The sequence below is a fragment of the Carlito syrichta genome, unplaced genomic scaffold (genome assembly GCF_000164805.1).
Source record: "Carlito syrichta isolate Samal-C Ts95f unplaced genomic scaffold, Tarsius_syrichta-2.0.1 Scaffold116591, whole genome shotgun sequence".
Taxonomy (NCBI): Eukaryota; Metazoa; Chordata; class Mammalia; order Primates; family Tarsiidae; genus Carlito; species Carlito syrichta.
Window position 1 is genome coordinate 11,934 of NW_007060687.1, and position 72,089 is coordinate 84,022.

At 38.6% G+C, this 72,089-nt stretch overlaps 1 protein-coding gene across 1 annotated transcript; it reads right to left on the reverse strand.

The window, feature by feature from the left end:
• Positions 1-1,231: 1,231 nt before the first annotated feature.
• Positions 1,232-48,569, reverse strand: LOC103276954 (uncharacterized protein C1orf87-like; the record flags this gene model as incomplete). The annotated part of the gene is made up of 7 exons (XM_008074403.1): positions 48,463-48,569; positions 29,682-29,898; positions 16,176-16,316; positions 15,260-15,523; positions 13,159-13,280; positions 8,773-8,938; positions 1,232-1,329 (listed from the first exon to the last, which is right to left on the reverse strand). Coding segments are annotated over exons 1-7 (1,115 nt in total), but the record flags the coding sequence as incomplete, so codon positions are not given.
• Positions 48,570-72,089: the final 23,520 nt, after the last annotated feature.

Below are 72,089 nucleotides of genomic sequence, written 5' to 3' on the forward strand. Positions count from 1 at the left end.
ATATTTCATTACTTATTAAAACGTAACAATAACAGAAATAAAGTGCACAATAAATATAATGCACTTGAATCATCCTGAAACCATCCCCATTCCCTTACCTCGGGCTGCGGAACAATTGTCTTCCATGAAATCAGTCCCTGATGCCAAAAAGGCTGGGGACTGCTGCTTTACTCAATGCCACATTTGTTAGGAGGTCTTACTCACTGGCTGGTGGAAGCATGAAATAATCCTAACCCTAAGTGAGATCTAAGAATGCCTCTACCTCTTGCTTTTGGTGTTTCTTTCCTTGGCCTTGAGTGGTTTCTTCTAACAGATACATTAGCCAGTAGTCACATGAAGATTCAAAGGTAACTCTTGGAAATCTCCAGAGAGAGCTCCCCAAAGATTTCTCTCCTCTCTGCTCCTCTGTACTGTGTATCCTAATCTCCTTGGCCTTCCTGCACCAAACTCTCTCCCTTTAGCCCAAGGAGAATCCTGGGCTCTGTATGAATTTCCTCTTTCTATGCAATAAGCAAGGCTAACTTCATTTGCTTTTCTTATCTCAGGAATCACTGTTGCGTGCTGCTGGACAGTCCATGCTTGAGAACCACTGCTTTATGTGTTTTGTCCTGTTTTTTAGTTCTTTAAGGTGGAATGATAAATCTAGTCCTTGATAGTCTATAATGGCTGTAAGTGGAAGTTTTCTGCTTTGTCTTTTTATGGTTAAGAAGGTCCTTTGGTCTCAATAAAAGCGTTTCTTAACCCAGTCAAGCGATTATATTGATTGCTTCGCATAAAACCTTCTAAAGATAGATCTCTGTGTTTGGTATCCCAATAGAATACTGTATGGATAAAAAGTTGTCTTAGTCTGTCTGGACTGCTGTCACAAAATATCGTCAACTAGGTGGCTTAAACAACAGACATTTATTTCTCACAGTGCTGTAGTATAGAATGTCCAAGATCAAGGTGCCACAGATTAAGTTCTTGGTGAAGATTCTCATTCTGACTTGTAGACTGCTGGCTTCTTTGTGTACCTTCACATGGCAGAAAGAGGAAGCTCTAGTGTCTCTTCCTCGTCTCATAAAGGCACTAATCCCATCATGGGGGTTCCATCTTCATGATCTCATCTAAACACCTAATTACTTCCTAAAGGCTCCACCATCTAATGCCATAACATTGGGAATTAAGGCTTCACCATATCATTTGAGTGGGCAGGATACAAACATTAAGTTCATAACAAAAGTCAACTTACTTTATTTCATCTTGGTAACCCAAATCTTGATGGTTAAGCAATGTTTCCAGCAGGCTCAAGGTTAGATAGAATCCATGCTTTCCACATATAGCCCTGACCTGCAAATAAAAAGGATTTAAAGTTTCAGTGGAATATAATTAGTATTTGGATTTTCTTCCCATAATTAGAACTTATGTGATTTTGACAAAGAATTAATACCTAGGAGTGCATTCTACCATTGGGATACCATTTAAGACATCATTTAGGACAAGAACGTCCAACTCAGTGCTGTCAACAACAAATTTTTATTTAGTTGGCATACAGGTATAGTTTATTACTCAGAAGCCACTGGGCTTTGGGTTACATTTTTGTTAACCATGAGATGGCTGGTCAAGGTCTAGGGATAATACATCCTTCATTGTATAGGTAAATTGCTACACATATTTTTATCCTCCACTTTGATATACAAAGCAAGCTTGTTATATTAGCAGGGTTTATATGACCATCTACAGTTCATATATGACCAAACCAAGACTTAGAATATTAAGTATTTCCTTATTGTCACATAGCCAGTAAATTATGGAACTTAGTCTACAGATTTTTCTGAGATTCTTTCAACTTGTTTGCCCATTCACAATGGGTGATTGACAAGCACACCTGCCCACAATGCACTGAGTGTTCAGCAGTTTTTGACCCCCAAACGGCATGACCCCCATGCTCCGCCCTCCCTATTTACCTGATTTCACTCCAGAGACTTCCTCCCACTTCCCAGCTAAAAAAACCCTCAAAGGAAAACACTTTATTAATGTGAAAGAGGTGAAACAACATATGGCAAAAGCACTAAAAGGCATCAAATTTGATGAGTTCAAAAACTGTTTTGAATAGTGGAAAAAGTGTCTTGATAGGTATATTGTATCAAACCAAGAGTACTTTGAAGGTGACTGGAGTTTAAACATGTAAGAATAAATGCACAATATTTTATAAATTTATTCCTTTTTTTTGGTTCCTCCCTCATATTGTATAAAATCACCTTCAGGCTATGTGTAGAAGGTGTTTATGATGAAACATAATGAATTTCGTGTTTAGACTTGGGTCCTGTTACTAAGATATCTCATTATATATAGGCGAATATTTCAAAATCTTAAAGAAGTAAAAATCCAAAACACTTCTGGTCCCATGCATTTTGGATAAGGGTTTCTCAAACTATATGTTTAGCTACTGTTGTTTTGGGAGGAAGTTCAGTATAGAGACAGTATTAAGTATGTCCTTTTATACTAAGCTTTAATGTCATGGGACTTTGTTGACCCTGGAGAGACGATCTTTCCTGAAAAACATGTCTTTCATATACAAACCATTTCCTCCAAAGCAACTACTCCAACCACCTCCTCTACTGGGACTCTCAAAGGACCACTGCTCTCCTGTTTTAATTATTCCAGGGCCAGGTACAAAGCTCGCTGAATTTATTCAAGCTCATCAATACTAAGCCTGCTTACCCTGCTTTGTTCATTCCTTCCCAAGAAACTCACCATAAATGCTCTACCCACATTGCTCTTCCCTCCCTCTGCCTCCTGACCAACACTGGTGCTTCCCTGTGTGGCCATGCAGTGTATGGTGTGTCCCAATGTCTTCGTAACTGTGAGAAACAGACCATTTTTTCCATGGCAATTGTCTCCTGATCTAGATCAGGTCTCACTACCCCTGAATAATCATAAAACATTCATTTAAAAATGGTAACAAAAAGCACCTCTTAGTTTGTCTTTATGCAAGATTTCAAATCCGGGTTTGAAACTTGCATGTTAATTCCTAGGTTTGGAAGAGATACATCAGGGACGATTAAGAGGGGGAAGAAGGCTTATTTGAAACACGAAAAAATGAATAGAGTTTGACAGAAGAATAAGGAGTTGGGGAGAATTCCAGGCAAAGGAAAAGTGTGTGGAAACAATGGGTGAGAAGGAGCATGATACTTTTTCGAAACAGAGTGTATTCTGACATTATCCACTAGGCTATCATTTTATATCTCTTTCAGGCTGGGAGTAATGACCTGTTACTTGTTGAGCATTCCTAAAAGGCAGTGGCTTACTCATGACTAGAACTAGGTTTCCTTCCATTCATTTTCTTATCATCATTGCTTAACACAGTATTGAAAAATAAAGGATCAATAATTGTTGAATAAATAAATACATGAGTAAATGAGAGAATGAGTGAATGAAAGTCATTGAAGAGTGCAGTGTGTAAGAGAGGAGGTTGGCAAAAAACAAAGCTAGAGAGTTAGAAATTGGTCACATTATGCCATTTTACTCCACAAATAAGAAATGAGTTATCCTCATGATTAGAGCATATTGATGTATTTTTAAACACCCATATAAAGAGGTTATTCTAAAAACAGATCACTTACTTGTGGCAACACTGAATTTTGCTCTAGGTTAAGATGAACAGCAGATTAGAAATAGTATATCAGAGTTCCTAGAATTGATTAATAGCTGCTCACAGTATAGAGGAACACTGGGAACATCGACCAGAAAATCACAGCTATTTCACATTATTCAGGATTATTATTAAAGCCCTTTAAGGCATGAATATTCATATGATGACCCTTAGTAAGAAAACGCTTATGTGTTGTTTCTTCTATTTAATACAAGACAATTTAGAATCATAAGTAAATAAAATACATTGCCAAAAATGACATATAAAACAAATATTCATCTTCCAAAAAATGCTCCTCGAAAGAGGGGTACACACTGCCTCAACTTCCTCTTTCCTCATGTATAGCTCCATTCTCATTTTAGCTATCACTCTGTTAAACTATGTTCAACAAATTACTGCAGACCTTGTGGCCTTAAACTTAATGAATACTTTTCAGTTCTAATTATAGATGGTCTCTTTGCAGTACGAGGCATAGTTGATCATTCCACCCATCTCCAAACTCTCTTCCTTTCTGGCTTTCTTGACCATTTCCATGTCTTCTTTGAGTATTTCAAGTCTCCTTTGTTGTCTTCTCTTCTACCTAGTCCTTAGCAATGCGTGCTGTCCTCAGCCTTCTTCCCTTCTCACTTTCCATTATGTTCTTGATTAATATTTACCACTCCCATACTTCTACTCCATATTGAACAGTCTTAAATCAATATTCAGCTTTAACTTCTCTACCCAGATCAACATGTTTAAAACAGAACTCATCATCCTTTCCTCTACCCCTTCAAATTACTCCTTTTCTGTTTCTTGTCTCAGAGAATGGCATCACCATCCATCAAACTGCCAAAGTCAGAGTTTTAGGAGTCATTTTTGATTCCTCCAACTTCGAACCCTACATCCAATTACTTAGTCATGGAGACCTACTTTCCTATCTCCTTAACATCTCTATCCTCCTGTTACTTCCAGTTTTAAACACTCATGATTTCTTTCCTGGATTATTGAAGCAAGTTTCTAAAAGGTCTCTCTGTTCCTAGTTTTGCCTGCCTCTAACCAATTCCCCAATTTCTATTGGAATGTTATTTTTTTCAAATTTTAAATTTGATCATCTCATTCACTTGCTTAATATCCTTCAATGATTCCTTTGGACTTTCAGGATAAAATTCACACTCCTTAAAAAGATCCTTCATAAACTGAATCTTACTTTCCATTCTAAAGACAGTTTGAGCAGGGACTTACAGTTTCTTGAATTAGCAATGTTCTCTCTTATGTCAGTACTTTTATGTTACTCCTTGTACACAGAACACCTTTCCCATCTCTTCCCCTGTCCCTATCCCTTCTCCTCATTCTTTGTAAAACTTCCCTATCCTTTATGATTCAGTATTTGCATCATCCCTCTAGAGAGCTTTCAGGCTAGGCTACATGGGTGATTTTTTTCTCTGTGCTAAAAGTTATTGCCATCTCTGTATTTGTCACACAGAATTGTAATGATATGTTTAAAATGTTGCTCTCCCCCAGAGCTCCTGCAGAACTCTGATACCATAAAAGTCTATTGTCCTCAGTGCCCAGAACACATTGTGTGATTATTATGTTCAATGCAATAATGGATTAGACAAGCTATATTGATCTGAAGAATGGCTGTTTTGTTGGAGGAAAAAAATAATTCAAAGTTAATACAAATCTTTTTTTTATATAGTTTAAGAGTAGAGTGAACAACTACAGAAACAACTAAATATGAAAAGAGGAGGCTGGGTGTGGTGGCTCACACCTATAATCCCAGCACTTTGGGAGGCCGAGGTGAGAGACTTGCCTGAGCCCATGGGTTCGAGACCAGCCTGGGCAATTTGGTGAGACCTCATCTCCACAATAAATCACATAATTAGTCATGATGGTGCATGCTTGTAGTTCCAGCTACTTGGTAGACTGAGGTGGAAGGATCACCTGAGCCCAGTAGGTTAAGGCTGCGGTGGCCGTGAGCATTCCACTGCACTTCAGCCTGGGCAACAGAGTGGGGCTTCAACTCAAAAAAAAGAAAAAGAAAAAGAAGCCCAAGAAACTACAGAAGAAGGTCCTATAGGTCTAAGTCTAGTTCACTAAACTGGTATTCTAGCTATAAGCATGAACTTTACATCTACAAACCCTGGCTATCTCAGTAATGGATCTCCCTTTTGATGATAGTGAGGAAGCTGGGTGAAAATGAAGCAAAGAGGTAGAAAAACCTGTGTTCTAGCCAGCTCCCACTGGGAAGCAGATCTGGGTGCAGCCTTGGAGGAGTGTGTAATGTGAAGCAGAAAAAGAATGAGTTCAAGAGGTAAAGAATATGATTATGAATAAACAAGTCAAACTTAGAAAATTCTTAGGTACTACAGCCCTATTGAATCTACGCTCGACTTGGGTAATGGTCATATTAATTAATTAATAAATATACGGGCTGGGCTTGGTGGCTCAGCCTGTCATCCCATCTCTTTGGGAGGCCAAGGCAAGTGGATTGCCTGAGCCCATGGGTTCGAGACCAACCCAGGCAACTTGGCAAGTTTGGTTTATTGTCTCTACAATAAACCAAAAATTAGCCAGATGTGGTACTGCGTGCCTGTAGTTCCAGCTACTTGGAAGGCTGAGGTGGAAGGATCACCAGAGCCCAGCGGGTCGACACCGGGGTGGCCGTGAGTGTGCCACTGCACTCCAGGCTGGGCAACAGAGTGAGACTCCAACTCAATAAATTAATAAATTAGTTAATACATGTGGATCTGCATTGTCTCAGCAATCCTAGTACTAGCCATCCTTGCATCAGAGATGTGCTAGAGGAACGGGATAAGTCCACAGAATGAAGATGATAGCTACTTTATATGTCATCTGTGTATATATTATGTGTATAATTTTCTATATTGTTCTTTGCAAAAATGTTCAAAATCCCATTGATTTGAGTGTCAAGACCCATAGATTATCCTTTAAGACTGCATTTATTTATTGTGGAAGCTACAGATGCTCTGCCAATCCTCTGAAATGGTGGCTGTGTGGATGTGCTTTTTTATTTTTTATTTTCCTGGGGAGGGAGTGTGTACTTTTCATGGAAAAAAACAAGAAGTTATGCGATTCTCCTGTACCCAAAGGCAACTAAGAGCTACTGGTCAAAAATAAAACAAAACTCCTCTAAACTCAGACATGATCTTTCCCAGTCTACTCTAAAATCCTGTGTCCAGAAGAAAGGTAGTTCAGGTATGACTGTTGCTGCTTCCTGTAGCCAGTGTCCCTTGGACTTCAATTTGACTCATGCTCTGGGGAAACAGGATTCTATTTTACATGCCTCTCAGAACTGTAATGTGCTCGGAGTGAATTCCAGATGTGTAAGAGATGCCAGATGACTCATGAAAGACAGACCACCTCCAAGAAAAATGTGCCCCATTTCCTTGGATCTGAACCACAATGTTAAGCTTTTGTGACCAGCTGTGGGGGGAGAGAACATTCAAGGTTTACTCTAATAGCCAGAGCTTCATGGGGCCATCACTTGGCCATGGGAAAGGTTCTCCATTCCCAGATCATTTTGAAGTGAGATTCTCATTAAACACTGATTTTTTTTAATAAGAAGAAAAGGACACTAATAATTTAGTGAGGGCCTTGTAAATCAGATAGTATGCTAGATGCCTTCACATATTTATTTAATTTAATCCTCACATAGATACAGGAAGTAGATATTTGGGACCCGGTTTTTCCAGTGGAAAATCTGAGACTCCAAGAGGTTTAGTAAATATATTCTAATTTTCAAATTGTTTATGTTCCATTCTATGAGTATCATCTAAGAGCATTCACGCTTCATCATTGTGCCATGTGGTTTCTAATCTAACAAAGAATTGCTGCTTCTCAGTCTATTCCTGCAGATCTTTTCATAAACATAGTAAAGGCCACTTGTGACGTGTGGACTCTTTTGCAGTGTTCTCTCTTTCCTGTGAAACATGCTTGCACATATAATATTCACACACACACACACACACACACACACACACACACACACACACACACACACACACAGTTGATGTCAAATATAAAAGCAAGGTGAAAGATGCGCTTGTCCTAGAATAAAAACCCGCTTTCAGCACATTACATCCTTGTTTCCTTAGTAAACATCCCTGTTCTTTTAAATTCTCTGACTCCCTCAGTTCTTACCCACGTTTACTTAGATGAAAGGCATTTTCTGGTCTTTCCAACAGGACTTTTTTTTAACCTGTTATTTCTACTTCTTTCCAATCCTCTGGAATTCTAATTCTTGTACATTGGTCTCAGTAGAATCTTCCAGATAATTTCTACCCAATGAAATTCCAATTCCGGCTCTCAATTTCCAGAACTCTTCTGTACTTTGAATCCTGGCTCTGTCATGTGTTACCTGTGGCCCTCGGGGAATTCAACTGGCCTTTCTGAGACTCAGTTTTTCAGTTATTAAATGAATATAATAGCATCAACCCAGGGTTTGTAACATTTTATAAGGACTTAACTTTGTGTTATATGAGATAATATAAATAAAGCATTTAGAACAGTGCTTGGCACTTAGTAAAAAGTCAAGAAAGTGTGGTGGTGATGAGGTATTATTAATGGAATTATAGGGATGGTGGTAATTATTATTTCACCTCCAACCAAGATAGCCCTATGATTGAGTTTATTTGGCTACAGCAGATCCATCAGTTAATATGGTTCTGAATCCTCATCCATGAAACACTCTGCACTGTTAATTAATTTTCCAAAACAGCATGCCAACTTCTATTGACAATAAATTACACCTGTCCCTAAAATTTGGTGTTCCTAAGGAATGGGAGATCACATGCTGATCTTGCTGGAAGCTGAGAGAAGGTGTGAGAAATGAACATTTGGCCTTGGAAAAATACTTGCTTTCCATTATAAAATATCATTTGAGTATTGTCATATTCCCTATTATTAGCATAAAACAGGGCTCAATATAAGTAATTCTTTGACCAATTTCACAATTCCTGCCTATTTCACAATTCCTTTTCTGTTTTATTTTTCTCTTCTCAGGCACAGAAAACAAACAATTGTGTAATATAATCCACACGCAGAATACAGATCACCACTGTGTTTTATTACTATACACCTGATGCCCTAAGGTAGGCTTTTAGAGAGGAGCAAATCTGAAACAGAACTCGGGTTACCTTGGGTGGAGGGAGGCAGCCAGAGAATGAGCGATCTTCCTTTCGAAAGCTCAGATTGAGGTTCTCTATGTTGAGTTTGCCATTGGTTGTCTTCAGTGCCATCTTTAGAATCTCCAACAGGCTCTTGTTTAGTTCTTGCTGTGAGCTGGAGTCTTGGGGTGGAGTGCTGTTTGGAGGGGGCAGTGAAAAAGTTATGAAAACATGAACCTCTTAAAGCAGCTGCAAGCTTTCATGCTGTGTCTCTCATCTCTGCTACACACTGGAACCAGAGAACCCACTCATGAAGACCTTCTCAGTCTTAGTAACCTGGTCGTACAAGTGTATATGGAATTTCCTACATTAACTGGCATCTACTCCATCTAAATGAGCTCTACAGTCTCTTCTTAGGAGGTAATCCAATGACTACAGCATAGGCCAAAATTCTAAATCCATCTTTTTGACTCTTTTTTCCAGGCTGAGAGGGAAAAAAAAGTAATCACAGTAGTTTACCTGCTTGATCTTACTCTTCTTAAACTCAGATAATTACTGATGGTAAATCAAATTCCAAAACTACCCATTGTCACCAGCAAAGCAAAGATCTCTGTAACCAGGGAACATATATAGTATGAAATCTTGAACCAGGTAAATTTCCTGCATTAACCTTAACTCTAATCTTTATATATGAAAAACCCCAAAATGTTTGGAGTCATTATTTACTTAAAGTCTGGCATGCAAATATATGTAATTATTAGAATGGTTTATCTAATTATTGTTACTTTAAATAATAGGTGAAAAAAAGGGGGTGAAAATTGTTATAGTGATTTATTTTACAAAATCAGTTTGAGATGTTTGCTCATTTAACAGTCAAATTTATAGGCCCCTCCAGATTCAGTTGAACTGCTGTTTCATCAGTGAAGAGTGTCCTGTTTTTCACTGACTCAACTTAAATGCCCAATTACCTAGAGGGACGGTCTATGACATTCCTCCAACCTCTACTCATCTAAGTTGGTTTTCTTTCAGTGGTATGCTGGTATGTCTTTAACAACCAACTCTCCAAGATAAAGCCCTGATTGGTTGCATTGCCAATTTCCCTGGTGTAAATACTCCCACTGTGACTGATTTCTAGGTACCAATGTGACATTTCTGAATGAGGAGTCGGGAAGAGTTGTGCATCATTGGCCTTCAGTTCGGGTTCCAGTGCACCCCTGCTTGATATACTCTTTCGTAGTACTTTGTTCTTTTCCTTAATAGGTCTCTATTATAATCACATCTCTATTTCCTTAGTAATTGTTTCAAATCAGACTTCCCTAGTAGACTGCTCTAAGAGGTCAAGTCTCTTTTGTTCTTTACTATTTCTTACGGATCTTGTAGAGGACCTGGTATTGGTTTATTTTAGATATATATAACTTTGTCTAAAGGTAACATTATTCCTTTTTTTTCCCTCTGTGAATCTTACACAAGGTTTGACACAAAATTATACTATTCTAAACTTCTCAAGAATACATAGTGTTTTCCAAAAGTTTGGAATGGGAAGGCATAGTGAATGTGTGTCTTTATCCCGGTCACCAGTTTCCCCTGTTCAGGGAGTTTCCCAGCTCATGCGATAATATTCCTTTCTCTGTAGCACAGGAGAATGCCAACTCTATGCTTTACCAGTCTCTCTTTGTTGCTAGGGCACATGACCCAGATTCTGCCAATCAGATGTCTCTAGTCCAGATATGAATCAGACGTTTTCCTTTCTCTTTTTTTGCAATGCCAGTTCTTGGGGGTAGGCCTTCATGAGGCTTTGGTCCTTTTGTTCAGTACACCAAGTACTGAATGGGCAAGTGTGTATGGAACCCATTTACTGCAGCTGGTAGGGGTTCTTAGCCTGTTGCAGGAGTTTATTTCATCAGGTCCAACTTAGGAGATGAGAACTGTTGCCACCCAGCTGCACTGGTGATGCTGGAACCTTTTAAAACTTCACAAAGCTAACCTACTAGAGGCTCTACCTGACAGACCATGGGAAGAGGATTTTTCTGAGCCACCTATTAATTAATAAGAGCCCGGTTTTATTACAGGTTATCAGTCTTGCACGCCTATAGACATACTGTCTGGTTTACATAAAGTTGCACCTTCTTTGATGAACTCAAAATGATCTCTTTATGCACCTTTATTATAGAGCAGATATCCAGGTATCCCTGCAAGTGAAGTGATGTGAGCTCTTTAGATAGTTGGAGGTGCCAATCACATTCAACAAATATTGAGCATCTCCTATATACCAGGGACTATACTAGATCTATGCTAGACACATAGCTGACCAGGAGAGACATCATTCCTAACCTCAAATAGCAAATAAATAACTACAAATATGATGGCTGTTATGAAGGGTAAGAACTATGGGACCACATAACAAGGAGATATAACCTAGTCCAGAAATCAGCAAAGGCTTCCTGTCTAGGACTCATAAGACCTTATCTGCCAGTGAGTGGCCACGTGTTCCACAATATAGTCTATCACCTCTCATGGCCAAAACTTCACAGTATATATTATGTGAAAGGTGGCTGCTGATTATGAAAACTTTCTAGAGCTTTATGGCTCTCAGTAAGACAGTTGCTCCCAGAGTGATACTTGACTAAAGTACCCACATGGCGGTATCATTTTCTTTGGGCTGCAAGCCCTAGAAAAAGACTGAGTCTTTCCAACCCTGGAATTCACTGTGCCTAGTAAAGTGAGTCTGACAGGCAGTTGATATTTAACAAGCATTTGTTAAATGAAGTATCACAGTGTAAAAGGGTACAGTGTAGGAAGGAATCGAGTGTACCACTGTTGCCCAGGGACATTTTCCCAAGAAACCCTACCTTTTTCCTAGAGTGAAGCACTTAACTGTAATGTCATGTGCTCATAATCACTATGTCATATTATTTATAACTGAAAAGAGAGTCTTTCAGAAAAATAGTCTAAAAATAGTAAAAACACTTATATAGCACTTTCTATGTACCAGGCACTGATTATCTTAGAACTCTGAATTTATTAACCTAGTTACTCTTACAAATCAATGGAATGAAGTCTATTATCCTCTTTTTACAGTTGGAGAATGGAAGCACAGAGAGGTTAAGTGAATTGCCAAGGTCATGCAGCCACTATGTGGCAGAGATGACTTGAATATGGGCTACTGCAATGGAGGCTATGCTCTTAACCATGGCACTTTGTCACTTTTCATGGTGAACATAGATATCATACTTTACTGTGCCTCATCTCTAAGGATATTCCCCACATCCTATTTTTATTTTGAGTCATTTCTTTCCCTTGAGATTATATGAAGGGATTATTGATTCCTGTACCTCACACCTTTCTTTGCTAGTGCTGAATGGGTTTCTGGAATCACACTATCTAGATGAGCTCTGTTATATACAATATCTTATTTCATAACGAGGCTTTTCATTTTCACACAGCAACCTCATAAAAGCATACATGCTTGATGTTAAAAAAACATATGCAATTGCCACAGATAACTTTCTATGCTGGCCTGCGTACAGGAGAGAAAATGTGAAGCATAAGCCACGTGCTGGTGAAGAGCAACATGATTCTGCATTGAGGGAGGCTTTAGAGTGAATGCCTCCAAGATCCCTGCCAGCTCTAGGAGTCTAGTACGATGGACTGAATGTTTATGTCCTCCAAAGTTCATACATTGAAACTTAATGCCAAGATGAGGTATTAGAAAGTGAGGCCTTTGAGAGGCGATTAGGTCTGAAGGCAGAGCCCTCAAGAGTGGGATTCGTGCCTGTCTTCATTTATTTTGTGCTGCTACAACAGAATACCTGAGACTGTAATTTATAAAGAACAGAGATTTGTTTATTACAGTTCTGGAGGTTGGGAAGTCCAAGGTTGAGAGACCTACATCTAGCAAGGGCTTTCTTGCTGCATCATTCATAGTGGAAGGCAGAAGGGCAAGAGAGGGCAAGAGTGGGATCCAAACTTACTTTTATAACAAACTCACTCTCCTGGTAACTAACTCAGGCATGAGATAATAACATGAATCCATTCATGAAGGCAGAGCCCTTTGACCTGCTTCTTATAAGGTCCCATCTCCCAACACTGTTGCATTGGGGATTAAGTTTCCAACACATGAGCTTCGAGGGATACATTCAAACCATAGCAGTGACCTTAAAAGAAAAGGCCAAAGAGCTAGCTAGCTCTCTTTGTGCCATGTGAAAATTCAGGGAGAAGTCAATAGTCTGTAACCCAAAAGACAGCTCTCATCAGAACTCAACCAGATTAGCACCCTGATCTTGAACTTTCAGCCGCCAGAACTGTAAGCCATACATTTCTGTTCTTTATAAGTCACCCAGTCTATGGTGCTTTTCCCCCAGCAGTCCAAACAAAAATATCCAGGAATAATATGCCTGCAAAAGGGGAGAAGGATACCTTTGGCCATGATTGCGATAACTCTCAATTTTCCTCAGGTTTCTGTCCTCAACTGCTTTGCTTTGCTGTAGATTATCCAAAGCTGCATGTGTTAAAAACCAGAGTAGCTTTCCATAATTCACCTGAAAATAGAATAGAACAGCCTCACTTATTTACATATAAGGGAAAGAGGCCTGCTGAGATAAAATGTATTTGGAAAACGTTTACCATTAAAAGTTTTAAAGACCATTGAAAAAATACAGTATCATAATTATTAGTGCTTTTTACTAAATATTCCTATTATTCTCCCTTTGGGACAAATAGTAAAATTGTACTTCCTGGTTGCCTTGTGGTTGGGTAGGACCATATGGCTAGTTCTGGCTAATGAGTTGTAAGTAGAAGAGACATGTGCCAACTCTGGGTTGAGGATTAAACTGCTGATGTGAAATCCACAGTATTCTTTTTCTCCCTTTCTGCCATCGTGTCCCAAAATATCTTATAGTGGCTGTTTCATCAGCTTGGTTCCTGGCGCTAACATACTGACAATGCTTGGAAGGACCTGTGGCTGGCTCTATGGAAATGTAAATGAAAAATAAACGTTTGTTATTTTAAGCCACTAAGATTTCGAGTTTGTTACTATAGCATAACCTAATCTCTAGTCCTCACACCCCTTGTTCTTTCTTACATTCCTAATGTATATTTATTATACATAAGATGTTTTCAGCAGGCATATCCAGATCTACTTAGATGTATTCAACAGATATGTTTAGATAATCTGAAGACACGACTTTATTAGGCTAGGTAAAAAACATCTGAAGACCTTTGTCCTACCTAGGAAAGGACTGAAGGAATGTCACCCATTTCCATTGCTTGGTCTGGATGCTATCCTAGGGACTCTGAGGGGTGGACAACTCCAGGGTAGTGGAAGGGATAGCAGGAGGAGAGGGAAGCTAGGTAGAGAAACTAGATCTCCAACCAGAAAATTTGATTGAACTGAATATTCATCTAGGTTGTCATAAGTTGCTATTGCATGACTAAATGCATCTCATAAACATATAACAAATTCTACTGGCTTGCATTTATCACATTACTAAATCCTATGATTTAGTAATGGCTTGTTTTCTAGACAAGATCACTGAGGCATCAGAGTTAATGATGGTAGTATTAAGGATTAAAGCTCAGGCCTTCTCTTCTGAGGTTTGTGCTCTCTGCCTATTGCCTTACTACTGATACATGCTCACTAGTGATTGTCCCATTGTTATTATTCCTGCCTATTTTAGGGTATATTCCCTTGGACCACACTTTATATTCAGCCAAAGGTGTGAACTTGGAAAGTGCTGTGCCCAAAGAACCCTGGGCTTGTCATTGGTGGATCTGTTTCTCCTGGGTACTCTGAGCAAGTTCCTGGACAACATTTGGGCTTCAGTTTTTTAATCAGTAAATTTCAAGATACCTTCCACGCCTAACATTCTAGGAAACTGTAATGACACATAGAAGATCTTAATCCAGTTCTCCATTTGTTCCTTGAAGCTTGCAGACTAAGCCAGCTCACAAATGAACCCAAGTGGCCCATTTTCTTGAATCTGTAACTACCCTAAATAGTGTTAAGAGCAGACAACGTAAGTTGGGACAGGAAAGTCCTTTAAAGAGAAATTAGCTGAGGTGAGTGGATTGCCTGAGCCCGTGGGTTCGAGACCCGCCTGGGCAGGCGAGACCTCATCTCTACAATAAATCAAAAAGTTAGCCGGGTGTGGTAGCGCGTGCCTGTAATTCCAGCTACTCGGAAAGCTGAGGCGGAAGGATCGCCGGAGCCCGGCAGGTTGAGGCTGCAGTGGCCGGGAGCGGCCACTGCACTCCAGTCTGGGCAACAGAGTGAGACTCCAACTCAAAAAAATAAATAAATAAATAAATAAAGAGAAATTAAATAGAGCTAAGAAACCTAAACCTATTTCTATTCTATTCTAATTAGAAGTTTCTACATAGGAATAGAAATCTTTTATCTTAGGGGTCAACAGTAAAGGTCATTTTCAAGAAAGGAGCTACCTCTTAATTCTATTACTCTGGAGGGTACAGTTACAGGAAACAAAAGGAAACCACATCTAAAATAGAAAGATGGCCATACCATTTCAGGAGAGCCCCTTCTAGAAAATCTCTGGCAAAGGATCTTGATTGTTGGCAACTGTAGAGGGATTTCATGCCTTAAGAAGAGGCGGCTCAGCTGAGATTGGAGAAGAAATCCTGAAGAGATTGGGTCCTGAAGCTTCAGCTCTTTCTGAAGCTTATCTAATAAGCTGGAACTCAAAGGACGTGATTTCAGCTCTCTTCTGATCAGGGCAAGAAGAAAAGTGTCTTCTCTCCTTGTCCCACTCAGCCTCTGGCCAACATCCTAACACAACAATGAAAAACAAACAATAGGACTTTACAACAAGCAGGTCAAAGGCCAAGGCAAGGAAGAAGAAATGCACAGGGGCTGGTGTCTGTGCATCCATTCTCGGGCCTGACCTGGAACAGGACAAGTCGGTGGCACTGAATGTGAGCATTTGGTGTGGTGAATTCATTGGCTTACAATGCCTCAAATCTCTTCCTTCGTGAGAAGAAAGAAGACAAGCCTTCTTCGAGAACATGTTCTGGTAGAAGGCTCTGTAATATACATCATCTGTCTTTTGCAAAGTCACTGTTTTGGTGGTATAAGAATTTAAAATAACACACATTAGATTTCTATTGGATCTGAGAGTTTAGTGCTGGGGGTGCAGATGAAGGATGGTGTCCAGATCCTGCCTGAGTTATCTAGGAGCTTAGTAACCCTAGAAAAGGGGGAAGGTGGGAGGGAGATGGGTTCAGTTGAGATACTTAGGATTTGCCTATGAACTACCCAGGGAGGCTTTCTGGAAAGCTGACTAGATATACAGAGTCTGGTGTCCATCTCAGTCCATTCTCAGACTGTCCTGTCATCTGTTTCACATAAAAAAAATTAGAGACAATAAATAATACCCCTTCATCCACAATAGAAACAACTCAACAACTCTTAGTATACACACCTCAGGCTGATCAGAGCTGCCTTTCGCCATCTGTTCCAAAGACCAGTCTCTAAGCTTTCTTTGGGGGAGGCCATGCACATAGGATAAGGACTGGTCTCCAGTTGGCACAGAGCAGCAATGGACATTTGCCTGATGGGGAAACTTAAAGACAAATGGGATCAAGGGGCAGAAGAGGGGAGAGGGAACAGAAAGAGAAAAGAATGGAGAATATGAGCAAACCCACAAATTTCTACAAATAAGTTCTCAGTTTTAAGTTAACTTCAACCCACATAGTTATCAAGTTGTGGCAGGATACTTAGTACGGCTTAGGCATAGATAGATACATTTCTTTTAGGTAGGTTTTAGGAAGCATTCAGACATTTTTCTTATTACCTCTATATTGCAGGCCAGGCTGGAATGTGGACCTGCCAGTACACACCACCTCCTCAGCCAATCAAAAGAAAATCTCATCAGATGTAAGACGAGGACAGCCCATGGCTTAGCATAATAATCACTAAAAATCTTTCAGGTTCCCTGTTGAAGGTGAAAGGCTAAACACTACTCCTTAACTAACCAAAACCATAGAAATGATAATAAGACCCCTTTTAGCTCGTGAACTTGTATATTAAGAAGTCTGGCAAGTCACCTGCAAAGACGAATATGTACTCTGGAAATTGACCACCTCTCCTCCCATCAGATGGTGGAGAGAAGTTACCTTCTTTAGCATATCAATTATTGTGAAAATATCTAGCTTTTTAGTTGAGTCAATGTGCAGTCTTTCTTTTTTGAGAGATTTGCCCATGCCAGGTCTTTCTGGCGTGAATCTTTTTTCTCTTTCTTCTTTTAGCTAATAACCTGTTTTAAAACTTTGCTGACTGCTCTGAAAATCATTGCAGGGTCGAGTCAAATAACCCACGAGTTTGTGTCATCCTATACCTGGCATCCAAGTCACTGAATCCCCAATGAAGAAAGCTTACCTCAACACCAATTTCAACGTTATGTAGTTAACACATGTTGGACAAATTATTTGCAATTAGATACTGTCTCATTTGGGCAAAAAAGGTGTCTGACAGATGAAAAAATTAGGTAGAACATAAGGTGTTTGTAGGTAAATGTGGGACTCTTATTAGAGAGAAGGGTATTCTTGGGCTGTTTTAATTAGCAGGTTCAGGAAGGGCAGCAAAGGCAATTGTGAGCTTTGTCAAGAGATGAAAAAGCCCAGATTATTATACCCCAAGAGTAATGCTGTTAAAGGTTGCAAGAGAATAAATGATAGAATTAGGGTCAATAACAAAATCCGATTCCCTCTTGCCATGGAGCATAGTGTATTAATTGTGTTTTTAAATTTTTCTGTATTTTACTGTGGTTTGGCATCTTGTGAGGGGAGGGGGAATATTGCTCCACCCAGGGCTGGCTAATTCCTAGAGACAGTAGACAACTTGCCTGCTAACAGGCTTTTCCTATGCAAACCAACGAATCCTGAGTTCAAATCCCTAAGCAGTTCCTTTATCTAATTCTCACACAAAGCTAATTTTTTCCCTGCCTTAATTCAACCCAGGACCAGGTTCCAGAAAACTAAGGACAGCCCTTGGAGCCTGGCAGAAGTATTCAAACTAGTCAGTCCTAAGCTGTTTCCCCTGCTTTTCCTTTCCTATGGAAACCCCGCAAAAAGCCATGACCTGTGCTTTTTCCTCCTGGTCCTCCTTCTGCTTCCTGACTGAACTTGGTGCTTTCTTGTGTGGCCCTGCATGGAAAAGCATGCTCCTTTCTCTTCGAAATGTAAGTAATTAACTCTTCTTTCAAAGGCAGTTGTTGCCATGTCTATCACTTTACCATATCTGATTAAGAAAAAATCTCAGGTACAAACCAAGACACATGGTTTTTTTTTGACATCAGGTAATTGAAGGGAGACATGATCAGAAAGACTCTCTGGAAACTGAGTGCCTGTACTCAGTTGATATTCAGGTTGAATAACCTGTCAGTATGGATAGCAACCTCCAGTTGGATGCTTTGTAGTCTGAGCATTCTAAGGAAAAACCAAGAGGCTCTCTAGGGTGAACAGAGAAGGCTAGGATGACAGATAACTCTAGAATAGGCATTAAAAATCACAAGAGTTGTTTATTTGGCATGTACCATGTACAAGGCACCACATGGGGGCCTAGCTTATGCCAATTAAATCCTTGCAACAATCCTACAAAGTAGGTAGTATTAGCACTCTTTTTTTACATTTGGAAAGCTGAGAGCCTTGTAAAAGTTAAATAACTTTATTCCTTCACTTAAGAAATATTCATGGCTTTCCTAATCTGGGCTAGGTACTGTGACAGGCCCCGCAGTGAACAAAACACACTTGGCCTCTTCTCTCATAGAACCTGCAGAGAGTGGGAGGCATAGCAAGCATCCGTGACAGTACAGTAAGAGGTGGAAGGGCCACTCTCAGAACAGTCTGTAGGTCCACCTGACCTGGACTTGATGGTCTAGGTCTGAAGGTAATGACATCTAAGTCTAGGCTTGAAAGGTAAGTCAGATTTGGATTTGACAGGCTAATGAGTGGGGGGGGGGAGAAGAAAGACGATTACAGGAAGGATACAGAAAACTGTAAAGGTGCACACATGCTGATAATAGAGAGATGAATGCTTTCCAGAGCATAGTTTACTTGTGGGAAAGGCAAACTATGTCTGGAGAGAGAGGCAGAAGAAAGGCAGTGAATTACCTTTAAGTCTTGTTAACATTTATGCTTTATTCTGAGGGCAATAGGGAGCCATAGAAATGTTTTTAGTAGAGCAATGACTAGCAGATCAGACTTGTCCAAAACTTACTCCTTAGTAAATTATGCAGACAAGATGTGAATACTTTTCACTATTACAGAGATTTGACATTCATTCTATAGAGCAATTTTACTCTGTAAAGTATTTGGTGAGGTATTTCAGACATACTGTTCCCAGGACAATATTTATTTAGTTTTTGCAAATAATGTGCATTCTAAAATATTTCCATTTTCAGTCATACATGAATTTTTTGCCTCTGAGAATTGATATGCTTCTGTATGATGGTGTTTATAAAAAACAACAACAATATCAACACTTTATCATCCTATGGAGTCCTTTATCCTCTGCTGTTATTTAAACAACAATATGTATTGGGTGTCTTTATCCTTTGGCACTATAGATACAGTGAACAAGGCAGGTATGACTCCTGGACTTAGACATCACAGACTGAATTTTATGACCTGACCTATGGAAAAGGGAAAACATTATTATATTTCCAGGAATACTGTGAAGAATGGGTGTCATGTATTTCACATATTTTATAGATTCTAAGGCTACATTATGTATCTGTTATTTTTTGTGTCTCTCCCTTCAATAATATAATCTCCATGTGGGTCAGGACTCTGCCTTGTACCCTGTTGACCCCTGATATCAAGAACAGCATTAAATCTGCTGAATGACCAGAGAAAACTGTCAGAGAAGGGCGAGGAGCCCTTGTTGCATTGGTTTGGGCCAACTGCAAGCTGGGCTTTAGATTTCTCCTTTGCTGATATCAATCACCCCGGGCTGTTGTTTTTCAAAAGCAGAGAGTCTGGAAAGATACAATGAGAATTGTGCTCAAGATTCCCTGTGTTTCTGACCTCTGAAGTTGCCAAAGCTCTTACAGAATTTCTGATAATACAGGTTTCTCTTATTTGGTTTATTTTGAATCACAAAATACTGCTTGGGAACTACAAAATAACCTGAAGTGACTTCCATCAATGCTAGCTTTGGGATGTTTGCCTAAAATAATTGATGCCAACGAAGCACAGAAATCTAACACAGATTTAGTCACTCTTCTTGGGGTGTTGGAACTTTCAAGGGTTGGAAGTGTAAACAAGTCGTTTAAGACTGCTTACAAATAAAACTATTTTAAAATGGTTACACTATGAAAGTCATGAACACTTCTCCAAGACAAGTGAACACAACAAATTGTCTTACTATTATGCAATAGACAGTTGAGGCTTGGGAAAAAATTCCCAGAGACATCATCAAATGCAGATGTGAAAAGTTGTACTGCTTCTTTTTTTTTTTTTTTTTAATTTTTAATATGAAGATGTGGGGTACAATCAGGGTTAGGTATACAAACATTGATCATGCAGGTACCCTTGTTGATGAGGTATGCCCCTCCCTCCCTTAGCAGTTTCCCTCAACTGCCAATCCCAACCCCACTTCCCCTGACAGTTTCCCAGTGCTGCCAGTCGCTTTCTTATAGCATTATAATTGTTTCTTAAACAATGTAGACCAAGGTCCTCTGTTCTAAAGATCTGTAAAATGGCTAAAAAAATGTGCAAGGGCTAATCAAGACAACCACGAGAAAGATGCAAGTAAAAAATGTGATAGAATTTTTTTTTAAAAACACAGAATTGACAAAAAAGAGTATGTACTTCCAGATTGATGTTATACATAATATGTGATTTTAGTATGTGCTCTAAACAAATTAATACAATAAATATTAATATTAATTATTTGACTTTTACTTATATTTGTAAAAATTATATTTTATTTACATTTTAACTTTTAATTATGGAAACTTCAGACATAGGCACATGTAGAGAGAATAGCATAAGGAAACTTCATATACTCATTATCAAGTTTTAATTATCAATTGGCAATCTTATTTTATTTATACCCACATTACCCCCATTAGAGGTGAAGTGAGCCTGAGGCAGTGTGTGATTTCACCCACATTATTTCAGCATTTATCTATAAAGCAGTGGTTCTCAAAGTGTGATCCTTGGCTAGAAACTTCAGTTGTGAACTTGTGAGACATGAGAATTCTTGGGACCTACCCTGACCCACTGAAAAAAAATTTCTGGGGGTGGGGCCCAGAAATCTGTGTTTTAATAAAGCCTTCCAGTAATTCTGATACACACTGGAGTTTGAGAACAACTGCCCTACGGATAAGGACTCTTTTAAATTACAACCACAATAACATTATAACACTTAAAAAATTTCTTTATTATTGACAGTAATTCCTCAATATCATCACATATCTAGTCAATGTTTAAAACTTCCCAATTATTTGGCAAGTCTCCTTATTATAGTTTGTTTATTTAAAACAAGAACCAAATGAGACCCGAAAATTTTGTAACTGGCCGACATTTCTTACATCTTATTAAATTTTTGGTCTCCCTCCTCCCTTTTCTTCCTGTAATTACTTTTTTCTTGCAGTTTATTGTTGAATAAGTTGTATTGTCTGTGCTATAGGGTTTTGCAACAGTCTGAATTTTGTTACGTGTATCCCTATACAAATTATATTTCTAGTATACAAATATAGTATACAAATTACACTATACATTTCCTGTAAAATAGTACTTAGATTTAGAATCTTGATTATATTCAAGTTCAATTTTTTGGGGAAAGATTTTTTTCATAGGTGGTGTGTTTTCCCATGGAAGCACATGCTGTCTAATTATTTTTCTTTTTGTCATATTTACAAGGTACAGATGATCATTGCCTAAGTCCACTGTTTTTCATTAGGGGGGTGCAAAATGGTGATATTCTTATTCTACGATTACTTCATTTACTAACAGGAATACTTTTCTATAGGGGAACGTCCCTTCATCAACTATTACTTAAGATACAGTTTGTTTAGAAAAAGGCAGACTGAATAAATGCCTGGTTCTTTTATTTCCTGTTTCTTTAGTTTTCCAACAAAAGTCACAACACAAGATGTACTGGTTTTTAAAATAATGAGTTTGCTTCCTAGCATTCTTCAGAGGTGACCAATGAATAGCTTTATATTTTTGTTTTTTAAAAGAACCCCTATAAATTTTAAATAGATTTAATGTGTTTCAACCTTTGCAATTATTACTTTTATTGATACTCAAAAGATCTCATCTTCAACTAATAGGAACCTTTTAAAGTTAGCTCTTGAGTCTTTTTTTTTTTTTTTAAGTCTTAGGGAGTCTTTGATATCTTCATTGCTTTTGGTATAAGCAGATGTTCCAGGCTCAAAGTTGAAATCAGCCTTTGGAATTTTACTGAGCACAGTGAAGATGCCAGGGTGCTCATTGCTACGAGGGTCAGTCATTGTTTCTAAATTTTTTGGTGGTCAGAGTTAGGAAATACATCTTAAAAAAACATTCATACTAATATTTCTAGTTCAAATGTAGGACTATAGCGATTCAATTTTCTATTTTTTATTTCTCTTATACCAAAATCTCCAAGTCTGAAAACGTCAAGATAATGACTCACTGGTTTTATCCCACCACACACACACACACACACACACAATCAACATAATGGTTATTAACAGCACTTACATATATTTTACTCAAACAATAAAATATTTTTTTACAGTAAATAACCCAGTAAGGACATACAGTGAAGTCATTGTGTTTTAGAATAATTTACAATAGCTCCACTCTGTTTAATTTTCCTGCCCATTAATGCCTAGTTAGGTTCATTTGGTAGTCACTCTCCAAGGTGGCCCCAGTGATCCCTGCTTTCCAGTCTTATGTTCTTATGTACTCTCTCCTGTTCCCCAACATTTAATTAGGATTAGTCTATGCGACCAATAGAATACTGTAAAAGTGTTGGGATATCACTTCTGAGATTTAGTTACAAAAGTCATTATTGCTTTGAATTTGGTTGTGCATACTCTCCGTCTCTCTTCTTATCTTTTGGGTCATTCATTTTTTGGAAAGCTGGCTACCATGTTACGAGCAGTCCTGGAGAGGGGCCCAAAAGGAGAAAACTGAGATCGTGGACACAGCCAGTAGGCCTCTGTCAATAGCTACATGAATGAGCTTGGAAGTGACTCCTCTAGCCCTGGTCAAGACTTCAGGTGATAGTATCCCTGGGTGACATCTGGAGTAAAACTTTACAGGAGAACTGAGCCAGACTCACTCATCTAAACTGCTCCTGGATTCCTGTCCCTCAGAAATAGCGTAAGAATACATGTTTATTGATTTAAGTGGCTAAGTTTTAGGGCAATTTGTTATATAGCAATAGATAACTAAACCAGATTTATTTTATTCTGCCTTTAATTTTTAGGAATTGATTTTCTTAACATATAATTTTGTTTTATAATTATGGAAAATATTTATGTGGTTGCAAAGTCAGATCTACAGAACAAGATTTATTCAGAGAAGCATGGTTTTTATTTTGGATACCTCCATCATGTTCCATATATTCCCAATAAATAACCACTTAAAAAAAATCTAACTCCTTCATTATAAAAAACATAAGGGTAGGTAGATAAGAAGTAGATGGAGGGATAGAGATATAGATGCCTGCTAGCATAATCTAAATATTTTTCTCTACTTTGCTTTTATTCAGTTAATAATATATCTAGGTAGATTACATTATATAGTGATATATAGTGATATTTACATATGTATGAATTCTTCATTAATTTTTACAGTTTTGCAGTACTCCATGTATTTACATTTAATATTTTTCAAATGTACCTTTGGGATAGATTTCTAAAAGTGAGTTGTTCATGTCACAAAATAAGTGCATATGTAGTTCTGCTAATTATTGTTACATTTCCCTCCCACTGGTTGCTTCATTTAAAACTTTCTCTTTCAGTGTAGCAGAGTATCTCTTTCCCCATAGCCTTTCAATAAAGTATATTATCAAAATTATGGATTATTTTAAAAACCAAGCTATGTTGTCAATTTCCTAGATTTTTGTCAATGAGAAATTATATTTCAGGTAGAATTAATGTACATTCTTCTTATTAAAACCAAGGTTACATCTTTTTGATATGTTTAAGGAACATTTACATTTATTTTTCTGTGTACTGTTTATATATTTTGTCCATTTTTTTTTTTTTTTTTTTTTTGAGTTGGAGTCTCACTCTGTCGCCCAGACTGGAGTGCAGTGACTGCTCCCTGCCACCGCAGCCTCCACCTGCTGGGCTCCGGTGATCCCTCCACCTCAGCCTTTCAAGTAGCTGGAACTACAGGCATGCACTACCATGCCTGGCTAATTTTTGATTTATTGTAGAGATGAGATCTCACCAAGTTGCCCAGGCAGGTCTCGAACCCATGGGCTCAGGCAATCCACTCACCTCAGCCTCCCAAAGGCGCGGGATTACAGGCTGAGCCACCGAGCCCAGCTATCTTGTCCACTTTCTAATAGTTTACTATCCTTTTTCTTTTCCATTTTTAGATAGAAGATTCCACAGATGAGAGATATAATTGTATACAATGCAAATTGTAGATTCCACCCCCCACCCACAGTTGGTCAAGTGTTTAAATACTTTACTTACAGTGTTTTGGGCCATGTATATATGGGAACATTATCAATCTTTTCCTTAATTGTATCTGCATTTTGAGTTATAGTTAAGGAAGTTTTTCTTTATTCCAGACTACAGAGGATCATCCATATTTACTTATACTACTTGTATAGTTTCATTTTGTTATATGTATACCTCTGATCCATTTGGAATATAACCTAATATACATCCACTGAAGGAATAGACTTAAGTTAAAACTTCTTAGGGCTACCCAATAATCTCAGTATCACTGATCTTAAAAGTTCATCTTTTCCTTATTTATTTGTGATGTCAATTTTATCATACACAAAAGTCTGGATTTTTCTTTTCAATTCCATTGGTCTTTCATCTAGTTATATGCTCAAACCACACTATTTCAAGTATGGAGACTTTTTGTTTTAGCATCTCGTAATGGTATCTTGCCCCTAACCTATACATAACGTTGATCTTTTCAGGGTTTTCCTGACTCTACATGCCTACTTGCCATTCCAAATTAACTTTTTAATCAATTTGGCTAGTTGCAAAACAAAACAAAATAAAAATCGAATACTATTTTCACGGAAATCTGATCAAGTCTACACATTATCTCAGGGAGGACTGACATTTTGATTTTAACTTTTTCTGTACAAGGACATAGCACACCTTTCCATTTGTTCAAATATACTCTTGTGTCTTTTAGGAGTGCTTTATAATTTTTCACATAAAAGTTTGGACATTACTTGTTAAGTTTATGCTGTGGCTCTTTATTCATTGAGTTATGTATTTATTTGCTATTGTAAATGGTGCTTTTTCTTCCATTTTATCTTTTAACTAGTTGCTTTATATATATATGAAGGCCATTGATTGGCATTATTGATGTTATAACTTTTCAGTTTACCAGTTTCTCTTCATTGTTTTAACAATTATTTCATTAGTTTTTGAGTTTTTAGATGTATAATCTTACCATCTGAAAACAGTTTTTTTTCTTTTCTAAGTATTATACCTATCATTTCTTTCTCTTATTTAATTGCATTCATAAATTCTTCCAGCATATTATTAAAACCAGTGGCTATAGTAAGTATTCTTGAGAAAGCCTCCAGTGCTTCCCCATTAAATAAGGTGTTGACTTTGGACAATATACAGAGAGAAGTATTTTGGATACACGAATAAACAAGCCACAATTCTTATTCTCAGGGGTCTTATAGACATGTGGAAGGAGACAGACAAGCAAACAGCCTATTTTAATAGTATAACAGCAGCCACTATAGTGGTATGCAAAGATTCACTTTTATATACATTAGAAAAATCATTTATCTTAGTCTTGGGAATCAGGTAATAATGCTTCTGGGTAAAGCTGATATCTAAGTTGAAACCATGATATTATTAGGAATTAATCAAGTAAAGATGGAAGGAGGAGACATTTACCCCAAAAGAATAGCATGAACAAAGAATGAGAAGTGAAAGAAAATAGAACTCTATTTATGGAATAGAATTTCAGTGCACTGAAAGGTGGGGATGAGAGAGAAGTAGAATACAGACAGAGTTGAGCTGGAATGGAAAGTAAAACTAGAGTTTAAATTTTAACTGTGGATTTTAGGGTGTTTTAAAGCAGATCTGTGGTTACACTTGATCTGTAGTTTTAAAATTCTTCCTAAAAGAGGAATTGGTGTTGTGCTTGGCCAAGTGGTTTGCTTTGACTAACAGGATATTAGAGGCTATGACACAAGCAAAGACTTAAAATGTACTTGTGTGGTTGAGTTTGTCCTCTTGCAAAGTTTCCATCACCAGGAGAAGAATCTTGTCTTGAGGAGTTCTCTGGATTCAGAACAATATGAAAAACACAAAGAAGACCTGAACCACATCCTCAGTTTGGAGCCAGGCCCATCTCAAGCTAACAGAGATAAATAAAAAGCTGCCTGAGTTCACATCTGTAGATGTGATCATAAATGATTACTGTTATAAAGCACTGAGTAGAGGGGTGATTTGTTGCACAGCAGTATCTGTTACAGTTGCTGACCAGTACAGACAGGGAAGTCTAAAGACAGGAAAGATAATTAGAATCTCCCTGGTGAGAAAGAATAGTAGTCTGACAAGGACGGCGACAAAAGGAAAGAAAAGGGATAGGACGTTTTGAGAGATATGAAGGAGGTACAATTTAAAGGACTCAGCATTTGGACATTAGAGTCAAGGAGAGAGGAGAAGATGGTATGCCCAGATTTCATATTGGTGCAACTGGGAGAGTGGTGGGGCCATTCTATGAGACCCAAACCACAGGAAGAAGAGCAGGAACAAATGTTCTGCTTGGAACATGTTGAATCTGTACTGCAAATACACCATTAAGTGGAAATGACCTTGACCTCTGTCTATCCATCTATAAAATGAGAATAACATCTTGTGCCCCTACCAACCTTTCATGGCTATTGTGAAGAACAAACCAGAGAACATATGCAAAGTGGCTTTGAAAAGATTACCCTCTCAATCACTGTGATAATTATTAAAATGAAAGCACTAACACTTTCATTTTCATGCTGCCAGATGTAAAAAAAAACTCTGATTTTATTTTTTGAAACTGTGCTGCTGAATTTGTTGCTAGTCACACATTCCATTTTATTCTTCTGAGAGAAGGCAGAGCTGGCGCTTCTGAGAAACAATATAAACAAAATCTTTATTTGCAAAAACGTATTCATAAGGGGCAGAATTTGGAGGCAAAAAGATGCCAGGCTTAGCCATCGAAAGAGCCAAGCTCTTTTCTAGCTAGGCCTTGGACAATTTAAATGCTCTGGGCCTATCCTATTGTGAAAGGAAGGTTTGTACTTGTTTATTTCTAAGCTATCTTACTGTTCTCATATACATAAAACTATGACTTCTCTTAACATTTTCAGCATTACTTACCTCTTACCAACGACTCTCAAATTGACTCTGCAATTTGGAAAAGAGTTTCACACTTGCTGTCCTCACGCATGTTAGCTCAGTCTTTACCGGCAACTTCTCTTTTGGAGCCAATTCAGCTGGTCCAGATTGCCTATTAAGTCCTAGGCAGGAAAGCTTATTTTCATCTACGTGTGAGCGATAAAGGATCTAGAAAGAGTTCTGATTGGTGCGCTTCTATAACTACGGCAGGATTCCATTTACCACTTAGTCAAGGTGGTAATGAGGGTCTCTGTCCCAGGCAACTGTGGCTGCCATCTGGCAGGCCTGCGCCACATGCCCACCCGGCAGACAGAACCAATTAGTCGGTCCCCACACCTCCCACAAGGCCTTTCTTGTGTGGTGGCTGGGTGTTAGCCCCCGCTGAACCTCCCACCAGAAACCCTGTAGGGTCCTGGGAGAGGAGAAGCAAATCATCTCCCTCTGGTACCACAGAGCTAGCAAATAATCCAGATCACAGAGGTCGGAAGGACAGCTCATCCAGTGAACATTCTACCCGTGATAATGGCAAATGCATTTCCATGGCAGGAGTGGGCAGCTTGAATGCCTTAGGAGGCCTGTTAAGAAACAGACTTCCATTTTAGTTTTATAGAAAAAATAGAAATGGCGTAAATGCCCACAAGGGATTTGTTAAATAAACCATGTTATGTTTGTATAAAATAATGAATATAATTTGGTGATTAAAGACCTAGAACCTGGGCTTCAACTGTGACCCTGCTGCTTCTTACCCTTTGGCAAAACACTTGACCTGTTTCTCAGTTTCCTCATCCCTGAGCTGAAGATAATAAGAGTTCCTACCTTGTTGGGTGATTGGGAATAGTCAATTAGATTATATACCAAAGAGCTCAGAATAGTGCCTGACACATAGTAAATGTTATCTAAGTGTTAGTTCCAAATATGACTCTCACAGAGCCATTAAAAATGATATTCTCCTGTTTTCTAAATTGCTATATGGTTATGCAATATTTTATAATCAGAAATAAAAAAAATTCAAGGAAAGAAAAATAAAAAGAAGGGAGACCTGGGCAAACACCTTACCTGCACACCTATGAGTCACTTTATCTTTTCTGAGTCTCAGTTTTATCATCTATTCCATGGTGATAGAAATAACAGTGGCACCTACTTCACAGGGTTAATTCATAGAGCAAATAATATCTACCTGAAAGCAATCAGTCAATAATATAATGTTTTATAACTATAATATCATTACCAAGGTCATTCTTGGAGAACAAAAGCAATGAACACATTAACACCAGAGTCAAAGTTTGGGTAAAAACTCAGAGGTTCTTAGAAATTCATAGCAGATTATTTTACCTCTGCAGATTCATTATTTCCTTCTCTAACCAGGCCCTAAGTTCAAGGACTCATCATGGAAAAGCCAAAAGAACACACTAACTGGGGGCTAGGAGGCCTGAGCTCCAGCCCAGTCTGTGCCACTAATGTCTTCAGCAAGTCACTTTCATTTCTGGGCTTCAGTGTTTAACTAGACCTTGCAGAGTACTGATGTTAATCACTCCAGAATTATAATTCTTTGCATGATTTTTATGAGCAGAAGATCACAAATCCATAAGCATTCATTTTCTCTTGTAACTAAAGACTAGCTAGTATCTCAGTGATTTAGAAAGGGCTATAAAAATTACAAACCAAAAATAGTTATGTTAGAGTTTACTGCAGACTCTAATTCAGTATTTTACTAAAATATCTGGCTGTCACTTAATGCCTGGCAGCATTGCAAAACTCCTACTCTATGTAACTGTTTACTTGCAATTTCAGCAATTTTGAAAATGGTACTTTGTTATCAATGAATCATTAGTTTTGTCTTGATTTCTATCCAGTTTTCAATTGCTGCTAGCTTTGCTTTTTAATTACAAATTACTAATCATTTAGATTCATCATTATCAAGTTAGTTTGTTATGGCTTGTTCGGTTGATTGTTAACAGAGTGCAGTGATATATATTTCTATTGAGACAGTTTGAGGCCTATAACATTTTTGCTATGTAGACATGGCTGCATCGGATTTTAAAAACAATCGTTTCTTTCTATATTGTGAAAGCAGACAGACCCTCCCCTTTCCAATAACCCCCCATCTTTGCATGTCTAGTAGTATTTATCATCGTGTTATTGAGGATCACTGAGTTAGCCACAGGTAGAGTAGGTTGACCAACTCAATTGGTGTTCAACAAAGATGCAATATACAAAATGACTTTGAAATTCATTTTCAGATTAAAACATTTGATTTTAATTTATATCTCATGCAAATTATCTGAACATAATTTGTACAGTGTGTGCTTGTGTGATCCTGTGTTTTTAATCTATATTTTCTTAAATAAAGTACCAAGAAAACCTTGGGCATTTCTTGTTACTTACTTTGCTATCTAGAAATCGGCTACTGCATGCTCCTGTTAGGAGTTTCTGGTTGTTTTCTGGTCGCTTGCTCTCATCTACATCATCTGGGTGATCATTGGTTTGCTGATCAGTGGGGTTAGTGGGAGCTGGGGAGTCTCTGCTCATCTGCTTTGCATCACCAGTCACTGGTTTCTGGAGCACTGTTTGAGTTTCTGTTTTCAAGTTCTCGTTCTCCTTGCTGTGAAGAAATAGTTTTGCACTTTGTTACTCGTGGGCAGACTCCTAGTACACTAGGCTGGCATAAGGGTGGAAGGTGTGTGTTTGGTGGTGAGAACAGTGGTAACTCAGCACGGTGAAATGTAGAAGTAAACATTGGTTATTTGTCTGTGGATCATTTACCATAGAGAGACCATGTTATTATCATCTCAGGCTTTATCTTTTCCCTTACCCTCTTTCTCAAACTCATAATTTATCCATCTGCTGCAAAACCCATACTGTAAGTAACAAACAGTGTGAAAACTGAATCCTGATGGTTATCACATTTCTTACTTATAAATCTAACAGGAATGTTCAGCCTTAGGAAAAAAAAGAAAGTCAAACAGTTTGCCAGCTCCAGTTCTGCCCTGTCTCTCCCCAGTTATCTCACCTTGAGACTTCTCTGGCTCCCAGGAATCCTCCATTCAAGTTTAATATTAAGCAAATAATAAAATAATAATAATAATAGCAAAGAAAAATGTAGGAATAATCCAAAGAAATGTAAATAATAAAATTAAAAGTTCAACTTTGTTTAGTAACCAAAGGCAAGTCAAAACAGCAACAAGGCATAGAAAACAGATATAATTCTTATAATGGGTAACTGACAAAAACATATTAAGAATCAGGAAATTGAAATTCTTTGACACTGTAGATCAATTTTTAAGAATGTGTATTAAGAACAAAATCCAGAAATAAGAAATTTGAAAACTCTAAATATTTTGTAATAGGTGGATGCATTGATTATTTCATTCTATGATCATATGATAATATATATGAAGCCATTGAAATATGAAGCCACTAAAATATATTAAAAGTTATGAATAATTTAATGATACAAGTAAATGTCCAGGTATAAAAATAAATGAAAATATAATTATCTCAACTATGCAAAATGTGTGTATATATATATATATATATATATATATATATAAAATGTGCATATTCAACCTGAAAAAATTTGCCAGAAGTTAACAGTAAGTACCTCTGGGTGGTAGAACTCAGGGCAATACATTACATTATATTACATTATATTATATCATATTATATTTCATAATATTATTGTTTTAAATTTTCGACATGAGAAAATATTATTTTACAATAAGAAAAAATAAATTTCAGAGTAGTTATGCCTTTCACCTAGAAGGCATTCTATAAGCTCTCACTGTTATTATTGCTACAGAGGAAAGGATTCAGTTTAAAACATGCTGTGTTATATGAATATAATTCTTACTGATTTGAATAATACTTGTTGAGCTGCAGTATTTGTTGATTTGAATAAGGCCAAACCATAGGCAATGATTTGAATGTATATGTATTTTTTTTTTTTACCTCATCCTCTTGGTAGTGGTAACACAAGAAGAAAAGAAGGCCTAGGAAAGAACTCTGATGTACACTTATATTTACAGAGTAAAGAAGAGCCTTTTAAAGGGGATTTAAAAATATTCCCAGTAAGGTGGAAGGGAAACCAGGAGAGTGGGGTCCTGTCAGCAAAGTAAAAATATTTCCAGAAAGGGGGCATGATTTGCAGTATCAACTACTGCTGAGAAAGGAAAGTTCTGAAAAGGGTCCATTAGGTTTAGCCATAAGGAGGTAGTCAGGAATCTTGGTAAGGGGAGTTTCAGTGAGATGATGGAGGAGGATGCTAGACTGAAGGAAGTTGAGTTGAAGAAAAAGGAGTTGGGGAGACAAGAAACTGTAGAAAGGAAGTAGAAAGACTGCTCCAAAGAAGTTTGACTGAAAGAAGGGAGAGAGATGGGATGATGATTGGTGCGGAATATAGAGTTTTTCAGATAAGGCCTTGTTATTATCATGTTTAAATTTGGTAAGGAGTTTAACACGTTGACATCCCAGTGGTAAATGGCCAATTGAGGAGGAGAAAAGGAGAGGATATCTTGATAAGATAAGATGAACCTTGACCAAAGGAGATGTCACTGAGCAGACAGAGGCAGAAAGGAAACCTCAAGGTAAGGTAGTAGAAAGATAGGCGAGGATGTGAGCACATTTGCATATTTGGTGACAGGAGGTTGATCAAATTGCCAACAGCCTGAATTTTCTCTCTGATAACCAAGTATAGTTTCCTGTTGTGTCTCAAGGGGGAAGTGGTGGGGTAGAAAGTCTGAATTAAGGGCAGGTGGGTGGGGATAGCTCCTATAAAGTGTGGAAAAGAGAGCTGATCAAAAAAATAACCTTAACTGAGTGTCCAGTTAAGGTTAGAGACCATAGATCTTTGTGGCATCAAGCTGAGAGAGTGGATGGCACTCCACTCAGTAATCCCTATAGACATGCAAAGAAGGTAGGCAGTGGGGTTCACCCAAAACGGGGACTTTGCCAGATAAATGCAGTCGAATGGCAGTGCATAATGGGAATATTAGAAGGAAAGTGTATAATTGACAAATGGTTTTTGCAGTGAGAGAAAAGATGTAACATATGTTCCTTGGTCTCAAGAAACTTAATTTTCATTTGGCTGTCTCAAAATAATACAAACAATAAAGCTAACAAACTGGCAAAACTTGATTATAGAAGTCGGGATAGTTATTACCTTTGCAAGAAGACATGGAATCCAGAAAGAAGTGTAAAGGAGTAGCTGGGATGCTAGTACCATTCTGTCTGCTGATCTGGGTGATTGTTTCATGAGTATATCGTGTTTGTAAAAATTTAGTGAGTGGTAGACTTGTGACAAGTGATTTCTTCAGATGTCAAAGTAGGTTGATATAAACTATTAAATTGGTATAAAATTTACATAAATAATAGGAAACATACCTAGTTAGCATATAAACATATAACATTCTTTTCATGTTACAAATAATCAGTATAATTTGGAGTTCATTAGAAACAAATAACTATGGTCTGCAATGGTTATAAACTATAGTCACAAACTATGATAGTATTGCTGAACATTTACTAGGACGACCCCACCATAGGTATTTACATCTATTAGATTATCTATTCCTTAAATAGGCAGGTACTCATATTGTCTTCATTTTAGCATGAAGAAATTAAGGTATCAATGAGGTGGTGGAGGTGGGTGCTAGACTGAAGTGGTTTGAGGAATCTAGGGGTGGAGGGACAAGAAACTATAGACAGGACGTATACCCAGTTCTACATGGCTTTTCAGTAGTAGAACCAGGATTTAAATCTCAGACTACTTGATCCACAAACATGGAAGTTTGGGATTACTTGAGGGACAGAAAGTAGAGGAACAGGCAACCAAAGCAGGGAAACACAGGATTTGAAGGCAAAAATGGTTCATGGGACAGAGAGTTAACTCTTCTGGAGGAAGGCGAGAGTGATATATTACCTGGGCTTTAATCACCTTCAAGATCCTTTTGTGGGCAGTCTCAGGACCGAATTGCTTGAGAAATGTGAAATGTATCTCCCTGTCTTTTAAAAGAGCCACAGTAGATGTAAAACCAAAAATAACCTGTTAAGTCTGTTTCAAGTAAAAGCTGATTTCACAAAAAATACATAACACTTAAAAAATTATCATGAAAATGACTCCCCAGCTGAGAAACTGCTTGTGTCTGTAGTTAGCACAAACAATTCGTCAATACACAATGGTTGTTATGTTGCTCACAAACTCACAGTTCTTTTTTCTAGGCTTGTATGCTATCTTACCTACATTACTGAAAATAGAAATTTGCCATTCCAAAAGAAGGAAAAAAAAATGCCATTGATACTCTCTTGGAAGCAAGACACAGCTAGCTCCCGCATATGTACTTCTGACCTCAGCTTCTACTCTAGGGGTGTCACAGAGAGTTTAGTGTCATCCAGGAATGAGAACAATTAGGAAGGATTACTGTGTTGCTGGATGATAAATAAATGAGGAGAAAACTGTCCAATTGTTCCCTCTCTCACACTGGGCTTTTCCTGCAAACCAGCCCATTAGAGTCACCCTCTACTAGAGCTCATAGTCTCAGGGTTAGAAAAAAACACTGCAAGGGCATCTAGTAGCATCCTCTGCCCAAAGCAATGTAGGGATCCCCCGTTGGCCCCACCTCCCGTGTAACTCCAGTTCACCAGATCTCACATTTGATTTGGATTACACCCCTGCCGAGAACATAAAATCTCAAATGGAGGACCCAGGGGGCTCAGCAAAAGGTCACCAGATGCCATCTTAAAGGTCTGCCAACCTTGGCAGCGACTCAATGCCACCAACTTCCAACTGTGTGCCATCTAACAGGCCCTAAACCCTCTGGAGAAGACAGCCTAGAGTGTGCCAGCAGAGGGAATGCGGATTTAATTTCAGTAAATGAAAGCGTGTTCTTATTTGGAAGTAATAAGAGATAATCAACACAACCAGACTTTCCTTTTTTTAAAAAGACAATAAAAAATAAAATAGGAAAGGGGAGGGGAGTACAACTGAAAATCTCACCAATCTCCATGGGGAAGCTGAAATGTGAAGACTGTGCTAATGTAGCAACTGTTATTGTGTCAAAGTGTGAAGGTACTGTTTTTTTTTCTTTTTTTCATGCTGTGGAGCCATACCATGAATTATTATCATGTAAATTTAGTCTTCAAAAAAGTCTTAAAAGTACTTTAATTCAAGTCCCAATCCTATAACTGAATCATTTCTTCATCATCGTAATTATATTAGCTAATATGTTCTAAATGCTTAAATGTGTCAGCTACCACACATACATTCACGTACATTCTTTCATGTTGTGTGGTTTTTGGGCAAGTCCTTTCACATCTCTGACTTTTAGGTTCTCGTCTGTGAGATGAGAAAAATAATCCTTATCAAGATAAGATGTATAGCCTGAGCTTGGTGGTGCATGCCTATAATTCCAGCACTTTGGAAAGCCGAGGTGGGAGGATTGTCTGAGCCCAGGGGTTTGAGACCAACCTGCGCAACTTGGTGAAACCTCAAGATAAATTAGCTGGGCGTGGTGGCACACACCTGCAGTTCCAGCTACATGGAAGGCTGAAGTGGAAGGATCACCTGAGCCTAGCAAGTGGAAGCTGTAGTGGCTATGAGTGTGCCACTGCACTCCAGCCTGGGCAACAGAGTGAGACTCCAACTCAAAAAAAAAAGAATAAAAAAGATAAGGTGTATAAAATGTTAAGCACCAAGCCTGGTGTTCATCAGCCCTTGACATGTTAACCATAAGCTGAAGTGTGAGCTCCTTTAGAAACATCACCCAGATGCAAAGGAATGAATGCTCTTTACTATGGACTCTAAAACCTTTCTTTACTGACAGGAAAAACTAAAGTTCAAAAGGTCAAGGTTTCGTAGTAGTTAGGAACTGAGGCAAATCTATTAAAACAGATAAAAAGAGAGATAATTAATGTAATTTATCTGACCACCTTGTTATTTACAAATCACAGTGAATACAAGTTGTAGAAATCACCCCCTTTAAAAAACAAACAGGAATTAGCACTAAAAATCTGTTCTGATAAAGCAGAATTCTTCTCAATCACACCCTTTATTTTACAGAAGAAAAACCCAAACATTGTTGCTTCATAATGTCCTCAGGTGGATTATTCCTGGGAGCCTTTGGCAGTCTGGAGTCAGCCTTTATCGGCTACAATTTAGATCTTGGAGCCAACCTTTATCGGCTTGAAATTTAATGTCTTTTGTACTTGCATTCTCTCCTGTTTCGCTGTTGCAAGTCTAAGCAAAATGATTGTGCAACTGCCTGGCCTCGTCACCAATTATCTCTGTGTTTCAGGGCATAGTTTCTGAGCCAGCTCTTCTATCCCTGGTCTGAGAGGACACAGCATAAACAGTTCTTTCTCTCTACCACTCCTGGATGCACCCGCATGGTCTGTGGGAATGGGAAGCAATAATTACTGCTGTGTTATTTTATCAGGTTGAAATAAATCAGGGATATATAAAGAGATCATGAATTTTAAACAGGGTCCCATATAAATATAAATCTGTGTTATCTCAAAATTTTAACTGGCTAAGTTCAATGTAGCCAGGTATTATATTATCTCTTTATACAAAGGGATAATACACACACAATAACTTTTGTTTTGCATTTAAATCAAAGATACTCTTTTATTTTAAATTTCCAGTTGACAATATAATACAGATATCTTTACAGGTCAGTACTTGTGTTGCTACAGCATTTTAAATGTCTAAACGGTATTTCATTATATGGATATATGAGTTTATTTGACTCATCCTATATTGTTGAATATTAACTTGGTTTCCAAATTTTAATCCAAGTTTAAATATTGCTCCTCTGCTGGAGAAGCTCCTTTTGCCCTTAGAGCCTTACCATCCCTCTCCACACCTGGAAGCTGACCTGTATGAACTCCATCACCAGCGCCCATGTTCACTAATTCTGGGTGGTTTTGGTCAATAGGTAGCCCTGACAGGAGGTGGTTCTCTCCTTGCAAGGTAGGCTCAGACAACCTGTGTGTCTTGATCAAAGGCTACTACTTTTCTCAAAGTGGCCCTAGCTACAGAATGCTGCTTCCATTTTGTTTCACTGACATTCCCCTCCTCTCATCTCCTCAGTCCTAGTGCTTGTGCCAACCTTGCAGCTGCCCCTGATTCCGGGACTGTACCTTGCAGTTCTCTTACATCTTTGTAATTAGTCCCTTTGTAACTTAACCTTCTTGGAATCATCCTGATTTCAGTGTGTAATCTATTTCCTACTGGGACCTAGACTTATACATTATTGTGTAAATCTTTGAAACCAAACTGTTATACCCATAATTGTTTCCACAGAATGGATTCATAGATACAGATTTTATGCTAAAACACATATACTTTTTAGGCTTTTGATAAGTATATGAAAAAATCCAGTGGCATATGAGTATTCTTTTTCTCTAAATCCTTGTCAGGCCTAGGTATTTCTATTATAAAAACATTTCTAATTTGATTTGTAAAAAAATGTCTCATTGCTGCTTACATTTCTTTCGTCATTGCACAGGTTGAATCCCCCCACACACACACATATCTATTTTTCACTATTATTTCTTCTTATGTGAGTTGCCTATCTAGATAGCTTGCTGATTACTGAAACTGGGCTGTTCATTTATTTCTTATTGATTTGTAAGAGCTCTTTGTACATTAAGAGAGTGTGTTTTTTTTCCCCTTATGATATATGTTGTAAATAGTGTTTTGTTTTTGACTTTGACTTTTTATTATATTTTTTGACATATGGAATTTCAAATGGTAAAATAACAACCTTTTCCCTCATAGTCTCAATATTTGGGATCAATAGGTATCTACTATCTTTTTTTTTTTTTTTTTAAGTTGGAGTCTCCCTCCATCGCCCAGGCTGGAGTGCAGGGGCACCTCACGGCCACCCCAGCATCAACCTGCTGGGCTCTGGTGATCCTTCCACCTCAGCCTTCCAAGTAGCTGGAACTACAGGCTCGTATTATCGTACTCAGCTAGTTTTTGATTTATTGTAGAAACGAAGTCTCGCCAAGTTGCCCGGGCTGGTCTCGAACCCGCAGGCTCAGGTAATTCACTCTCCTCGGCTTCCCAAAGTGCTGGGATTACAGGTTGAACCACCAGGCCCGGCTACTATCTATTTTCTGAAACATTTATTTGACATTCATATGCTATAAGACATACATAATGCTATGTACTCTTACTTAAAGATTTGAGCCTATGTCTTATGATATGGGTATACATCCAGAACAGTGGCACCTTATGCTTCTTTATACTTCTCACAGTGCCTAGAACAAATACATAAATAAAAACAGACAAACAAAAACCAAGAAGTTTAATGTAGTGTAAAGGGATTAATAAAAGTATGACTATAGTATATTGTCATTTTGAACTTGTGAAAATGTAGATAACAGTGTCTTCTCTGACATTATAGTTCAGTTTTGTTTTAAGGAAAGATTGAGTTCATGGGTATAAAGCTATTTGTAGATTATATAGCGAAAATGCAATACACAAAAATAAGGTTTTTCAAATCAGTTGTTTAAAAAAAAATTTGGTAAGGTACTTGAATTTTTAAATCATAAAGTTTATCCAAAGTTTATGTAGGAACTATAATTGGTCACTGCTACCTCCTCTTGCCTGGATTACCATAATGAATTCCTAAATGGTCTCTCTCTTCTCATTTGTGTCACTCCTGGTTTATCTACCACTCAGCAGTCAGAACCATCCTTTAGAAAACATAAATATAGTATGTGCTCCACTGCTCTCAATTTTCCAATGGTTTCTCATCCTACATAGAAAATTATCCAAAGTTCCTACCATAGCCGACATGGGCCAGAATCTGAGCCCTGCTGGCTCCTCTGAACTTACTTCCTGCCTCTCTCTTTTTAACCCATCATGCTCCACAAACATTGGCTTTCCTGTTATTTTTAAAACACACCAAGAGAATTTATTTTGGCTGTTCCTTCTGCTTAGAATACTCTTTCATCAGATATTCACATGATTTACTTTCTCTTCAGGTCTGTGGAGTCATGAAGATGAAGGTGGTACAGGCTCGACCTCACAGCTGTATGGATTCCCTGAAGCTGGGCACTGTGCTTCTGGTAAGGGATACTGTTCTACTTTTTGTGAGGTAAGTATAAGGCAACTTTGTACATTTAAAAAAATTGTTGGCCTCTAGGTGGTCAATTTAGGTGCTATCTGTTTGTAAGTTACTGGGAAAACCAGAAGCCCAATATCTGGAGAACTTGGGGTCTGTGAAAAGTTGTAGACTCTTCTGGGGTCGGGGAGGGAAGAAGAAGCTATTAGTTTCATGGAAAGTTAGAGTCTGGTGGAGCCATCCCCATTGGAATGAAGACTGGTTCAGTCTTAGCCAGCTCACTGCTAGCTAACTTGAGCTAATTCTGGCTACTTTTCTCCACACAGTCTCAATTCAAATGTCATTTTCTCAGAAAGAACTTCTGGGAATACCCTTGATGACTTGATATATTCTTATGATCTTCTATTTTTCCTCTCTGCAATAATCTCACTTGAACAGTCATTGTTTATCTGTCTGTTGTGTGTCTCTCATCACTGAAACTTTAGGTACACTACTGTATCCTCAAAGCTTGGTACTCAGCAGGTGCTCAGTTATTATTTGTGGAAAGAGTGTTGATAAAATTCCATATATTCATTAGTTTCTAAGACTGTTAACATTAACACTTTAAAATGTTTAAGACAAGTCACAAAAAATTTACTATTATTAAGAACTTTGGATGATTCAAAAATGACAGAATATAGACTCCTAGAGAGTCATGTGGGAAAATACCAGAACTTTGCATTTCTTGGCTATAAATATCAATGTAAATTATAGGCATACCTTGAAGATATTGTGTTCAGTTCCAGATTACTGCAGTAAAGAAAATATCATAATAAAGTGATTCATACATCTTTGGTTTCCCAGTGCAAATAAAGGTTATGTTTATACTATACAGTAGTCTATTAAGTGTACAGTAGCATTATGTCTACAAAATAAAACTTAATTAAAAGTACATTATTATTATTAAATGCTAATCATCATCTCTGAGCCTTCAGCAAGTCCTAATCTTTTTGATAATGTAGGGTCTTGCCTTGATGTTGATGGCTGCTGACTGATCAGGGTGGTTGCTAAAGGTTGGGTGGCTGGGGTCATTTCTTAAAATAAGACACAATGAAATCTGTTGTATTCATTTACTCTTCCTTTCATGAAAGATTTCTGTCATGTGTGATGCTGTTTGATAGTATTTTAGCCACAATAGAGAGTCCTTCAAAATTGGAACCAAAGCTGGGCTCGGTGGCTCAGCCTGTAATCCCGTGCCTTTGGGAGGCTGAGGTGAGTGAATTGCCTGAGCCCGCGGGTTCAAGACCCACCTGGGCAGTGAGATTTCATCTCTACAATAAATCAAAAAATCAACCGGGTGTGGTAGTGCATGCCTGTAATTCCGGCTACTTGTAAGGCTGAGACGGAGCATCACCGGAGTCCAGTAGGTCGAGGCTGTGGTGGCCGTGAGCGGCCACTGCACTCTAGTCTGGGCGACAGAGTGAGACTCCAACTCAAAAAAAAAAAAAGAAAAAAAAAAAATTGGAACCAATCCTCTCAAACTCTACCACTCTTTATCAACTTAGTTTATGTAATATTCTAAATTCATTGTGGTCATTTCAACAATGTTCACGACATTTTTATCAAAAGTTGAATCCATCTCAAGAAACCACTTTCTTTGCTCATTCATAAAAAGCAACTCCTCCTCCATCCAAGTTTTGTCATGGGATGGAAGCAATTGAGTTCTATCTACAGGATCCACTTCTAATTCTAGTTCTCTAGCTATTTCTACTACACCTACAATTCTTCCACAGAAGATTCCCTCAACCCTTTAATCCCTCAAGTCATCCATGAGGGTTAGAATCAACTTCTTCCAAACTTCTGTTAACATTGATATTTTGACCTCCTCCAATGAATCATAATGTTCTTAAAGGTACCTAGCATGGCGAATCCTTTCTAGAAGATTTTAATTTTGCCAAGATCCATTCAAGGATTAATTAGGTATGTACATTGGTTTTGGATATAATACTATTACACACATAAGAGACTATAGCATAGTGAAAACTACTTTTTATATACTAGGAAACAAAAAAAGTATGACTCACTTGATTGTGATATTTGTCTTATTGCACTTTATTTGCTTTATTGCCATTACTTATGGCAGTTATAGCTTTACAAGACGTTTTTCTTAAATAAGACATGAAAGTTGAATTTTTTGTTTTTGAGTTGTAATCTCAATCCATCGTCCAGGCTAGGGTGCAGTGGCATGCTCACAGTCACCCCAGCGTTGATCTGCTAGGCTCAGGTGATCCTTCCGCATCAGCCTTCCAAGTAGCTGAAATACAGGTGTATGCTACCACACCCAGCTATTTTTTTTAATTCATTGTAGAGATAAGGTCTTGCCAAGTTGCCCAGACTGTTCTCAAACCCTTGGGCTCAGGCAATCCCCTCATCTCGTGCTGGGATTACAGGCTTGAGCCACTGCACCCGGCCGAAAGTTGAAATTACTTCTGGATCCATGGGCTGCAAAATGGATACTGTGTGAGCAGGCATGAAAACATCTTCATCAGAGCTCTTAAGTGATCAGGAGTATTGTCAATGAGCAGTCATATATCAAAAAGTTTTTTTTGTTGTTTTGTTTTTCTGAGCAGTAGATCTCAAGGGTGGACTTAAAACATTCAGTGAACTATGCTGTAAACAGATGTGCTGTCATCTGGGCCTTATTGTTCTATTTATAGAGCACAAGCAGAGTTGATTTAGCATAATGCTTAAAGACCATAGGATTTTTTGAATGTTAAATGAGCACTGGATTCAATTTAAAGTCATCGGCTGCATTAGTCCCTAATAAGAGAATTAGTTTGTCCTTTGAAGCTTTGAAGTCAGGTATTGACTTCTCTCTAGTTATGAAAGTCCAAATGGCATCTTCTTCCAATAGAAAACTGTTTCATCTACATTAAAAAATCTGTTACTTAGTGCAGCCACCATCATCAGCTACCTTAGCCAGATCTTCTGAACAACTTGATGCAGCTTCCCCAATAGCACTTACTGCTTCGCCTTGCACCTTTATATTGTGCAGACAGCGTCTTTCCATTCACCTCAAGAGTCAACCTCTGCTAGTTTCAAACTTTTCCTTGAAAGCCTCCCCACTTCTCTCATAGAATTGAAGAGAACCAAAGCCTTGCTCTGGATTAGGCTTTGGTTAAAGAGCTGTTGTGGCTGGTTTGAACTTTTATCCAGACCAATACAACTTTCTCCATATCAGCAATAAGGCTGTTTCACTCATATCATTCGTCTGTTCACTGGAGTAGCACTTTTAGTTTCCTTCAAGAACTTCTCCTTTGCATTCACGATTTGACTGTTGGGCTCAAGATACCTAGTTTGTGGCCTGTCTTGGATTTTGACATGCCTTCCTCATTAAGCTTAATTGTTTCTCTCTATGATTTAAAATGAAAGATATACAATTCTTCCTTTCATCTTAAACACCTAGAGGCCACTATTGAGTTATTAATTGGCCTAATTTTTTTTTTTTTTGAGTTGGAGTCTCACTCTGTTGCCCAGACTAGAGTGCAGTTGCTGCTCCCGGCCACCATAGGCTCGACCTGTTGGGCTCCGGCGATCCTTCCGCCTCAGCCTTCCAAGTAGCTGGAACTACAGGTGCGCGCTACCATGCCCAGCTAATTTTTTATTTATTGTAGAGATGAAGTCTCGCCAAGTTGCCCAGGCGGGTCTCGAACCTGCAGGCTCAGGCAATTCACTCACCTAGGCCTCCCAAAGCGCGGGATTACAAGCTGAGCCACCGAGTCTAACCTGGCCTAATTTTAATACTCCTGTATCTCAGGGAATAGGGTGACTTGCTAGGTAGGAGAGAGATGAGGGAATAGCCATGCAATGGAACAGTCAGTACACACACAACATTTAAGTTAGTCATCGTATATGGGTGCAATTTGTAGTGCTCCAAAACAATTGCAATCATAACATCAAACATCAAAGATAACCCCAACAGATATAACGTTAATAAAAAATTTTGAAATATTGTGAGAATTACCAAAATGTGACACAGAGACATGAAATGAGCACACGTTGACAGAAAAATGATACTGACAGACTTGCCACAAGGTCGACACAAACTTTCAATCTGCAAAAAGCACAGTACCTGGGAAGCAAAATACATGGAAGCACAACGAAACAAAAAATCAAGTGAAGCCTGTGTTACAAAAATTTATTGCCCTTCTCCCAAAAAACCTGCTGTCAACTTCCCCTGTGCCTGAGAATTCCATGCCATCCCCACAGTGATGTATGTATGGAACGAAGGAAGTACTTTGGGTTACTGACTCCTGACATTAACAGGTATCATTGTGGTCAACTTTATTCATGGGAAGCCTTTCTACTCACAAGAGTTTCTTGAAATGAGCACAACTCCTTTTCTATTGAACAACTGAATCCTCAGATTCTCTCACTGTTCCCCTAGGACACATTCCACACTCTGAATCTTCCATAATAGACCTTCACAATGCCCTATGCTGTCCCCACCTTTAGTGTAAGGTTCCTCCTAAAATGTGGCACCCAGAGTGAAGTACAGTACTCCACTGAATGCTGAAAACAGTGGGCTTCCACATCCCTCTATCTGGATACCCTCTATCTGGATACCCTCAGCTCATGCAAAGCTCAAACATAGGCAAACCCCAAACATTTACTTCATCTAACCATTTCCATATACATTTGTCTAAAGGTAGACTTTGTATATATTTGTTGACTTGATCTTGTTAGTTTTAGCTCATTTCCCTGCCAGCATGTCTCAGCATTCTACTACCTACATATTTACTAAAATGATTTGTCTATTTTCCTTTAACTGTGGATTAAAAAGTATTGAATAAGAACAGGGTCACACATAAATCCTCCCATCCTCCCGCGGGTTGTGTTTATATCAATGGTTCCCTCACCAACAAGGTGGTATATCACCTATCTTAACACTACACTATCTAGAATTCTCTGCCTTGTTTCAGGGACTTTGTGAGAAAGATGTGCTAATGACTCACTGAAATCAACTGATACTATGTGCGTCATTCCCTTCATTTGGGCTGCAGTAATCTTGCCAACGAAGACCAGTTTGGCTTTGTCTGCTTTTAGTTAACATGTACCAACCCCTGGTAACATCACTTTCATGTTTTGTTTTCACAACTAATATATTGAGTTCTTTGACCTACAGTTTTGCCAGGGATTGTCCACAAGCCTCTGGCTGTGTGGTTTTATGGCTCACTCTTATCTCCTTTTTTAAAATGAGGATATTTGTCTTCTGTCACTTGGCATATTACTCATCAGTGTTCTAGAGTAACACCTGCATACTATTTTAACAGCATGAACCTTTAGACTTGGATTTATTTAAAGCAACTAAGTATTGTCTTTCTAGATCTTTATTTTTCTTGGCATCTGTGTTGTGCTAATTCATTTAATAGACTTTCAGCATGTACAAGACTTTATCCTCTGTGCTAAGGACATAGTTATGCACACATGATTTACAGTTAAACGAGGGAGACAGAAATGCATAGGAAGTTGTCAGACGTAACCATTTCTTAGGGTGTTACAAGACCTCCCAGGTGGGCCAGGCAAATCTGGGGCTGGTAGTGGTGGCACACCATGAAATTTGTATTTTAGAAAGATCACATGGACCTCACTTGAGAATGGAGCTTCTCTCAAACTGGAATGTAAATAGGAGTCATCTGGGAATCAGACCAGATCCTGACTTAATATATCGAAGGAGGGGCTGAGGTTCTGTTTCCAATGAGCTTCCAGATGAGGTTGATGCTGATGGTCCATGGAATTCACATTAAGGAGTAAGGCTTTAGAGAGTTGATTAGAGAACATGAAGATTAGATACAGGAATCTGAGTTGGAAGGTTGTTATAGTGACCTTGGAAGAAAATGGTGATAGCACAAACCAGGGGACACTCGTTTCACTCTTTGAAGCCTGTAGATTGATCTCCTTGGTGAAAAATATGTATACTAAATAGCTGTTAAATATTTTCCTTTGCTCTTTGAACAGTTGTGCTGATTAAATTAAGGAAAAAAGGAGGGAGAGCTCCATCCCAGTCTTAGTTCTTAAAAACTGGCCTGAAACTTCAGGAGCTTGCTTTAAGACCACAGAGACCTTAGTTAACTCATCTCATCTGAAAGATGGGAGGATGATTGTTATGGGTTGAACAGTGACCATGACAAGATTCCTATGTTGAAGTCCTAGTATCTGTACCTCGGAATATGATCTTATTTGAAAATAGGGTTACTACAGATGTAATGAGTTAAGAGGAGGTCATGATGAAGTAGGGTGGGCTCTGATTCCAACTATCTATGTCTCTATAAAAAGGGGAAATTTGGACACAGATGCAGACACAGAGAGAAGGCCATGTAAAGCTTCAAGTTAGGCTGCCACTGCTAAGGAACGACCAGAAACAAATAGAGAGAACTGAGACAGAGAGATCCTTTCTGGGTAACTTTGGAAGGATCATGGCTTTATGGACATCTTGACTTTGAACCCATAGCCTCCAGAACTGTAAAACAATGCAGTTCTATTGTTTTAAGTCACCTAGTTTGTGGTACATAGTTACAGCAGCTCCAGCAGGCTCATACTTTGATTTATAACTTAAAGGTTACTTTCAGGTCTGACATACTATACCATCTTTAACCCATGTCTTATAGGAAATCTGAGCTAAATGTGGTTACCACAGAAGATTTCTATTTTTTTTTTTGAGTTGGAGTCTCACTCATGGCCACCCCAGGGTCGACCTTCTGGGCTCCAGCAATCCTTCCACCTCAACCTTCCAAGTAGCTGGAAATACAGGCATGCGCTACCATGCCTGGCTAATTTTTTTTTTTTTTTAATTTATTATAGAGACGAGATCTCGCCAAGTTGTCCAGGCTGGTTTCAGGCAATCCACTTGCCTCGGACCCCAAAATGCTGGGATTATAGGCCGAGCCACGAGCCCAACCGATTTCTATTTTGCTAAACATTATTGATTCCTGGCTTTTTTTTAGTTCATATTTTCCTTTCCTCTTTTTATTTTTTTATTTTTAATTTTTTAAATTTTTATTTATTATTTTTTTGAGTTGGAGTCTCACTCTGTCACCCAGACTGGAGTGCAGTGGCTGCTCCCAGCCACCACAGCCTCGACCTGCTGGGCTCTGGTGATCCTTCTGCCTCAGCCTTCCAAGTAGCTGGAACTACAGGCACGCGCTACCATGCCCGGCTAATTTTTTTTTTCCACTTATTGTAGAGATAAGGTCTTGCCAAGTTGCCCAGGCGGGTCTTGAACCCGCGGGCTCAGTCAATTCACTCACCTCAGCCGTCCAAAGCATGGGATTACAGGCTGAGCCACCGAGCCTGGCTTCTTTTCTCTTTTTAACATTTACGTATGCGTGTTACATGGATTTTTACTAATGGACTCAACTTATTCAACCCAAACAAAACATCTTCAGCTCCCAGCTTAAGGGTATAAATACTTTAAGGGAGAAAGTTTCTGGGACATGCATGAGCAACAAGAAGCCTTTTGGGAATTATTTATTTTTGAACTATACAAGAATATAATATGAGCAAAGAATATTAATCGTCCTATGTTATCCCAGCAACAGTAACACGGAGTCTAAAGAAAACACAAACAAAACACTTGTCTTAATATTTAATAAAATACCAATGTTTGTAGTGTCATAGTAGAAACAGAACTGTGTTTTTATTTCATAATTAATTTAGCTGATTTAATATACTTTTCATCTCCTGGCTCCTGAAGTTTAAAAAATAACTGCAGGAGGGAAAAAGACACCTTCTTATAAGATGAAGGCAATTTTTTACTATTTTTAAAAGGACAAAGAGTCCTTTTCCTTTATTTTTAGGAACATATTAAACTCTATTCCCCTCAAAAAAGTCTAAACTTTACTATACTACTCTATTTACCAGTAAAATTACTGTATGTGGACGATTACAAACCCAATGTGAAAGAAATAGAATTACCAGTAACATAGTCTTACAGGTAGCAGACCTGAGCCAGGTGTTCAAACTAGTCCTATTTACTTTTCTTGTCAGTGACAGGGATTTGACAGATTTAAAAATAATCACCTTATTACAGTGCCTTAGTTTTCCTCATCTACAAAGCAGAGATAACCTGAATTCTAGGCATATATATAAAACAGTATGGTAAACATTTCATAGAAAGAGATTTGGCTTTTCATTAGATGTTTTATATCCATGGAAAGATGTGCTTTCGATCATAATAGCAGAACCATTTATTAAGCAAATTGAATATAATAGGCACTGAAATACTTTTGTTTGCATTTGCTCATTTAATCCCCACAACAACCCTACTATTAGATATGTGCTATTTCATCTCCACTTTACAGATCGAGACCAGAAATGTTAATTCACATCAAAAGGCAAGACAGAAACAGAGCTGTAGGGATCCCAAATGCATGAATCACTTGTTGCAAAACCTACTTCCTGTGCCACGGTTGGCATTACTAAACTGATTATAGCAGTCACTTTGGAAGTTCTCTAAAGAGAGCTTTAGAGAGCTTCAGTGGTCGTGAGCATGCCACTGTACTCCAGCCTAGGCTGATAGTACTGATGGTGAGGAGGTAAAACCAACTTGACATTCTAAAGATTATATTTCAGAACAGTGGTCCTGGTGAACCTGTGTTCAGAGATTTTGATTCAATCAGTCTTGAGTAGGATCCTGAATCTTTATTTTTTAAGTACTTCCCAGGTGATTTTGATAACAGCCATGTTTAGTAAAAAGTGGCTTTATGCATTTATATTCAGTGATGCCATATTTTTTTGTTTGTCTATTTGTTCAGTATATGGATTTCTGAAATAGAAGATAAAGCAAGCCAGGCTCGGTGGCTCAGCCTGTAATCCCGCGCCTTTGGGAGGCTGAGGTGAGTGGATTGCCTGAGCCTGCGGGTTCGAGACCTGCCTGGGCAGCGAGACCTCATCTCTACAATAAATCAAAAAATCAGCCGGGCATGGTAGCACATGCCTGTAATTCCAGCTACTTGGAAGGCTGAGGCGGAAGGATCGCTGGAGCCCAGCAGGTCGAGGCTGCGGTGGCCGGGAGTGGCCACTGCACTCCAGTCTGGGCGACCGAGTGAGACTCCAACTCAAAAAAAAAAAAAGAAAAAAAAAGAAGATAAAGCAAAAATAATAATTTCAGGAGGGAAAGGGAACTATTCATCAGCTACTATTTATAGAATGCCTATTACGAGAAAGGCAGGTCTGATACCTTTGATTCTTTTGTGAGCCACCAAAACTCTGTAAGAAAGAGCTAGTCATACCCTCCTGTGCCAAAAATCTAGTTAATGTTAGAGATGTATGATTATCCTCTCTCAAATGTGACTGTGGTGGGTTTGAAAAGGAAAAAAAAATCTTAACTATACTCTGAGAAACCTGCATAGAGGAGAATCAAACGGAGACAAGAGTAAGTGAAAACCTTACAAGTTATGATTCATTATTAATCTCACTCCTTTAATTCACAACAAATTGACTAACAAACCTCTTACTTCCCTCTCTCCAAAATTACTTTATGTGGTAGATTACAAACTTGATGAGGAAAAGCAGCAATGATCCATTAATACTTATAAATGTTACAGTGCTCATATTTCCCATATATTTGGAAAATCAGCCCTAGTAATTAAGGAGTATAGGGAATTATAAAGATGAAAAATATCAGAAACACAGTGTGCATGAAAGTTATCAACATTATTTTACTTCTACTGTTACATCTTAATGACTTAATTTTCTATCGATGGCATTTTTAAAATTTAAATTTCTGGTTAAAAAAAACAAACAACCACTTGAGCCCAAGGGTTCAAGAGCAGCCTGGGCAACTTGGTGAGATCTCACACATCTCTACAAGAAATCAAAATATTAGCTGGGCATGGTGGTGTGTGCCTGTAGTTCCAGCTGCTTGGAGGGCTGAGGTGGAAGGATCACCTGAGCCCAGCAGATCGAGGCTGCGGTGGCCGTGAGCAGGCCACTGTACTCCAGCCTGGGCAACAAAGTGAGACTCCAACAACAACCCCCTCCCCCCCACCCCCCAAAAATCCCCAAACTTCATTATCATCCAACAACAAACACAGATATTTTTCAAATAGCAGACTTACGCCTTTGGCTTCTCCACAAGGTATCGAAAGTGCTTACTTCCAATGATTTTCACCATGATCTCAGGCATTGCATCTGATCCATGGGGCTCCTTCCAAGCTGAAGACATGATTCTCCTCAAAATCTCTTCTAATCCCTGGAGTTGAAAATAAATAATTCCTTTTGATTTCCCTCTAGGGAACAGCAGCATGTTTGTCATTAACAACAGCAATAATAATACCTGAACAAAGTACTTCTCCCATATTATCTCATTTAATTCTCCTAGTTAAGGCATAATAAGTAAGATACTTTTAGTTTCCATTCTTGTTTTCTAGTTGCAAGATTGGACATAACGTATCTACATAATGTACTCTACATCACATAACCAGTAATTAGTAGAGTTGAGAATCTCACCTAAGAGGTCTGCAATGCAGAGCTACTGAATCATTAGGTGACTCTACCTGCCTGTACTACAAGACATCAGATGGGATTCTTGTGAGGTCAGAGAGGAAATTAGGGTTTTAGTGGGACATATGAAGATTCCATATTCAGCTTTGATGTTCAGCACACTTATTTATGAGATCAGGATAATTTCAGTTCTGCTCTTAGGGACTTGGGATGAATCCAAAGAGATAATGCATCTGAAGAAAGATTGTACACAGGAAAAGGGAATTTTTGTTGTTGTCACGGATCTGTTTCTCAACAGTCCAATGAATCTGAAATGGGTGTTGAAACAGGTCTGATGCCAAGTGAAACTCAGTTTATTGAACTAGCTGACCACAGGCTGGCCACTCCCTTTTGAAGCCTCCCAGACACGGAACGCCCTTTAGAAAGCATTCTAATCCAAACGATCTTTTACAGAAGGGGAAACCAAAACCCAGAGAGGATGCGTTCTCTGACCATGGTAACACGGAGAGTGAGGGGCAGAGTTGTTTCCAGCGCTGCAGTCTGATACCTAGACCAGGGTTCTTTCCAAGACCCCAGCTTCACGAGTGTGTGCCCAGCACGCAAGATCTGCTGGGCGAGGGCAGTCCCCCCATCCAGCGGGACCTGCAACCTCTTGGAACATGTCTGGACACATGAAGACCTAGAATATATGATTACTAAGTCCCCTTCCTGCCCAGGAGCCCTGAGACTTTTCCCTGGGAGACAACGGAGGGGGCCTTACCGCTAGGGTGGCGTTGACTGTCCTGGAGGAAGCCTACAAGCACTCAGACCAGGGCGCCCCGGACCCGGGAATCCGGCCAATCACTGCGCCCGGCTCCTGAGGGCGGCAGCTCCCTGCCTGGTCGCTAAGGACGCCGAAGACTGTTGCTGGGCGGGGACGAAGCTTTTATCCACCTCCGAGGCAGTGACCCCTCCTCCGCCGGTGCCCAGTGCGTGGCTGCCTACCAGGGAAGAGCCTGGTTATTTTCAAATCTATGGCTTCGCACTTCCTCAAAGATCTACAGGCCTCTTTTAGACGTCCACCTTGCTCACCTGCCCCCTGTGTGGTCATGCTTGTCCCAACCTTTTCCCCTCAGGCTTCAAATTCCTGTGTGAGATGTGCATGTAGCTGTGATTCTAACAAAGTCGGTTCAAATCCAGCCTCCTCCACTGTATGACTTTGAGTAAATCCCTTCTTTTCCCTGGGATTCAGTTTCCTCATCTGTAAAATGGGACAAAATAATACCAGGGACCTAACGGGGAGTGGGTGACAAAATTAAATAAGAATATAATGACATAATCATTCTGAGTGCCATCCACATACCAGACCTTTATGTGAGCTGGATAACTATTAGCATGAGTTAACAATTACCAGTAAAATATTTTTATTTCTATTTTAAAAAGCAAGAAAACCAGCTTGGGGTGTTAAGAAATTACCCCCAAACCCCTGCAAAGACCAGTGACAGAGCTAAGATTAGAATACAGATCTGCATATCCTAAGTTTCTATTATGCTAAAAAGTTCAGCAAATGTGGGTAAAGGCACCTTCAAATGAACTCCAAAATGGTATCATAATTATTTGCGTTAGCAGTAGCAGAGGCCCCAGCATCCATACCCACTGCTCCTGCCACCCCCCACCCCCCTTCCCTGCTGTACTGTGTTTTGCAGTTAAAGGTATCATCTATTGGCCCATGCAGCCAGAGATGGATGACACACTCAGCTCCCCTCCACGGACTCACTCTCTAGTGGGCGAGACACACAGGCAAATTCTGTGGTTTACAAAGTGCCCAGGGAGCAGAGGAGAGGGGCCAGCTCCCGGCTCACTCCTCTAGCCCAGTCTTCACATTGCAGCCAGATCAGTCTTCCCGAGGCCCAGCTCTGACAAGCCCCCTCCTCTATGTGAACATCTCAAAGGTCTCATCAGTCATGGAAGACGTTCACGATTTCAAGGCCTTCCACACTTTGATCGCAAGTTAGGTCTTTAACTTGCTCTCCCACCACTTCTCCTAAACTTGCTAGCCCCACTCAACCCGTTCTACTCACTGGCCTGATTCTGTTCTCTATTTCTCTGCCTCTATGCCTTTGTTCATTCTGTTCCTTCTGCCTATAATATCCTTATATTTCTCATTGTGGTCATTTGCATATCCATTGTTTTTATTTTTGTTTTTTAGATAACAAAAAATTAAATTAAAAAAAATTTATTGTAGAGATGTGGGGTATATTTCAGGGTTAGGTATATAAACATTGATCATGCAGGTACCCTTGTTGATGAGGTATGCCCCTCCCTCCCCTAGCAGTTTCCCTCAACTGCCAGTTCCACCCCCCCCGACAGTTTCCCACTACTGCCAATCGCTTTCTTATAGCATTATAATTGTTCAAGGTCCGTTTATGAATGAGAACATATGGAACTCTGTTCTTTGTTTCTGTGATAAATCACTGAGTATGATCGACTCCAAATCCATCTAGGTTGCTGTAAAGTCCATATATTTGTCCTTCTTTATGGCTGCATAATATTCCATCATGTATATGTACCACTTTTTTTGTCCAGTTCAGTTTTGATGGGCAACACCATTGGTTCCATGTTTTTGCTATTGTGAATAGAGCTGCAACAAAGATAAGTGGGTAGGTATCTTTTTTATAGAATGATTTGGGTTCCTCCAGGTATATTCCCAATAGGGGAATTGCTGGGTCATATGGAAAGCTAATTTCTAGTTCTTTCAGGAATTGCCACACTCTTCCAAAGAGGTTGTACTAGTTTGCATTCCCACCAGCAGTGCAGAAGCGTTCCTTTTTCTCCACATCCTCTCCAGCATCTGTTGTTGTTTGTTTTCTTAATAATGGCCATTCTTACAGGGGTTAGGTGGTATCTCAGTGTGGTTTTGATTTGCATTTCTCTGATGATGAGTGAGGCTGAGCACTTTTTCATGTGTCTTTTGGTTGCCTGTATGTCTTCTTTTGAGAAGTATCTATTCATGTCTTTTACCCACTTTTTAGAAGGGTTGTTTGTTTTTTTCCTTTTGGCGCATTTGAGTTCCTTGTAGATCCTAGGTATAAGGCCTTTGTCAGATTACAAAAAATTAAATTCTTTAAAAAAATTCTCTTGCACATTTATTTTGTACCCGAAGACTTTGCCAAAGTCCTTTATCAGTGCAAGCAGGTTTTTGACAGATTCTCTTGGATTTTTGAGGTATAGGATCATATCATCAGCAAAGAGGGATAACTTGACTTCCTCTTTTCCTATTTGGATACCTGTGATCTCCTGATCTTGTCTAATTGCTCTACCTAGAACTTCCAACGCAATGTTGAACAAGAGGGGTGAGAGTGGGCAGCCTTGTCTTGTTCCTGTTTTCAGGGGAAATGTTTCAAGTTTCTGTCCATTTAGCATTTTGCTAGCTGTGGGTTTATCATAGATAGCTCTTACTATTTTGAGGTATGTTCCTTCTATACCTAGGTGTTTGAGGATTTTTATCAAGAAGTTGTGCTGGATTTTATCAAAAGCTTTTTCTGCATCTAATGATATAATCATGTGGTTCTTGTTTTTACATCTGTTGATGTATTTAATTACACTTATGGTCTCACAGATGTTGAACAAACCCATCCTGGAGATGAAGCCTACTTGGTCATGGTGGATAATTTTTGAGATGTATTTTTTTGATCCGATTTGCTAGAATCTTGTTGAGGATTTTTTCATCTATTTTCATAAGGGATATTGGCCTGTAGTTCTCTTTTTTGTTGGTTTAGATGCTGACGAGGATGAGGAGATAAAGTAATGCAAACTAGTGTAACCTTTTTGAAAGACAGTGTGGAAATTTCTGAAAGAGCTAGAAATTGACCTTCCATATGACCCAGCAATCCCCCTATTGGGAATATACCTGGAGGAACTCAAGTCATTCTACCAAAAAGATACTGCCCATGCATGTTTGTTGCAGCTCTATTCACAATAGCAAAAACATAGAACCAATCATGCTGCCCATTGAAGCTGGACTGGATTAAAAAAATGTGGTACACATATACAATGGAATATTATGTAACCATAAAGAAGGACAAACATATGGACTTTGCAGCAACCTAGATGGATTTGGAGTCGATCATACTCAATGATTTATCACAGAAACAAAGAACAGAGTTCCATATGTTCTCACTCATAAATGGACCTTGAACAATTATAATGCCATAAGAAAGCGATTGGCAGTAGTGGGAAACTGTCAGGGGAGGGGGGGTGGGATTGGCAGTTGAGGGAAACTGCCAGGAAGGGAGGGGCACACCTCATCAGCAGGGGTACCTGCATAATGAACATTTGCATACCTAACCCTGAATTGTACCCCACATCTTTAAAATAAAGAAAAAACATTCTCTGAGATCTTGCTATATTGTCCAGACTGATCTCAGACTCCTAACCTCAAGCAATCTTCCTGCCTTAGCCTCCGTAAATGCCAGGATTACAGGCGTAAGCCACCACACCCAGTCACGTTTATCCATACTTTAAGTTCTATCTCAGATGGTCAAGAGTATGCACTTAAAAGTCAATCATCTTTAGTTCAAGTCCTGGCCCTGCTAATTCAATGTGATCTTGGACAAATCACTTAACATCTTTGTGCCTTAATTTTCTCTTCTATTCCATGCGGATGACTTTTTGTGAAGATTAAGTGAGTTATATGAGAAAGACACTTAGAACAATGGCTGACACATAATGAGCAATATAAAAGTTTGCTACTCTCTGTCAAGAAGCCAAACTGGACTCCAGAACCGAAAGTGGTTTCTTCATCCTACGTATAGTTTGCGTTTTCTTAGAAAATGTGTCTTCTTTGCCTGAGAGTATGGTTATTTATTTGCTTTGGTTGTCATGCCTTCCTGGACTATGTTTGTGGAAGACTGGATAATATCCCCTTCTCCCACTACCCCCACCCAAGATGTCCATGTTCTTATCCCCAGAACCTGTACATAGTACCTTCCTTGGCAAAAGGAACTTTACAAATATGATTAAGTTAAGGAAATTGAGAGTGGGCCATTATCTGGATTATACAAGTGAGCCCTGTGTCTAATCACAAATGTTCTTATAAGAGAGAGGCAGAGAGAGATTTCACTATAGAAGGGGAAGTGTGACAATGGAAGCAAGGGATACAGTGATTCAGGAAAGCGTCATGATCAAGGAATGCAGGTGGCCTCCCAAAACTAGAAAAGGCAAGGAAACTGATTCGCCTCTAGAGCATCTAGAAGGCACCGGCTCTGCTGACCCTTTGACTTTAGCCCAGTGAGACTGACTTTGGACATCTGGCCTTCAAAACTATAAGAGAAAAAGTTTGTGTTTATCGTAAACCACCAAGTGTGTGATAATTTATTATAGCAGCCTTAGGAAAAATTAATGCAATGCTATTGAAGGACTCTTCTTTTTTTTCTCTGTATTTCTCTAATACTCAGAACAGTGTCTAGATGATACTAGGTGTTTCATAAAACATGTTGACTTAATGAATGAAAGAGGCTAGAACAAGATGAAAAGTTAAAATTTACTTTTGAAAAATACTCTATGCACATGGTCCTTATTGGAGTTTTGTCTACTTACTATGCTTACCCATTCTTCTTTTCTGTGAATTGAATTCTTTCTTTGGAAACTTCTTTTCCTATTCCAAGAAGTCCTTGTGGGGGCTATTAAGCCAAGTGCTGCTTCCATCCTACTTCTTGATAGAATTGATCATACTCTATGGCTTAAATAGACCAACAGAGGTCTTATCCATGATCAATACTGTTGCCCCTTGAACAATATGGGGGCTAGGGGGCAACATCCCTACACGCAGTCGAAAATCTATGTATACTCTTGACTCCACAAAACATAACTACTAATAGCCTACTGTTGACCAGAAACCTTACTGATAATACCATGAAGTCAATTAACACAGATTTTATATGTTATGTATATTATATATTGTATTCTTACAAGAAGGTAAGCTAGAGAAAAGAAAATGTTAATAAGACAGTCACAAGGGCTGAACGCAGTGGCTCAGCCTGTAATCCCAGCACTTTGGGAGGCAGAGGCAAGTGAATTACCTGAGCCCGTGGGTTCGTGACAAGCCTGGGCAACTTGGTGAGACATCATCTCTACAATTTAAAAAAAAAAAAAAAGAAAGAAATATCCAGGCATGGTAGTGCATGCATGGAGTTCCAGCTACTTGGAAGGCCGAGGTGGAAGGATTGCTGGAGCCTAGCAGGTTGACACTGGGGTGGCTGTGAGTGTGGCACTGCACTCCAGCCTGAGCAATGAAGTGAGACTCCAACTCAAGACAAAAAAAAGAGAGAGAGAGAAAGAAAGAAAGAAAGAAAAAGAAAGAAAGAAAAGAAAGAAAGAAAGGAAGGAAGAAAGCAAGCCATAGGAAGGGAAAATGTATTGGCTATTAATTGAGTAGAAGTGGCTCATCTTAGGATCTCCATTCTCATCTTCTTCACATTATGTAGACTGAGGAGGAGGAGAAACAGGGGGATTGGTCTTGCTGTCTCGGGAGTATCAGAGGTGGAAGAAAATCTACATATAAATGGACCCATGCAGTTCAAACCTTTGTTGTTCAAGGATCAACTGCATATGCATATTGAAGGGAAAAACAATGCATCTGTGGTGGCTACTAGACTGTGGGGATAAAGCACTGAGGTTTTTGGTAGGTACCTATAGAATATGCTGCAATTTTTCATGAAGAGGAAGAAGTTAGACAATAGGGGAAAGTAGAGCTGCAAATAAGGTCAGGAAATAGAAGCAAAGAGCCTGGATTCAGCTGTGCCTGAAACTAGATTCTAGTATCCTCAAGCACAGGAATAATGCACTCTCCTTTTGTGTAAAGGTAGACAATTTTGAGATGGGCTTCATTAATCTTTACCTAAAGATTCTGACTAATACAGAGACTCTAAAACTTCAAGTTGTCAAAATTTACATATTGGGTACAGTTGATTGAGTACATGGCATTTTGAGTTTCCCTATAAATTCTGTAATAAAGCCTAAAAGAGTACGTTGATTTTGATTAAATCAGTTATTCTACTAAAGACTATTCTTTGACTTACCTTGACTCTATAGGTTTTACAAATGTCAACTTGAAACATGATGGTGTTAGAAGGAAGCTTTCTATTGGGCAGTTCTTTTATCAGTTTGATAGGTATTCAGATGAAATCTGATATTTTTTTAGACCCAAGGGAACCTCTCCTTTGCCATTTCCTAGCCAAATGACCTTGAACAAGTAATTTAGATCTCTTATTGTAAGGTGGAGACAACAGTAATTACCTTGTAAGAGTGTTAATCAGGATTAGAGATCATGTACCTGGGGACCCCTGCATATAATAGGCTTCCAATAAATTATTTTCTTATTTACAACAATAGCAGCTAACATTTAGTGAATATTTATTATGTGTCAAAAACTAATCTAAGAATTTTTCCTTCAACATCCCATTTAATCTTCATAAAAACCTCATGAAATAAGAACAATTAATATCCCCATCTTAGAGATGAGGAACTTGGCTTAGAGAAAATAAATAACTTGCTCAAGGGAATGTAGCTAGGAAGTGTCAGAACTGCAGTAAAAAATCCAGATGTGTCTGACTCCAGAAGTAGCCCCTGCTCCATGCTTCCTCTGTGGATGTTAGTTAGCCGTTGCTATTATAATGATTATTACTGTTAAGATTTTTCTTGCTTTTGGCTTAAGGTTCTATGTTCCTTATAAAATGCAGATTCTGTGACAGAATTCTAAAGAAGGAGTGGCCTTTTCTTATCTGGGATTTTCTATTTCACACTCTACTTTTTATGAAATGACATAACCACAGAACTTCTCTCCAGTGGTTTATATTAAACAAGGCAAAACAAAAAGCTATGCAATAAATGTCTCCATAAGATTAAATACTGTGGTTAAAACTGCCTTCCTTGGATTCAACAGCTTTAGATTATGAGTCACCAGAGAAAGATTCCACAGAAACATCTCCATCCAATACAGTGAGTATTCTCTCTTTCCTCTGCAAAAAAAGATGAATAGCTGTAATAAGAAGCCCAAAGAATGCCCCCTCCTAAAACTTCATGATTTTACATTTACCATCAAACAGAATAAGGGAGAGAAAGAAAAATTGTCTCCAATGTTTTGTTTTTGCCCATATAAGTCAAAGTAGAATGAGTTTATAAACAGAAAGCAATAAAGAACTGCTCCTTGAGCAGTTTAATCATAGATCTATAAAAATGAGACATTTTGCAGTGAAGTCCCTGTCCAAATAGAGAAAAGGCAAATACTGATGTTAAACTGAGCTGTATTACAAAGATATGGCCACATTACACTTTAAGACTTTTTTTTCTCCGAGACATATAGGACCCAAGCCACTAATCTTTATGACTAATGGGGGACTTCAGGTAATAAGACAAGCAAGGGCATGCTGATTTTAAAACAGAATGCAAATATGATTAAGTTTCTTTCCTCCTTAAAACACTCTCCCGGCTCTGGAAAAGCAAGACTCTGTAGCATACTGATTGGATGAACTGACTTTGGGCCCTGGAAGTAGTTTTCTAGGACTGATGTAATGAAGTATCACTAAGTGGGTAAGAAAATAACAGAACACAATTGTCTCACAATTCTAAAGTCTGAGGTCAAGGTATTGGCATGGTTGGTTCCTTCTGAGTGATGTGAGGGAAACTCTGTTCCATGCATTTCCCTAACTTCTGATGGTTTGCTTGCCATCTCTGGCATTGCTTGACTTGTAAATCTCTGTCTCTGTGTTCACATGGTGTTCTTCCTGTGTCTGTGTCTCTGTCCAAATTTCTCCTTTGTATAAGGACACAAGGGATACTGGACTAATTTTTACCCTCTGTAACATCCTACCTATATATAAGGTCACATTGTGAGATACTAGGGGTTAAGGTTAAGATTTCAACATATGAATTTTGGGGGCACACAATTCAACCCTTAACAGGGTCTAAAGCCTGGCTTGCACTTAATATGTTTCAGTCAACCTACTTTTTGCCTTTCTGTGATTTTATTTCTTCATGGATAATACCAATAGTGTTTGGTACATGCAAGAGTTTGCCACTACTCCCTGAGGATAATATACACATTCTTTATTGTTTTATTTTTATTTTTAATTGGCACATAATATTTGTACATAATGATGGGGACATGTGATATTTTAATACCTGTATACAACATGTAATGAACATATCAGGTTAATTAGTATATTCATCACCTCAAACATTTATCATTTCTTTGTGTTGGGAACATCCAAAATCCTCTCTTCTAGTCTTTTAAAAGTGTATATTAATTATTGTTAACTATAGTTACCCTACAGTGCTAATGAACACCAGAATACATTTTTCTTAAATTATGGCCCCTTTGATTGACCCTTCCTCTCCCCATGTGATTCATTGCAACTGCAGTTACCTGACATTCCTCAAACCTTCTATTAAATTTTATCCCTACATGCCTCTGCAAGATCTTTTTTGTTGTTATATTGCCTGGAAAGTTTTCCCTGTGGCTTGGTCTCTAATGTTTAAAATCAACTCCATGTTATTAACCCTCTGAAGGTATCTATTAATGTCCCAGATCAGACAGCCCACTCTCTTTAGTTAACCAGCAGTTTTACTGAATCTATTTCTATTGTGGTTACTTACTGGTTTAATATCTTTCTCTCCACTCATTTACTCACTGATGATAAATACTATGCCTTAATTCCCACATAGACCATTCTAAGCCCAACAATGACACAAAGTGTGTAACTACAGATGTATATTAAATACAAAATATAAAAATATGATAGATGATTTGTAATGGTATGATAGTAATTTTATAAGAAAACAACGTAACAAATGATAGCAGCTACTATTTATTTAAGGTTTACTATGTTCTAGTCACTAATGGAGCACTTTACGAGTGGAAACTCATTTAATTTCAGTAATGATCCTATTAGGAATATGGCATTCTTTCCCTTGTTCTACTGATGAGAAATCTGATCTCAGAGTGTTGGATTGTCCAAGACCTTGGTTGTAAATAGCAGAAACTCTCCACTAGAGCCAATTCTAGCAAAAGAGAAGTTTCTCATGAAACTTAAGTACAGAAATGAACTTAGCCTCTGCAGTCATCAGAGACCATGGAGAATAATTTCCTTTTTCTGACTCTTGTCTGTGCTCCTCTGAGCATCAGCCTCGTTTACTCTTCTCTCTGGTGTTTTACCATGCCCCCAGACCATAAGAAAGAAAGTCACCGATCACAATTCATGTGTTTCATTGCACTCAAAGTCCCAGCAAAACCTAGAATTTCTTAGTCCCATTTTCTAGGGAAGAAATTATGTTTGACTCAACTTGGGTCAGGAGATATCTGAACCAACCAATCGTTGCATTGGGGAAAGGGAGATGGTTGCAGAATCATATATCAAATCATTAGTAGGATTTCTTAGCTGTGGGAAGACACAGTACCCAGGAAGTTATGAAGTGCAGAAATCTGATAGAGGTTATCCTGATAGGAGGGTGGTTAACTTTCCTAAGGTTTTGCCACAAATAAGTAATTGAACAGTGAGTCAAATTTATGTTTGTCTGACTCTAAAGCATCTCCTTGGAGCATTATGTTTTAAAACTCTGTAGCATAATAGAGACCTGGGAAATGTGGTTGTAGTAAAAAGTCCTAGAGAATGATTCCAGAGTAGAAGTTTGAAACCACAGAATCTTGACTCTGCCACCTATTGCCACCTCTGCCATTAATCTACTTTGCCCTGGATTGTTAAGAACTTAATCTGCTATTAAGTTTTAGCACCTGCAAATAGAACCACAGTGCTGTGGACTGAACATGTCCACCCAAATTCATATGTTGAAATCTTAACCCCCCAAAAGATGATATTAGGAGGCCTTTGGGAGGAGACTGGGTCATGAGGGGTCTGCCCTCATGAATGGGTTTAGTGTCCTTATAATAGACACTTCAGGAAACTCTTTGTCCTGTTCGCTTTGCATAAACACAAAGAGAATGCATCTATGAACCAGGAAACAGACATTCTTCAGACACGGATTCTGCCTTTATCATGATCTTGGACTTTCCAGTCTCCAGAACTTTGAAAAATAAATTTCTGTTGCTTATAACCAACCCAGTCTATGGTATTTTTATTACAGTAGCCAGAATGAACTGAGACACACGCAATCTCAAGGTTTAGAGAAACCTCACAAGTTATATGATCTGACCATTCTACCCAGACACCATTCAGATGGTGGGATATGGATATTTTTTGCAATTTTATAGCCAGTGACTCTGAAGGACGTAAGGTAAATGAATTAAGAATGCGATTCTGAGATTTGGATTCAAATCTCGACTCTGCCACCTATTGCCTTTATGTCTTTGGGCAATGAGCATTTATGCTTTAGTAATCCAATCTCTGATAGGAGAATAACACCAATATCATTAAAAAAAATACTTGTTCACCTATCATGTACAGGCACTCTTCTAAGGATTTTATATTTATCGACACATTTGTTACCATAATAGGTAGGGAGTATTATTTTTAATTAAGGACACTGAGGCAGAGAGAAGCTAAGTACCTTGTCCAAGATTGCAGTTAGTGGTGGGGCTGGAATTTAAACACATGAGGTTTGGCGGCAAAGCTTATGCATTGTCTACCACTTGATATCATCTTTCTACTGCTCTTGGGAAGAGCAAGTGATATAACACACATAAAGCACTTAGCACAGGTCCTTGCACTCCCAATAACTATTGATGTTGCTCCTACTACTAGTCTTCTTTCCATTCCAGTTTTCTTACTACCAATTCCCAAGTCCAAGGTCAATAAACTACCCAGTTCCTAGATGCTTGCAGGGCAAGAGAAAAAATTGTTGCATTTTGTGATAGTGCTTCATGGCCTAGAAGAGAATGTGTTTATGCAGAACTTTTCAGTGCCTAACATTACTCCCTCCACTAATAAATGTGGCCTGGAATGCTTCTTGATAACACCTTCAAGTGGCCTAAATTGATTTTTTATGATAAAACTTACTAAATTCTTATCACTGGTATATTTACATCTATCAAATATTTATTAAGCAAAATTTTAAGGCACCGTGGTGAATTGTTGAGGTATGATTGTGGATCAGTTCTCAATGCTCTTCTCAAGATTACCAGTAGGAAAAACAAAGCATGCTCAAAAATAATCTTTATATAGAATATGGACTAAGGAGGAGTAACAAAAATAAATATGAAAATTCACAGGAGAGAGAAATTACATTAGAATGGTAGGATGGGGAAGATTTCATTGAAGAGTTAGCATGTGAACTTTTAGAATACAGGTAGTAACTGACATGTGAAAAGAGAAGAAAATGTGCTAAGCAAGGGTGAATAACTTAAGTAGAGACACAAAAAGCAAGTCGTTGTGGGATGGGGTCAAGGGATAGTATCCAGTTTCTTTTGGAGAAGGGCGGAAGACAAAATTGAGAAGGTAGGTTTGGCCTCGATTGCAGAAGACTTTGAATATGAGATTAAAATGTTTGCATTATTTTTGATTGGGACAGAGAGATTGCATGCTATTTTACAGTATGAATAAAATAATCTCACCCACTGTGTTAGTTAGGAGAAGCCAAGCTATGCTGTGTTAACAGACAATACCTAAATGTCAGTGGCTTAAGAAAGTAAAAGCTAGCCGGGCTCGGTGGCTCTTACCTGTAATCCTGCGCCTTTGGGAGGCTTAGGTGAGTGGATTGCCTGAGCCTGCGGGTTCGAGACCCACCTGGGCAAGTTGACAAGACCTCATTTCTACAATAAATCAAAAAATTAGCCAGGTGTGGTAGCACATGCCTGTAGTTCCAGTTACTTGGAAGGCTGAGGCGGAAGGATCGCCTGAGCCCAGCAGGTCAAGGCTGTGGTGGCCGGGAGCGTTCCACTGCACTCCACTCTGGGTGACAGAGTGAGACTCCTACTAAAAAAAAAAAAAAGAAGAAAGTAAAAGCTTAGTTTTCACTGATATAAATTCTGCTATGGATTAGGGCCATTCTCCAGGATGATTATTTACCATGTGGTGGCTCGACAATCTGGTCTATGTGGACGCCACAGCACCTCCATCTCAACATATGCTTCCATGATGTTTGTAGCAAGAGAGAAAGTACTGGAAGTTTACCCACCTGGAATGGAGTGCTTTGTGCTATGAGAACCACACACACTCTGGTTGCTTACAGCCTGTTGGCCTGAGTGAGTGACTCAGCCCTACCTTGGAAAGGGGAATTGGAAAGTAGTCTTCATGTGCCTGGAAAGAGAGCCATGGATAATAATGAACTCTAGCAATGTCTACCACACCAACACTTGCCAAAAATTCACAGATTCAGAACAAGTTTGTATTTACAAACAAAATATAGATATGTAAGACTGCTAATGTGTTATCAAGATAAAATTTTCCATCTGTTGCATTTACCACTTTCAAATGAAATAAATGTTGTTTACAGTTTATCCACCTATGGCGCATAATGAAAGAAAGACACATTTCTTTCTCGAATCTGCCTGGTAGTATTCTATAGCAGCATAAATTGGTGAACACTGAGAGTGATGCAGACTTTTCCAACACCCAGCTGACACCACATTTGGCTTCATATACAAGCTGTAGTCCAGCCATGACAGTCTTACCTCGTCAGAAAGTGATGAGAGAGAAACCCATGCTTAGAGAATGAGGCACACATACATAATGGGTAATGGGTATATATTAATACACAGTCGTCTATGTATGACACGTTGTTATATGTCCTAAAAATGTCTGACTTTTCATAGGGTGAAATGTAGATTTAATATGGTTTAGTCAAAACTGTCTCTGCTTTGGAGTCAGAAAGAGATGAGTTAGAATCCTAACACTATGGACTACTTGCCCTGTGACTTTGAGCCTCGTTTCTTCATTTTTAAAATGACATTGATAGCAGAGTTGTTGCAAAATTTATTTATGATATTAGCTAAAATTAATTGAGAGCCAGATGTGTGCCAAGTATTTATCCTTCCTTCCTTTCCTTCTTTCCTTCCTCCCTTCCTCTATCTTTCCTTTCCTTTTCTTTCTTTCTTTTTCTTTTTCTTTCTTTCTTTCTTTCTTTTTCTTTCTTTCTCTCTTTCTTTATTTCTCTTTCTTTCTTTCTTTTTCTTTCTTTTTCTCTTTCTTTCTCTTTCTTTCTTTCTTTCTTTCTTTCTTTCTTTCTTTCTTTCTTTCTTTCTCTCTTTCTCTCTTCTTTCCTTCCTTCCCTCTTCCCTCCTCTTTCCCTTCCTCCTTCCCTCCATCCCTCTTTCTTTCTTTCTTTTTCTCCCTCTCTCTCTCGTTCTTTCTCTCTTCCTTCTTTCCTTCCCTCTCTCCCCTCTTCCCTTCCTCCTTCCCTCCCTTCATCTCTCTCTCTCTCTCTCTCTCTCTATATATATATATATATATGTGAAAACGTCAACCAAGGCAAGGTGGGCCAGTGCCGCGGCCAACCACATAAGAAAATAGAAAGAAGTAAAGTTGATTGTTCACCTTTCACAGATTGGAAAGGGGGCCGACACTCAGAGGCAAGTGAAACCAGGTATATTTAAGGGCCTTTGGAGTAGGGGGATTGTGGCCTGAGAAATGTCCAGGGCTGTGGGTCTTTAAAGTTGATTGCAGTCACATGAGTCTTAGGTTTTGAGGTCACCAGACATTAGCATCTCAGGCCCTCAGGTAGTGGGCTAGATGGGAAGAGACAAGGGGAGGAGGTTTTCCTGTAAGAGACTTTGTCAGACATTTGTAATCCACAAACTCCTTGTTCAAAAGGTGGTCTAATATAATTTCTCTTACTCTGTCCTTGCCTTGCATCTGAAGGGATTTGCTGAGGGGTTAGGGTAGGCTGCTGTTTGACCTGCAGTAGAATGTCTGAACACTTCCTAAAACCTGCCTATTGGAAATAACTATCTGTCTAACCCATGCTAGATTCAAAGTGTGTCAGTCAAAGCACAAATGGCTATGCTGAGGCAAAATGTGAACTAAGTTTATTCTAAGTTTCTTGGGGTCTCTCCTTTCAATATGTATATATTATACATACTCTATATCAATTATCAACATGTATAAAAAAGTATAAAGTATAGTTGATTCAGTTTATATGTAGCAGAGCGGGGTGTTCTAGTTTGAATCTAATCTAGGGTTTAGATGTATCTGATGAACTGAACTGGTGGATAAGTCCTAAAAAACTAGATTTGTATGAGGGTTTGTTCTGAGAGTAGAGAAGCTGTTGCTAAAAGAGAAGAATAAAGTGGTTTTATGTGGTATCTAGAACAAAACCTGAAATAGGATGGAAATTAGAGTGTTTATCTGAAATTTAGGTATCCTGCCCATGTGTCCAAGTCTATATATACCTAGAAGTCGATGATAAACGAGATGATGTGGAGAGACTCTGAGACTTATGAACACAAGCAGCACTTGTTTGGTGAACAGGTGACAGAGTTACAAAAAGTATTTCCCTTTTCTTTGGCATGAAACCCAGCGTGGCCTCAACACTGTGAGAATCATAAGAAATGCAGGTCTGCTGTAGTCTCTTGAGAGTTTGATGCTTTGAGTACTCTGGACCATGGTGTCCTTGGCAGGTAATTAGCATCTTCCTGGAGAACACCCTCATAGTGCTATTCTCAAGTGGCTTCTTTGATAGTCTCAAGAGAGAAAAAAAATCCACAAAAGTACAGCATTATGTATTAGTGAGAATGCATGGAATATCCACTGGGGTGCCTTGAAACTTAAAGAGGGCTGTGTTGTTCATTTCAGATCTTTTGATTCTAATTCAGAGACTGACATGAAGGAGCCCAGAAAATGCTACATTAAAGAATGAGTAATTATCACAATCATCAAGATGATGCTATGTTTCTCAGTGGAGGCAGTATTGACATTCTAGGTAAGACATGCTTCAATTTGCAGGTAAGACATGCTTCAATTTCAATTTAAGACATGCCAGAACATTGCAGGACTAACTAGAGACTAGGAATGCACTCTATTCATCGTGGCCATAAAACATATCTGCCTATTTCAAATGCTTATTGTGGGGATGCTCCTTTTTTGGGGGTTAGAAATCATTGATCTTATGGGACTCATTGCTGTGCTGCCTTGGGACCATTAGTATTTTAACAGGAACCCACAATGCCTCTGTAGAATGGAATCTTTCCTCCTCTCTACATGCTGAGTAGAATGTGACTCAAGTTTTCTCTTGTTTCCTTTACTTAGTCTCCTAGGGCCACTTGGAGTCTCCTAAAAATAAACTCCACTTGACATCCAAGCATGCTTGTCCAGGGCACTGCATCTCTGCCAAGGACAAGTCAGTATTCTCCCAAGGGACTTGTGTTTGCTCCTTAACACCACTGACTTCTTGGTCTCCATTGTCAGCAGACTGGATGTGCTTCTCCATTGGATTACAACTGATAGAGATTTTGGAACAAGAAGTCAAATTGGGAGTCAAAATGTCATCTTTGTAGCCCAGTAGATATTAACGATAAATGCTCTCTGGCAAATATAGATTTGGGATCTTTTCTACTTCCCTTAAGTTGTGATTAGGTCCTGTCTGTGGATCCAGCTTACTCTGCAGAGCAGACACTGAGTGCATGTACTCAGCTGGGGGCTTGTTCAATCACAGGCTACATAGTCATCAGCAGAACATAATGGGGAAAGAGAAGCATTTTCCTTTAATGTTGGGCCATTCTCCCCCTGGTAAAAACAAGGTCCAAACCACATCAGGTTCCATGATTAGCATTAACTGCACCTCCCCTAGAGGTGCCCGAGTAAGTGGTAGAGAGGGGTAGAAATTCTTTTCTTCACAGTGAGATACAAGCATTAAAAATATTATCCCCTTGAATGCTTTATATTACTTCAGCATACCTTCACACCTTGTTATTTTCCCATTTTATCATTTTAAAACAGAGTAACAGTCTTAGAGAAGTATTATGCCTTGGTCATCCAACTAGTAAGTGGCAGAACCTGGATTTGAACCTAAGGGTGCCTCACTCTCAAAGCTATGTGTGTGTATATATGGCATATATACATGTGTATGTACACGTATATGTAAATATATCTGTAAATATGTATATATTTACATATATAAATATACATGCCTATATGTATGTATATAGAGTGACACATATGGAGCTTTTAGTTTTCAATCATCTTCAGCTGAGGCCTCTTAGGATTGGGGATTCAGGCCAGTTTTATGCCACAGACTCTTTAACAAGACACCAGTTGCTTGCTTCAAAGTATATACATTATGCATTATTTGCTTCAGATAGTATATTAGGTTTTTGGGGACTGCCATAATGATGCACCACAGACTGAATGGCTTAAGCGACAGAAATTTATTTTCTCACAGTTCTGGAGACTAGAAGTCCAAGAGCAGGGTGCTAGCAGGTTTGGTTTCTTCTTAGGCCTCTCTTCTTGGCTTGCAGATGACTGCCTTTTCACAGTCGCCTCACAAGGCCTTTCCTCTGTGTGTTCATATCTCTGGAGTCTGTGTGTCCAAATTTACTCTCCTATAAAGACACCAGTCAGACTGGGTGAGAGCCCACCTTAATGGCCCCACAGTAACTCAATCACTTCTCTTAAAGCCATATATCCAAATACAGTCACATTTGTGATACTTCACAAATGGGGATTAGGGCTTCAACATATACACTCTGGGAAGACACAAAAATTTGGAGGTCAGCCCATAACAAATGGAATGTTAAACCATCAGAAATACCAACTGGAAAGTACATGGCAAAGAGTCATTGGAGCTAAAAGGAACCCTGCTGTGTTTCCAAATATCAATTAAGGAGAAGAAAACTAAAACCCAGAAAGAAAACGAATTATACAATGTCACACAGGTAGAATGGCCCATTGGTATTATAGGCTGTTACTCATACGAGGGTCTTATAGATTCTGACTAGAATATTGTGTGTATGTGTGTGTGTGTTTGTGTGTGAGTGTTTGTACTGGGGGAATTATTTGTATGGGGGAGGTAAGATAATTCAGGAAGGAAAGGAAGATGTCTTTCAGGATTATTTATTTGTATTTTATATTAAAAGTAAAAACACTCTTCTTTCTTCTGCCTCTTGAAGCTTCAGCAACAAAGCTGCCAATTTTAATCTAGACCACTCGGTGGCAGTAAAACAGAAATGTCTGCAAAGAAAGCAGAAATCCCTTCAGAATTATAATACGTTTTATAGACCAAGACAACTGCAGTTGTAAAACATTATGGTGTATCAATTGGCATATTTGCTGATCAAATCTTTACAAGGTTCGAATAGGCTCATAAATACTGGTTTCTTTAGTTTGGCCTACTCATGCCTCATGCTTCTGTTTAAGACATTTTGGAGGGATGGAAATCCAGCAAATGGTTGAAATATCAAAGCAATATGCCACTGCCAATTTGTTTTGCTGTGATCGAGGGAAAATATACGTACATGCCTTGATTAGAAGTACCACCCAAACAAGCAGAATCTGCTGCATTCAAAGCTGAGCTCTTTTCCCATGCAAAACATTGCCCAGGCTGGAGCTAACCAACAGCTAAATCATTCTGCTACTTGATTTTTGTAAGTGAGTTCCAATTCCCTTCCTATTCCCACAAGAATCTTATTATGCAGGGATATTTTCCATTTTTTATAAGTGGTTATTGGCTGATGACAAAATCAGGCTTTATGATAAATGCATGCAATCACAGGGCAGGAGGTGATGTCAGAACGTGCCTTTCGTCAACATGTGGGTCTCATGCAGTTGGTTGAAAAGAAGACTGAGATGGTTGATGACTGTCAACATTTAACAATTGGGAAACGGAGACCTAGGTGTTAAATGACATACCCAAAGCGTCTGACTGGTGAGTGGCCTAGCCAGACTGTGAAGCCAGATGTTCCATAAGGTGGTAGATAGACCATAGCATTGATTACCTTGCAAGACACATTCAAGAATGAGGCCACCAAAATGTGTTAAGTAGCTAAGTGCCTCTCTGTTCTGTTTTTGTAAATGTACACACTGCTCACTGTAGAAAAAGAGAATGAAACTCCTTGGAAAGATTGGCCTTCATCCTGCAGTGGTTGCTTATCCTATATTATTAAACAAGGATCTTAGCTCTTGTCCATCAGTTCCCATGGATTCTTTCTTTCTTATGATATGTCTTTCTTCTTCCTCAAAACTTGTACATTCCTGCCCTTTGCTCTACCTAGGATTCTCTGCCTTCTGTGTTTACCTGGCTAAATTCTGTCGAGGCTGAGTTTGGTGGCCCTTTCATACGTTCCCCAAATACCCTCGCTAGGTTCTTTCCCCAGGGAGGAATAGTCCTTTGTTATAAATGACTGAGTGTGCAGAATACAGGATGGAGATCACATCTGTTTTGTTAGGAGTGTATGCATGAAGGTACTTGGCGATCCTTAAATAATTGCTATATGAAAGAATAGAGCAACCCTGCTCCTTGCTTTTATCCAACGGCACTTTTTTAAAAAGAGGGAATTTTATTCAAGAATTCTAAATAACACAGAGTATAAAATGCTTAATGCATGTTATACTTTATACATTATATTTATTGTAATAATTTAAAATCACTGAAAGTTTTCATATTTAAGAAAATCACCATAATTATATATGCATTTATTTGAATTATACATATTATCTTTGTATCTATCAAGCACATGTAGACTTCATTGCTTTTTTTCCCTCTCTACTAATAATTCTTGATCCTCTGCTATCTGCCAGGTACCATATTAGGTCTTTTTATAGATTGGTGCTGTTTAATTTTCAACTATAAGCCCTTCAAATGATGTAATTAGAGCTCAGAAAATTAAACAACTTGTTATGCAGTCAACCTGCAGAAAAGTTGGGTTCACACCCAGACCTGTCTTCCTCAGAAGTTTGTGTCATTCCACACTCCAGAAGTGAATGAGGTTCAGAGGTGCTGACTATTTTCCCAAAGTGAGGCAGTAGCAGAGCTGAGCACTGGAATCTGGGACTTCTGGCTTTTATCTAGTTGAGAGTTCTCCTTTCCGCATCACACCTTCTGCTCTGAGTAATGAGAAAAGATGGTAAAAACTCATTTTCATGCAGCTGGAGTAATTTGGCAGATTTCAAGATTTCATGAGGGCCAGACCTTCCATTGGCTCTGTTTACACTGAGAGATGCATGTGCTTGGCAACTGCCTGGGATTCATGCGAACAGCTGCTAACTTGTGGTGTCAGCTAGTTCACAGATCCCTTGCTCCTCCTGACTTGAGCTGCTGCAGAAGTTCAGAATTGGGAAATACAGAATTTTTTAGGCTATTTGTTTGCACATAAAAATGCATTTTCCTGCTCTCTCCCACTCCTTAGTGATTCTCTTCCTAAGTCGTTTGTCAAGAAGATTTGCCATTTTCAATTTGGAGACAACTCAAGTCAGAGAAAGCTAAGTCCCAGAATTTATTAAAAAAACAAAACAAAACCAGAAACAGTTTTAAAATTGGAATGGCTGTATTTGCTTTATAGCAAGCAGAGCATTTTAAAAAAATCAATAATAGGAACAACAACTAATGGCGATAATGTCTTCACTGACTCATAGGAATATTTAAGAGTAAAATGATGTAATTGATGGGAAACACTTAGAAAAATAAAAGCACCATGCAAGCACAAAATATTATGATTATTATACAATTGTCCTTAAGCACAGCTAAAAGTGAGCATCTATCTCCCTGAGGACCACATGTCACCATCGATAAATCATCTGTGCAATTCCCAGAGTGTAAAGGATGTCTTCAAGGCTCCAGCTCTCATACTTGTTATGATTCCTCCATTGAGGAGTTCAATGGTTGTGGCCAAGAGAAAGTCACAACCTCTCTGGGCCTTTGTTCTCATGTCTTTGAGATGCAGGTTAGTAATCTTAATAGTGGTTGTCTACAGAGCAATTCTAAGTCCAAGATACAAAACATCTTTGCTTTATTATTTCATTTAATGTTTACTATGGCTCTATGAAGTGCCTTATTTTATAGATTAAGAAGATGAAGCTCAAAGCAGTGACATATCTAGGCCGAATCATGTGGCTAGAATGTAGTGAGGTGTCTGCAGAAATCCACAATTCTTAACTTTAGGTACACTAAGTGTAGTGGATTGTGTAGTCATAGATTTTACTCTTCAGCATGCTTTCCTCTACCTGCTTCATTTGGAGACTTTCCTCTTCCCTGGAACACAAGTCACAGTGTTCTGATAGGGGTGCTAATCTCATGTGCCTTCCACAGGATCACAGGGCCGAAATGTGACCAGGCATAAACAGTCATGCTAATTCTCTCATCCTAGTCCCATTAATTGACTCATGTGTGGGTGTAGGATGACAGCCTGGCCAATCAGAATCTGTGGGATTTCAACATAAGGAAGTGGAGAGAGACTTTCTTTCTCCTATAGTGTTGGTAGCCAGGACTGGGTGAGCCTCAAGAGGGCTGTTTACATTAGGAAAGAATGAAGCCCGACAAGGTACTAAGCCCTAGTAATTTGTGAGGTGAGTTTCACCCATTCTTCCCAGTTATTGGAGTCAGTAAATACCATTTTAAAAGCTAATTTGAGTAATGTCTTAAATAGCTCTTGAATCCAAAGGTTTCTGCTTAATATGATATACAACAAAAAGTGCATTTGCCTATGTTATCTTCCTCAAGTCGCATAACAACTATGTGCCCAATATTCTTCATTTAAAAAAAATTTTACTCGCAGGGTTAGGTATACAAGTGGTCATTGTACGGGTAAAGTCCATTATTCTTATGAATGACTCTTTCTAATAGAAGTAAAATAAATAACTAGAAAATCGAGTGACACGTTTGATATTCAGTCTGTTTGTGCCCCCAAGCCTTTGCTTTATATATAATACCCTACAAAATACAGACGTTAGAGTCAGACATAGAAGCTCATGCTAATGAGCTTTGATTTTACTATTAAATTTGAAATAATTTCTTATTTATTCTACATCATCCAAAAAGGTGTATTCTTACCAAATAATTCTCTAATTATTAAGGTACATACATATATAAGTTCCAAACTTATTGTAATATTATTCTGACTTAAATCTAAAATACATTCCTACATCTTCATGACTTCTTGACAAGAAAATTCTAATCGTTATTGTACCTTCTACTTGATGATCTAGTTCATAATTTTCCCTCTTGTAACAGACAACACACTTAACATGTCACTAATTTAATTGGTTATATTTCCATTAGATTGTAAAGTCCATAAGGGTAGGTAGCATGCTGTCATAATAATAATAATAATAACAATCCCTTCTGTATTCCCAGTTTTCAGCCCAATCCCTGGTATCTAATAGATATTGACTAGAAGTCTGATTAATAAATACTATATAAGTGGACCTGAATAATTACAAAATAAACTGGAATAATTATAGTGTAATGCAATTATTGAGGTTTTAGTGGCTACAGAAGTATGAAAAAATGGGCCCTTCATTTAACCTCAAAGAGCCAAGCTTTTTGTATTTTGGTTTGCTTTTTAGTTTCTCATTCTCCTCTCTCCTTTTCTAGATTCCAGATGTTCATACCAGTTTACAATATGGGTTTGATTTAGACAGTATGCGGAAAAGGCATACAGGTCTCTGGTATCCAATAGATTCTGGATGGCCCTTTAATATTTGAAGATACCCATTAACATCTCTCAATATCACCATCCTCTGCAAAATGGAAACCCAATAGGATACCACACAGATGTGTGACAAGAATTAGTTAAGACAGGCCATCAAAGTCACCCAGGAGTCTTACTAAAAAACATGTTTTCAATAAGAATTTTCACAAGACCAGGAAATTGAATACCAATGTGTTGAAAAGAGACAAGTGAAATCTTGAATGTTGCCTTCCTGGAAGAAGGACATGGGGAAATAAAGACGTCACAAAGAAGGGTTTTCAGTGCGATCGTAGCACTACAGGTGTCAGCCCAGTTGAGGCCATTGATAGGTTGAGAATAAGAAGGTCTTTCTGAATGATGGAAGGGATATTCAAGATTTGCTTTGAAAGCAAAGGAATATTTTTATTTAGTAAGTAGCTTTCAGCACAGGTGTAAACACAGTTTTAGAGCCCCAGTGTCTTTACCTGCAAGTGCAAACCCTGAAAATACCTCCTACTGACTCAATTCCAGAATACTGGGCAGGGAAATCAACTTATTGTGCTGTCTTACTGCCTGACCTTTCTCAAGTGACACAACACTGTAGGTCAAATATAAAGGAAAACAAATATTAGGAAAAGAATTTGGGAAATGGGAGAATCTTAAGTCTTGTCATTTATGCAGTCTTTCAAAACATATGTCTAAATAGATAACTAC